Genomic DNA, 72089 nt, shown 5'->3' with positions numbered 1-72089 from the left:
TTTGTAATTTGATAATTCAATAAGGAAGCTGAAAATAATATAGAATATTCAACATTTACTTTATCTATTGAGATAGAATACTCACAGTGTAGGTAAAACAACAAAGACAAAAATAAGAATGTTTTTATGTAAAGGCTTATTGGTTTGTCTTCTCTGTTTTGTCGTTGCAGCTCAAGACAAAAAAGACTATACCTGTTCAATTTCTTTAACTGGCAATGGACACGATTTAAAGACATTATTGAACATGGTATCTACTATGCAGGGACAACTAAAGGGGATCGAAGCAGATGTAAAAGGTCGTCAAGGTACACTGATTAACAGAGGTATTTTGTATGATTAATGCAAACAGAATTTAAATTACAAATAAATCCCTGTTTTACAGACATGCGTTTTAGATAAATATTGAATTTGATATAACTCCATCAATATTTCTCTGAAAACATTTTGACTTAAATATAAAAAAAAAAGGGGAAAAGGGCGTTTTTCGCGATGTGAAATCAACCCAACAACACGAGTAATACATAATACATCAACATATCAACATATCTTCATTTATATTAATTAACAAGTGTATTACATGGAAGGCAGAGACAGTGGTTAATTTCCCATTTGTTTAAACATATTATTATAGATCTACAATCAATGCAAGATGACTTTAAATCAAAATAAGATAACAATAGACAATATACTTTACTAAGAATGTGAACATTTAAAAGATGACTATTTGAAAACAAAGGTTATCGAAATTGGACGTAAATGATTCTTTTCCTTTTAATTATAATAATTCAAAACTTTGACACAACACTTTTAGAAGAGCACTAGTCAATGTATTCATAGTTTATATTCATAACTTGCAGATGGCATATGGGAAAACGCAATAAATAGTTACGCAAACGCTAGAAGATGCACTCTAGATTTTTAGGCGAAGCTATTTGATTGGTTATAAGACAACTATCTACCTAGCTTAATTGATGTTTTGCCCCCAAATCTCTGTTTTGCAAAAATAATATATTTTTGATTTAAAGATAAACTAATTGTGTATATTTTGTAGGTTATATTGGTTGCTTCAGAGACCGCAATTCAATGCTTCGATCACGTATAATCAAACATATTTCACACCTTACATTAGAGAAGTGTCGAGAGTTATGCAGAGGATATACTTTTTTGGGTTTACAAGTAAGTAAAACTCGCTATCTGTTGAAAATATTATTCTGTCAATATAAAGCAACTGCTAACCATGATAACCAATGAGACAACTATCCACCAATAAATAAATGATATAGAAGTAAGCAACTATTGGTAGATAGATAGATAATTTTATTAACCAATCATGGTGCCCAAAATTTGAGCTCTACAATCAAAATTACAAAATAAAGCACAGAAAGTGATTAGAATGATTAAAGTACATTTAAACAAAAAACCACATGAATAAACATTTACACTAATTAACCTGATATAAACCAAGTTGTTGACAAAACATAGTTGTTATGGGTGCCACTGTGACCTGGAGAAATTACATAATTATTTATAGTTCTAGGTCTATGGGAGACAACTCCTGATCAATTCTCTTTCCTATATATATATCTTGATATATTTTTCTTCTATTATTTTTTTTCAAACAACAATATTTCTATAATTTTCTTTCGTTCTTCAAAAAGGGAGTACAATAAATTAGATAAGGTTGAAGTAACAAACAAATCTTCAGATGAAAGAATCCAAACAAATTTCATTTCATCAGATAATCTTGAAATTTTTTTGAATTTAGAATTTAAATTAGATAGATGTTGAGATCGAATATCTTTTAGAACAGGACATTTAAAAAGAAAATGTAGTTCGTCTTCAACTGCGTTCTTACATAGCTTACACTTTCTGTCTTCAGCTTTAATTCCAATATGCCTCCCTCTTTCAATTTCAAGATCATGACAGCTAGTTCTAAATCTTGTGATTATTTTCCTGTCTTTTTTTGAATTCATGGTTGTTTATCGAACGGCCTTGAACAATGAACAAAACTCATGGCTTATACTTTTTAATTGTTTGGTTATGTTCTGTTTGCGGAAATATGTGTTGATGCAAGATCTTTTATTTTCTTTAGTTTATCTAATCTTATATAAAGCTCGGAACCATTTGAAGATAGATATATTGAATAGTTACTAGTCTATTGTTGAAGACCTATGTTTATTTCTAAAAGATTTTAATTATCATTCGTTAGGTTAAATTGCTATCTTGGCGTTGAATTCATTTGTGTAACACCTATTCTGCTCTTAAATCACATTCTGTTAAAAACTTTATCTGGTATAATGATTATACCAATACAGTTACTGTAAGCTAGTTAAAAGTCTAAGCAAATTAACAAATAAACCATGTACTCCCAAGTTTAAAATGTGAATATCTGTGTTTTCATTTACAGTATAGTAATGAATGTTTCTGTGGGAACACCATCGACTCTGCCAATCACAGACCTGCTCCAGAGAGAGAATGTAACATGAAATGTAGCGGTGAAAACCGAATGTGTGGCGCAGGAGATAGAAATTCAGTTTATAGAGGTAGTGAATGCTAAATGATCCGTATATGTAGTGTTTAGAAATCTGTTGTTTATCTTTCGTGGTTATTTTCTTTTTGTCATGTCTATTAGAGTCAGGCGATTTTTACTTATTTTATTTTTTTGTCATCTTTCTATGTCGCATTTTGTGCTATTTTATTGATCAATATCTGCATTTATCCTACCAAAAACGTGGTTATCTATATTTAGTCCTAAAAGGGGGCTTTCATACCAGTTTACATATTTGTGTATGTCTCAGCTTTAGAAGCGAGACATTATCCAATCCACTATAGTATAATTTGTTATCACCTGATAAAACTCACAAATTGATTAGGCATAATACATTATACAAAGAGTGTCACTAGTTGACTGCCAGCAATTTTTGAGCATCTGAATTCATCAAATGTTGTTAGTAGTCCTTGTGTTTTGTTTGGTATTGATAGTTTTATGAAATGTTAAGTGTGTTCAGATTTTGTCTGTCTATGCTTGTCTGCAGGATTTCCGAGTACCCTTGTTATCTTCAGTTTACTGACTTATTTGAATTCGGCAACAGTCGTATTGTCAAATATTTATAAACTGAAAATAGGTCAAATACCTCAATGGCAAAATAGGTTAAAACAAATTTAACTTAGTTTGGTAGTTTAGAATTTAACTTTAAAAAATGCCTTGTGTTAGAACAAAAAGAAGTTCTAAAAATTAAAACGTTCTGCAATAACGTTTCTCGAACAATATAGATCACTCATATTGATATGTGCAAGTCAAAGTCAAGAAAAAAGTGATCATGAATTGTCAGATAACTCAACGGTCTAAAATTATACTACATTTGTATTCTTCCGCATGAGAATTCATCAATATCTTTGTTTTGAATTTAGTAGTCCTCTAAGATATTACTATGACAAAGCATTACTAGATACCAGCTACTCCCGTTTACCCAATAGGTTCTACCTCTCGTCAATTTTTTAAAATTGTATAGCATGGTGATACTAGGAAGGACAAACACATTCAAATCAAAAATGACATTTTATTTTGCAGTGAAGAATATTGAGTGAAAGATACTTGTTGATGCTGTATCGTATAAAGAAGATTTCCCCAAGAACAAACGCATTCAACTTGAGTCTCCAGTAAAATTCTATTCGTTTGTAATTCTAGTTAACAGTTTAATTTGTTGTTTCTAAATGTTATGATTATCTTCAGTTTATATAAATGTTGATTTGTTATACAATGAGTCAACAATGTAAAATAAAATGACTGTTCAATATCATGTATTACATTGTATTGTATTTCTTTAAAATGCATTAAAAATCTTCACTATATTAACTTGTTAATTTGTTGATTTCTCTGAAACCATGACACATCGTCTCGTTGTATCCTTCGTGTGTGCTTTTGTGATATCTTGGCAATACCGCTCGTCTAAATTGACTTTCGTTAGTCGAGTGAACCTTTCCTCGTTGGTGTTATCCAATGGTTGTAACACAGTACAAGACGTATTGTGTAATGTAAGTGGTATACTTTGCAGGTCAGCTGTGTTTTGCTTGTTTTACAGGATAATTTAATTATTAATACCATGCGGTTTTCTTCGGATTATGTCCGTACAAAGTCAAGAAAATGATAGTAGTTTTCACTTTTTCCGATGTTTGATAATGATTAATTTTGCCAATAATGATTGACTTACTTTTTTTTAATTTACTTTGGTTTACGATATTTTTTTCAAACTTTTTCGCATCAATATTGTCTTATTGAATATGCCTCTAACGATTTGACACCTATTCATTGGATAACCTATCGATAGGATAATACAGGGCCAAAACCACAATTACGCACACTATCACTCCTTCTGTAATTGTTTCAAATGATGTTAGATCTTCATATGTGCAGAATTTGAACCAATACGTCTGTGAATTTTTTTCAATACCCTCAGAGGGTTAAATGCGCATTTTACATTTTATATTGTTGTTGTAAATATAAGATTGTTTTGTCATATAGGAATGCTTATTCGCAAAGCATATATTGATTTCAATGGATTTCTAAAAAATAAATATTGAGAGCTTTTTTTTGTTTTCCTTTGCGTTTATTTTTTGGTGTTTCCTTAAGGGAGCTACCATTTGATTTTTATTTTTGGTTTTTCCTTAAGGGAGCTACCATTTGATTTTTCTAAGGGAGGGGGGGCAGGATGAAATTAAAAAAAATAGGCAGGACAGGAGTTTTTATTAAATGAGACACTTGCAAAAAAAAAGTCAGGACGACAATTGAGGTAAAAAAAAGTCAGGATAAACTAAAAAAAAAAAAGGCAGGATCGAATAGAGTGGAAAATAAAAAGGCAGGACAGATATTACAGCTAAAAAAATGCAGGACAAAATATTTCATCCTAGCCCCCCACCCACTAAAAATCAAATGGTACAGTCTGTAGCTCCCTAATGCATTTCAACATATCGTGTCCTCTCGAACTACACTTCAGTCGAAGCATACGTAATTTGGTGGTAGAAGTTTTCGGGTCTTAATAAAATTTCGTATGCCTACATAATTCATCAATCTGTAAAAATGATGGTAGTTTTTATAGCATTTTCACTTCAAGAGACGAAAAAACAACAGATTCCCGCTTATGAAATGAATATTCATAGTTGTAGATTTTGCTGTCAAAAATTTAACAGCTATTTTACGATATATTGAATACGCACAAACTGTAACATTTCTCATTTTGCTCACGTCTCAAATTGATACGAGATTCAACGGCTGAACAGGATAATATTAGCTAGCCAAACAAAATTGTATGCAAACTTCCTAGTCAAGTCATATTCATATTCATGTTGTGCCTCAGCATACAACACTGATTGTTTTTCGAATACCTTCGGCTATACATATCCAAAAATGAGCCTTTCCTTTGTCGGCGTAGGGTACATACTTTTAAAAGTTATCAAAGGTACCAGGATTATAATTTAGTAATTAGGTAATTTAATTTTAAAAGTTTCGAATGGAACTTAGACCATTATTCAGAGTATCATATAAGATTGTGCAAAATACAAATGACTGTATAGAAGCATATGCTATTAATACCTGATAAATCTGAATAAGATCAAAAAGTAAAACCTCAAAAATAATACTTTCAAAAATACTGAACACCGAGGAAAATTCAAACGGAAAGTTCCTTATCAAATGACAAAATCATAGGCTCAAACACATCTAACGAATGGAAAACAACTGTTATATTCCTGCCTTGGTACATGCATTTGTATTAGTAGAAAATGTTTAATTAAACCTGAAGCCCCCTTTAAAACAACTGATGTCAAGTTCTACAGTTAGTTCTGTGTAATATTAACATGTTTTTATGAAATACTAAACTGTTTCTCCGTGTGCTAGATTTTAATACTATGCTTACTGATAGTCTAAATAAATTTCTGTTTAATTGAATGTTCTATTCTATAGTTATATTGAGAGATAAAATGATCGATTTGAAATAATTAGACCTTTTTTAATTGATATATGTACGCGAAGAGAGCGCCTCAGAACTAAACTAGGAAAATTTATGATCTGGTGAAAGAAAGATAACTAGGTTTTAAAAATTTTCATTTGCCATATATTCGATAATTTTGTTATGTCGCCTTGTATTATCTTTAAAGGGGAAGTCAACAAAATTAAGATTGGAAATGGCCACTATATATGTCAAAGACATACCAACTCGACCAAAGAGCAGGTAACATCATGTGTGAAATTTTCATATCCGAACAAGTTGATCTACATCAATTTGTTATGAATAATAAAGGCATCAGTAGTATGCCGGTGTTCAAAAGTCATTAACCGATTGAGAGAAAACAAATATGGGTGACAACTAAAAATCCGAGGGACACACTTCAAGTATAAAAGGGAAACAAAGTAACAACATTAACACTGAAGTTCATCCCAAACATACGACAAAACACATACAAATGACCTATTTGATACCTACTATGGCAGGCCGTGTAACTATTTATTCGAAATTCAATATATCTCATAAAAATTAAAAATAAATCTTATAATATAAAAATATTGTATATGATTTATAAGATATCTCCTTTAATATATAAGATATCTTATGTAATTTTGTATTTATAAGATATATTATATATTATGAGATATCTTATCAACAAAACAAGATGTCTCATATGGTTTATGAGATATCTTATAAAAAATTGTAAGATATCTTCTAAACAAATCCGGGTTACAAACTAAAGCTAAGGGAAACACATCAAATATATGAGGAAAACCAAAAAACAACACAAACACAAACAAACAATACAATAGAACATTTAGACATGCCAATAGTTATCAAAGGTATCAGGCGTATAGTATAATACGCCAGACGTTTTGTCTACATAGAAATCATCAATGACGCTCAGGTCAAAATAGTAAAGAAAGCCAAACAAAAATGAAGAGCATTGGTGACCCAAAATTAATTCCAAAAGGTTGTGCAAAATACGGCTACGGTTATCCATGCATGGGATAAGAAAATCCTCACCATTTGGAATAGTTCATACTTTTGCAAACAGTAATTTGAACTAAATAAAAAACTATATTGTGGTCCCTTGGCTAACAACTCTCTTAGTTGTTCATTGGTTATGATATCAATGTCACCAGTAATAACATGACCAGCTTGACTATAATTGTATTGTGACGATGAACATGAGCAATCCGGAGGTTTGGTTTTTCCCATCTGTTGGTGGTTAAAGACCTCTAAATCATTTTTGGTTGAAACTATAGATGTAGCTTTATATTTAAAGTAACAGGTATATTTTTTTTTGTACAGATTTCTGAGGGAAAATATTGCTAATATTAATAGAATCTTAACCTTTTTGACAAATTCTACCTAAAACACGTTTTCCTCATTTTTGGATGTAGTCGATACGGGTTTGAATATAATATGGTTACCAATGTATATACTAGTAAATTATATAATTTATGAGATATCTCAAAAAGAAAATTATAAAATATATCTTAATAATTCTTATATCATTTACATATCTGTAAATACTTGAATTGGATTGGTCAAGAAGATTTTTTCGCTTGGTTTACACTTCGATAAACCATGTTTCCGAAAAAAGTAAAAACACAAAAATACCGAACTCCGAGGAAAATTCAAAAAGGAAAATCAAAATCAAAAGGCAAAATCAAAAGTCCAAACACATCAAACGAATGGGTAACAACTGTCATATTCCTGACTTGGTACAGGCATTTTCTAATGTAGAAAATGGTGGATTGAACCTGGTTTTATAGCTAGCTAAACCTCTCACTTATATGACAGTCGCATCAAATTCCATTAAATTGTCAACGATGCATGAACAAAACAAACATACTCAAAGAGTAAAAATGTCAAAAATAGGGGTACAACAGTCAATATTGTGTTATCATCTTAATATCTCTACATAAACAACAAATGTAACAAAGAAGCACAAAAAGGCATACATTAATTTAACATTCTCATTTTGCTTTTCTTATACGGCTGAATTTATCTATGTAAAGTCTACCCATAATGATAGAAGGTTTCATTACTGGTTTAAAAATGCGCGTTTGAAATTCGCACAGGTAGACATAAAAATAATTTTGTCGTATGACGGCATACATAAATGAAGACTTACGTAAAGTTGATATAACAAAAACAGACTTAACAGTAAAAGTAATAATAATAAATAAAATAATGGTGTGGTTCAAAGTATGACGGGATACATAAGAACAGTTTCACGTCAAATACGGCTGAATTTATCTATGTAAAGTCTACCCATAAATGATAGAAGGTTTTCATTACTGGTGTAAAATAGCGCGTTTGAAATTCGCACAGGTAGACATAAAAATAATTTTGTCGTATGTCGGCATACATAAATACAGACTCACGTAAAGTAGATATACCAAAAACCAGACTTAACAGTAAAAGTAATAATAATAAATAAAATAATGGTGTGGTTCAAAGTATGACGGGATACATAAGTACAGTTTCACGTCAAATGTATATCATGAAAAACAGACTAAACAGAAAAAGTAGTGTTATTGAATAAAATAGTTTTGTCATTCATAGTATTCAAGATCCTTAAGTAAAAGTAATATCAATCAATGAAATAATTTTGCCGTTCAAAGTATGTGGTATTACATAACCACTGAGTCACTTCAAATGATTATCTAAAAAAGACTTATAAAAGAATTCTATAATACGTAATTAAGATGATAACAAACGTCAGTACGCAAAATCTATCCTTCAAGACCATCTTGTATTATTTGTGAAGTTGATACGGAATATTTATCAACAAGTTCTTGGTATCTTCCGATGAACTTTTTTAGAAAAAGGACGAGACGTTCTTTGACATACCCCTGGTTCATCAACTTTCTGCTCAGACACTGGTGACGTTTTACAAAGTCTGAATAGGAGCTGCAAGCTCTTGAATACCTAATAAGTTGGGAAATGTATATTCCATATGCAGGTGAAGTTGGTATATTACTACTAAGGTGGGGGAAATTACTTTTGTAATCTATTCATGCGCGATACACATTCTTGCAGGGATACTGGGATTTTCAGCAAGTTGAGATTATAAAACAATTGCATATGTTGTTTCTATTCTAATGCATATATAACCAAAAACAAAGAAATAAAATAAATGCACTAAAGCTTCGAAAATGTATAAAAAAATAAAATTTAAATAAAATTCCGGGAAATTTCACGAATAATTGGCGAATTTACGTCATGGCAAAACACGACGTCATACGATTGAAAACTTTCAGAAGGAAGATTTTTTCGTTACTTGTATGCTTCAAATTCGAATAGTATCTAATTAAAATGAAGTTTTTGAGGTAGGTGCTAGTTCATTTTAGATTCTTCTGCATTTATCGAACATTTATTTTTTTAGAAAGTCAAGATGGCGGCGTACTCCTTCGTAACGACATGTCTTTGTGCTTCTGATGGTACATATAGTAGCCTTCAAAGTAATAATGTAAACTAATAATTGCGTATGTTTGGCTGAAGAATTATAAGGATTGTAACGAAAATCGGTCATAGTATATTTATTTTGATGTGAAACTCCAGTTGTCTTTCCCTGTTAATTGTGTTTCTATATGTATACAAGTTTCTCCATAGTTGGAGCACCATCTATTACTTAAAACACCCCTAATTTTGGTATAGTCTTGATTTTCACCCCTTCACGTATAATGGACCGTTCCATATCGTAGTATATAAGGCAGCTCAAGACAGAGAAACTTCGTCAGTTATATGTGGACCGTTGAAGTGTTAACATCAGGATTAAATATTCCAACTGGTAAGTAGAGTGAAATAAGTGATTCCAAAGGATATATATAAATAGTGTTCGGATTTATATGTGGATGTTGCAATAGTGATTGTGATATAATGTTGAAGTGAATCTGATATATGTAAGTGATTTGTATTAATGAGAATACAAGGTGTATACTTGCTGGTGTTGCAAGTTGTACTATGTGGAAGTGTGAATACTTCATAGATTTGTATTAGTGAGAATACAAGGTGTTTACTTGCTGGTGTTGCAAGTTGTAATATTGTGGAAGTGTATTAGTGAAAGTGAACTGTGTTAACCTTACCAGTTGGATAATATTCATTGTGTGGGAATTCAAAAGGATAGTTAGTGCGTGAGTTCAGCTGTGCTTATATATATATATATTCCTTGTGAATTGAAACATTGTGCAAGTGTAATTGTGTCATTGTGTTATTGTGGTTAGTTGCAGACTAACAAGGTGAAACTACATATTGGTTGTAAATAGAAGTTGTATATATGTGATTTTGTGTTCATACGTTTTGTGTGAGACGTACTTGATGCATGTTGCAAAGTAATCCGTTGGTGACATGGTGTAATAAAGGGCCGTTTGCATGTTGCATAGTAATATGTTAGTGACATTGTGAATAAATCGGTCTGAAACATGTTGCATAGTGATTGCATAGTGACATTGTGTATATATAGTCTGTGATGATACAGTGTGTTTATGCATTGTGAATAAGTTACTTCACCTTGCATTTTGATTTATGTTGTGAATCAATTTAAGGGTGTGTTAAATGTTTTAAATAGGACAACTTGTTGTGGTGCACATTTAGGTTGAACACTTGAAATCCTGAATTATTCAGATACGGATCCATTGATCGCCCAGTTACACGTTACAAATTTGGTGGCAAGCGGTGGGGTTTCATGTGTTGATTTTGCTACTGTAAATATTTATATGATTGAACCAGTTGTAATATGATAGTTGTGTTTGTAGTCAAAGTCTTGTACATTTTTAGTAAGAAGGAACATTTAGTTAGTTCATATTGAAATGGCAGAGAATCTGTTTGATTTGGAAATTGGACTTTTATCAAGTGAAATTGAAAAATTGGAACATTGTTTCAGACAAAGTTTTGTGCAAATTTATCATCTTATTCTTAACAAAAGGAAAATGATTCAGGAATTAAAGATGGTGTTGAATTAATAAGAGATACTGTAGTGTTTGGGAGAAAGTAATCATGAATCTGAAAAGAGGAAGCATTTTGGGGTAAAGGATCAATGTATACATATGTGTATATAGACAGTTTGTAGTTTTGTAGTGCATGTAGTGTATATAGTGTACATAGTTAAATGTGAGTCCGTCGGATGGGGACGTTAAATCCGAGGCCCCATGTACAGGCACATGTCACGCCCTGTGCATGTAAAAGACCCCTCCTGCAGATTTCGTTAAGAGTAGGCTCCTTGGGGCCGCTGCAGAGGCAAAATTTGTTAGGGACCGTTTAAATATATTCTTTGGCAGTGACACTGTAAATTGCAGACGTTATTAGGAAAGAGGTTCATTGTTGGAAACAGAGATATTTTGAAATAGGAAGTTTTAAAACGTTTTATTCGGACAAAAGGAGAAATATACTGTGAAAAGTGTTTGTTTATAGGAAGAAAGTTTAATGTGTTTTGATATGGCTGACAGGAATTAGGACATAGGTAGGCTTTGTTTCTACGGGTTGTGCCTTGTGATGTCATCAGTTAAGACCTGATGGACAAAATGGTAGGCTGACGTTGTGGTCAGCAGATATGTCCAATGGAAATAGTGATTGCACTATGGTAAGAGTTCGGGTATGAAAAATGACCACTTTGATAGATGATTTATCAGCATGTCAGATATATTCAAGGAGTCATGCGAGGACGCATGATTTTTGAGGCGTGGGTAGTGTAACGAAAATCGGTCATAGTATATTTATTTTGATGTGAAACTCCAGTTGTCTTTCCCTGTTAATTGTGTTTCTATATGTATACAAGTTTCTCCATAGTTGGAGCACCATCTATTACTTAAAACACCCCTAATTTTGGTATAGTCTTGATTTTCACCCCTTCACGTATAATGGACCGTTCCATATCGTAGTATATAAGGCAGCTCAAGACAGAGAAACTTCGTCAGTTATATGTGGACCGTTGAAGTGTTAACATCAGGATTAAATATTCCAACTGGTAAGTAGAGTGAAATAAGTGATTCCAAAGGATATATATAAATAGTGTTCGGATTTATATGTGGATGTTGCAATAGTGATTGTGATATAATGTATAAAGTGAATCTGATATATATAAGTGATTTGTATTAATGAGAATACAAGGTGTATACTTGCTGGTGTTGCAAGTTGTACTATGTGGAAGTGTGAATACTTCATAGATTTGTATTAGTGAGAATACAAGGTGTTTACTTGCTGGTGTTGCAAGTTGTAATATTGTGGAAGTGTATTAGTGAAAGTGAACTGTGTTAACCTTACCAGTTGGATAATATTCATTGTGTGGGAATTCAAAAGGATAGTTAGTGCGTGAGTTCAGCTGTGCTTATATATATATATATTCCTTGTGAATTGAAACATTGTGCAAGTGTAATTGTGTCATTGTGTTATTGTGGTTAGTTGCAGACTAACAAGGTGAAACTACATATTGGTTGTAAATAGAAGTTGTATATATGTGATTTTGTGTTCATACGTTTTGTGTGAGACGTACTTGATGCATGTTGCAAAGTAATCCGTTGGTGACATGGTGTAATAAAGGGCCGTTTGCATGTTGCATAGTAATATGTTAGTGACATTGTGAATAAATCGGTCTGAAACATGTTGCATAGTGATTGCATAGTGACATTGTGTATATATATTCTGTGATGATACAGTGTGTTTATGCATTGTGAATAAGTTACTTCACCTTGCATTTTGATTTATGTGCATTGTGCTGTGTATATAGTTTTTGTTGTGAATCAATTTAAGGGTGTGTTAAATGTTTTAAATAGGACAACTTGTTGTGGTGCACATTTAGGTTGAACACTTGAAATCCTGAATTATTCAGATACGGATCCATTGATCGCCCAGTTACACGTTACAGGATTAAACACATTTTTTCTAGAGGTTATTGATGTGTAAACCGGGTCTCTAACTCACAAACTGCACATAAAAGTCCTTCGGACTTTTATTCAGTTTGTGAGTTAACCGCCCCGGTTTACACATCAATAACCTCTAGAAAAAATATGTTTAATCCTATATAAACTTTATAAGATATCTCATAAACTATATAAGATATCTCGTAAACTATATAAGATATCTCATAAACTATATGATATATCTCATAAACTATATGATATATCTCATAAACTATATGATATATCTCATAAACTATATAAGATAAATCATACACTATATAAGATATCTTATAAAATTATTAACTTGAAGTTAGAATAAATAGCTAAACGGCTTGACATAAACAACTGCCATATTCCTTACTTGGTACAGGACATTTAAGGAAAATAATTGTGGTATTAAATAGTTAGCATCCACATTTTTCGGATATACTTACTCTCCTATTGTAAAAGATATAAAAACAAAACATCAAAAAGGTTAGCATCAATTACATTTTACAAAAGGGGAAAAAGTAAATAACTATATCAATGCATAGATAACAGTATGAAAGAAAGTGCAGTTTTATCAGACTATGCTGATTTTCCTTAAAAATAATTTGAAAATAATACAGATTCAAAACCAAACCATACTTGTCGTTATCTCAAAGTTCAAGCAAATTTATTATTTTCTGTATAAACTGTTGGCAACTTCAGTATAAACTGTTTACTCGCGTAGTGGTACTAACCGTTTGTGGATTCTAAACAATTAAATTTTTAAAAGTTTTTCGGAAGGACAGTGAATCATTTGGGTGCAGTTAAGAAAATCATGTACATAAAATTGGAAACAAAGCAAGAACAGTACTAGTTATGATGAATGATGTAGAAGTGAAAATAGAACCAGACAGTGGAGCCGACGTCAACGTAATGGATGAGTATCAGTACAGAGCATACAAAAACAGAACTAGAGAGGGAGCTGAATTATTACAAAGCAAAACGAAATTGAGTACTTTGCAAAGCAGTCTAAAAGTAAAAGGAGAATTTATAACAACAGTGAAAAATGCAACTAGAGGGATAAAAACCAAAGTAATTGTGATTAAAGGAAAAACTAATTCACCACCACTTATTGGAAAGAAAACACTTATTGAATTAGGCATGTTACAAATACAAGAAGATGGAACATTAAAAGAGCCAAATGGATTAGGAATTCAGGGTGGAAATGCAAAATTTGAACATAAAATACCAGATATAATAAACAAAGCAGCAAGGACTAAATCAAACCACGTAAGGAACGGCAATAAAACTGAAAACATGATCAAGAAGATCACACGAAGAGACAAGAACACAAGAGCACAAGGAGACAAAGAATGCAAGCAAAATGTTTCAAATAAGCATTCACAGAAAAGGAGGTACAGAGAACATTATTTTGAAATCAGTGAGCGTGTCTTATTCAAGCAAGAGAAACGGAATAAATGGTCAACTGCAAATGAATTTGAACCGTATATCATATACAAAATATTCTGAAACTATTTCTATCAAAACATCTGATTTTTCAACCCTGTTTCCATGAGAAATTGAAAATTCGTCTATAAGAAATAATCCACAATGCTTTTCAACTTACAAATGGGAGCATACGCTATAAATTTATTTATTTTGGATACCATACGGCATATATTGTAAATAGTGACCAAAAAAGTAAACAATTGGTCGGTATGCTGGGTTCTCTTAATGACAACATATTTGTTGAATTTGAAGGTAGACCTTTTCAACAAATTGTCAGCATTCCTATGGGAACAAACTGTGCAACTATCCTTGCCGACCCCTTCTTTTTTCATATGAGTTGAAGTCCTTCATACACTTGTCAAAAACACGAAATCAAAGAAGCAATATCATTTAATTTATATTCAGATAGGTTGATGATGTTCTTTCCATTAATCATTTCAAACTTTTCTGATTGGGTTACATCAGTATAACACCGTATATATTATATATGTTATATTAAATGGTTTAGCGTGTCAGACACAGTTAAGCGAGATTTGATGTCACGATGTCTCAGTAGCATGAATTCAAATCCCGGCCTATGAAGTGCAAAAAATCTAATTTACAGATAAAACATTGTTGGGCTCTTATTTAGACGAATTATATAATCAGAATGTGTTTTCATTCTTATATCACCATCACTGCTGGTGATCCGATGGATCATATCTGTTGTAGAGTCGTCACTGGTTCAGACGTACTTATGATATAAATGTTTCTGTGACTTCATCTTACATTAATTAGAAGAATCCTTTTCAATAGATATTTCAGCTGGTCTGTAACAATTTCATCTTCATATATACCTTATATATCATGTTCTGTTTTACGGTGTTGGATTAAAACTGACGAATAAAGGTTACATGCAGCTACTGACAGTTCGAGTGGTCTAGCCCGTCGGGCACAGTGCAACGCGATTTGGTGCCACGATATCTTAGTATCATTAATTGGAATCCCGGCAAGGGAAGAACATAAGATTTGCTAACGTATTGTTGTGGTATCCAATTGATGTGGCTCGGTATTTGTATATCCCGTCATTGTGTTATTAAGCTATGGTAGGATCTTTCTAAATAATAAAATGTCTGTTCCATGTCAGGAATGTGCAAGTTGTTAATCCATTCGTTTGATATGTGTGAGCTTTTTATTTTGCCATTTGATAAGGGACTTTCCGTTTTGAATTTCCTTTGGAATTGGGTATTTTTGTGATTTTACTTTTTCAATGGAGGCTGCGAATATATGTGCATTCAAAATAAGCCAAACACATCAAAATGCTATGATAAGCTTTGCGCGATTTGGACAACATGTATTATACCTTTTCATTGATAACATTTTTGAAAGTCGTTTTTATTTTGTTTTAGCCAAAATCTGTGTCCAGTGGGACTTTCCGTTTTGAATTCCCTTTGGAATTGGGTATTTTTGTGATTTTACTTTTTCAATGGAGGCTGCGAATATATGTGCATTCAAAATAAGCCAAACACATCAAAATGCTATGATAAGCTTTGCGCGATTTGGACAACATGTATTATACCTTTTCATTGATAACATTTTTGAAAGTCGTTTTTATTTTGTTTTAGCCAAAATCTGTGTCCAGTGGTTCTCACCAAGCAGTGTTGTAGTCGTCAATGATGGTGATGGTAATACTTAGTCGCTACGAGATAGTCTGTGAGTCTCAAATGACGGAGAGTGACAGGTCTGTCTTACATTCATAATCATTGCATTCTCCCTCCATACGTTTGTTAAATGTCTTTTCTGAGTAACTATCATACTTATTACACCATTTACACGGTAAAAGATTCAAAGTATAAGAAGTCTTGCAGGATGCATTGCGAAATATGCAAAATTCAATTATTCTTTCTTTGTGCAGACGTGACAAAGACAAAGCATATAAAACAAGTCAAGTTAACTTATAAATATAACTTGCTTTTCTGGACAACATTTGTTTCTTACAAAGACATAAAGGTATTGGTGCGTCCTGATTTCCTTAAAGGCACAAGGAGTAAACCGCTGTTCGAAAGTCATAAATCGATAGAACGAAAACAAATCCGGGTTATAAACTAAAACTGAGTGAAGCACATCAACTATAAGAGGAAGACAACGAAACAACAGAAATAATTTCCATAATATTATTTGCATATGTTCAAGTGATGCATCCATATTTCAGCTCTTGTCTCTCCTCGTATGATTGAGATGTATTATCAGGTGTATGGCATACATATGAAGCCCCTTAAGGTGTTTTGCTATCCTCTGACTAATCAATTGTTCTATGTAACATATAGGAATGTAGTACTAAACATATACTGCTCTCTGCTTACCAGGACCCAGACAATCAAATATTATGTTGCTCCATTTAAATTGACTTTTTAATTTGATTTTTTGTTCCTCTCTTTATCTCTACTGTAGTTGTCGGAAATATGTATGAGCCAGTCCGTGCGAAAATGTACAAAAAGTTCTTTTGGTCAACTTTACAGGACACGTTATCAAAGTTTGTTATAGTATTTTTGAAAAACGATTTTATCCGAAAAAAAAAAATGCGATACTACAGAGACAAAAGTCAATAACTTCCGTCAGTTCTACAGGTTTAAAGAAAGTAAGACAACATTAAAACATGAGGGAAAACACAAAAACTATGACATCTTGTATTTCAGAAATTGAGTTAAGTTAAGTTAAGTTATTTAATATTATATAAATCAAAGTTAAGTTTAGTTAAGTTATTTAATATTATATAAATCAACCTCAGTTGCACGGGATTCGAACCATTGTCCGGTTTAAATGCATTGATATCAGCATCGTAAGCGAGAGCCTTTTCCCCACTGCTACCGGGGTTAACATTATCAATTGGCTAATCAAGCCATTTAAATCTAACTTTGAAAATGATTGAAATTTATGAAATAATTCATTAAAAATCTAGATAAAACTAAGGGGATTGGGTCTCAGCACTTGCAGGTGCGTGTAGCTCATAGCTTGATGATATGAGGAAAAGTAAATGTGTTTTATAAATCACAAGTCTACTACCAATAATTATGCACACTTTTTAGAATTTCGTAAATTTTTCGTTTTTGTACCTTTTCGCATGGACTGGCTCATATATAAGCTTGGTTTGCTAGAAACAAATGGTAAATGCATTTTTTCTCGTGTTTTAGGCATTTTCCACATGTTTAAGAGTTTTTCCGTGTAATTTCCTTTTCCTTTTAGCTATCAGTTCCCTGAGTTATCTTACTCTTAACCTCCACTGGTTGGTTTACAAAGGCGATATAATGCTCTTTGCTATTTCAATGTCAATTTTACTACTTTCACTTTGTTCTGCAATTAATCAGCTAAATTGGTTTGGAATGCTCCAACTCTTTAATTTCACTAGATATCCCGTCGTTTAGAGAGCGTATAGCCTGTAACAAACCCTGATAAATTCTATTAGCGGATGCCACATGTGGAGCAGGAGCTGCTTAACTTCTTGGAGTAACTGAAATCACCCCTAATTTTTGGTAGAGTTCGGGTTAATCAGTCTCTAGTTTGCTGTGTTTTGTTTTTTGTTTCTGTCGACAAAACAGGATTTTAGAAAAAAATGATTTTGCATTCAGTTGGAACTAAAGGGACTATTTCTTCACCAATATTTATATTGTTTATGGTATCAGTTTGTTTGTTCGTTATGATAAATTGATAAGACACTCGATTTTTTTTATTACGTTATTTGCGCAGATGTAACGAAATTCGATGTCAGGGTCCGCCATTGCATGTATGTAGTTTTATGACGGGCAGTAGCTAACGTTCGATATAAATTTGGCTTTGAATTTATTTTTTTTAATTTCTCAATATCGTATTACTTAATTGCTCAATAATATTTTCTTTCATTCTGAACTCTAATATCGGTCACTGTGCCGTAGATTAGATTAATAGGTTGTGCGAATACACTAAAATCTAGGTATCTATCTATTGGTATTCTTTTATGAGATCATGCATATGTATGAAATACAATGTTCCCTTACATATTTATTATATAAGATTGGGAATTTTGCATTAATAAGCTTTATTTGATATCATACATATTTACAGTTTAACGATTTTTTTTTTGTTCTTGTGTAAATTATCTTGGACCCGTATTGAACTTTTGTCAATCAATAAACATCGATTTATCAGTCAATATTCCAACATTAAACAAAGTTGTTTGGATGGGTTTTCGTTCAAAGAATGTTCCTTCAAGAATTATCTTAACCAAATATTCCATTTTCAAGTTTGTTTATTTAAAATGGGTGAATTCCCTTTGCTTGAAGGAATTTATCTTTCTTATTAAACAACGTGCTGAACAACGTATTCCAAATCCTTAGTTCATTCACATAAAAGAAGATTTTCTTTTCTAAAACCAAAATCTTTGTTCAAATATGCTAGAAAAATAATATACACAAAAATTGATCCACTCTAAACCTATCCATATGTTTTATTAAGCATATTAGATTATAAAGCTTTGTATGTATATTCTTCAGATTTTCAATCTTGCATATTTTACAAACTTTTTAGTTGGACCTTCTATTTTTTTGGTATTAAAATTTCAAAATTTCGAAGGTGACAGAATGGCACACGCTGCGAAAATGACAAAGTGAAAATGCCTTAGAGCGAAAAATTTTAATTACTAAAAACTTAAGTGTGACAGGATACACGCTGCGAAAACGACTCGAAGCGAAAATATACAATCATTCGTGGATTATAGTATTTATTTTATCGGTAAATAATTAGGGGATTATCAGATCGATATTTATACGGTTATAATCTTCTGTTTAGATATAATAGTAGATGTATGAAAATGATAAGCTTATTATAGTTCATAGCAAGTTAAATAGTGTCAGGAATGTGAACTTAGATGTTAAACATGTTAAATGTAACTTAATGTTCTACGACAATCTACTTTATTTGTTTTATCGATAACGGGGTTTTGTTCTTAATGAGAAAGATTACTTTTCAATGGCAATAAGAAAACTTGAAGACACTTGTTGAACTTCTTGTGCATAGTTTGTTTTTTGGATTAGAAGTTAAAAATATTTTGGTGTAAATTTTAATGTGAATTAAGAAATGTGTTGATTTCATAATAAGGACAAACAAGTAAGTATATTAATCTTTTTCATATTTTTACTTCAATTTCTATAAAATTATGGTCACAGAAAAAATTACGGTTAAGGTATCGAATTAAGCAAATCACAGATGGAATTTTGTATTCATTTCAAGGATTTGTATAGTTAGATTCTTATTATACAAATCCTTGGACGTTTTTTTTCAAACAAAATCGCATTGTCCATCATTCATTGTGGCACACTATAGTTCGTTTTTACATTTTTCATTCTAAATATGCAAATTCAGTTAAAGTAAATAAATCTTGCATTGTAAACTGACATCTAGATTCGGACTAATGTCAAAAAGATCGTGCTGTGAATCGTTTTCATCGAATTTTGATAATTTTACAGTAATCTTCAAATAATTTGATTTTTAAATGGACCAAAGAAACGTTTCAAACTGAGATTTTTTATTTTCATTCTTGATAATAATCACATCCTTATAATTTTACGGGTAATTTCATCTGAATTAGAAGGTGATTTTAAATTTATTCTTTAAGATATGTAGATATTAAAACAGAACAAAATTAGAGTTCATACACAAGTCAAACGGCGGAAACGTTATTAACGCTCATCTTAACATTTATATTTTGTCATGTTTCACAAGTTGTGGTCATAAAGTTTTCCTCATACAAAGAACGCCAATATATGATTTTTATCTTCAAAAGATTTAATATGTAGTTCATGAACTTGTATCTCTAATATACCTAGCTTCATTGTGTTTTAATTGAGAAAAGTTTTTATTTGTACGACAGGATGTCGTGTTAAAAATGAAGTATATAAGATGTTGATTTTATTTCCAGTTTACAAGATGTTTGGATTAAAAGTACCCGTATGCCAAAGTATTGGTTCCTCAGAATTTGACAGCATCAAAACTATTTTATCTAACAGGTAAGCCTCATACCTAACATGAAAATGTCGGACAAACTCGGAAAATTTAGTGCATCTATTATATGATCTTCAATCCAAAATCTCCTCTGATTTATTGCATACTAAGAATGGGAAATCTTTGTGGATAAGTAATCTCTTGGACAAGAGTTCATTACTTTAAGAAATTGCATATCTCTGCATGTTGTCTACATTTCTCCACAAAAACAAATGATAATGTTGGAAGGTAAACCACTATCTAGACGTTTCTGTAAAGTGATCGCATTTCTTTTCCAGTGTTAACGGCATTCGAACATGAAACTAATCTAAATTGGCCGGATTTGTACAATCCTAACCGTTTGTATCGTTTCTTTGATAAACTAAAAATACCGGATCTTAATACATGATACCCCGTTTCCCCGCAATTTTTTCGTTAACTCATCGTTTCGAGCCCCTCAGCAGCTTATCATAATCAAACACGAAAACGTGATTTTGGTTGTTATTTTCCAATATATCCCTGATACATCTATTCAACGTTCCTGTTTTGCCATTCGACGAGAATATGACAGTGTGATGCCAGCTTATTAAAACCTTCCCCCATTCAACCCCTGCCGGGTGGCGTGTTATTTTAAAACATGATATTTCATAGTAAAAGGCCGACTGATGATGGTCGCCATAACCTGACACACTATCCAGAGATGACCCGTATTCGCTTTTTTCCTTAAGACCCAATCTGTGAAAAGAATCAACGAATATCAGTTTGAAGTCAAAGAATAGTTTTCCTGCTAGACCGTGACGACCCCCCCCCCCCTTTTTCCCCCGCCTGTTCTCTCTACTCCCTCAAACCCGATGCTACTATATAAATATACGGCTACAAGAAAACTTGCAGTTGAATAAATAAGGCAACCTCTATTACATGTATGTAACTCAGCTGGAGCTCCGAATGGTATCAATTTATAAAATTTAAAAGATGTTTTCAAAAATTGTTTATTTCCTCTAGGTTGACATCAGCTCTCATAACGAATGTCTTTCTTATATGGTAATGATTTTACTAGAAAAATAAGCTCAATGGTCATATTGTATGTAAGGGAGTTGTGTACTACAACTTTTACAAGATAAATATTTTTCAAGTTCAATATGTTAAAAAATTACAGTCGTAAACTATTTCTGCCTATTGAATCTTACAAAATTAAGTTTCACTAAGACCGCACAAATCATTTTAACAAAACCAAACTGCCAAGAATAAAATTTTAATCGTTTGTAATTTAATTTAAATATCTAATACAAAGTTTCACAAAGGATAAATTGTTTTGCAGTAACTTTTACGTTTCGCTGTAAATCAAGGCAAAACATAATTAATGTCAAAATGGAGTACAAATAATTAATTTGATTCTCAAAGGTCAATTAGATCTATTTTGTCTGTGATGTCCCGGGACGTAAATTAACCTTTATTCCTGGACACGTGACAATTAGAATAACCTTCATTCTGTAATAAATACAATAGACAAATTGATTCTGTAGAAAATTACCTTAATTATTAATTTGGAAGGAAATGGACAAAGCAAAATTATCAATAGATATTGATTGTGTACGGGTAGAAGAGATATAAAAGGGTATTAAAATAAATCAAGACATGTCATGTGTGTATAGAAACAGAAAACGTTTAGGTTTCTATATATGGTGTGTTCGACTCTAATCTAAACTGATTAGGAATCAGTGACAGTCCCCCCCCCCCCCCCCAATATGAATTGACCCCCACGAAATAGCACAATAGTGCTGAAAGTGGCATCAGGACACCAATTAATCAACATTATCAAAATGATTATGTTTCTATTTTCTCTGTCTTGTGGATAATACAAACGTCTCGATATTTATCATGTAAAATCATGCATACTTTTTCAAATGTATTTACAGCTATTTTCCTAATGCCTGTAGTTTAAAGGTTTGGTTGGCTTGCTTGCTTGAATTTGCTCTTGAAAGCGTCCAATAGCATTATACAGACTGAAGCCCAACTTATCTATTGATTAGAATTGTAAAACTTAATTACAATGCTCGAGTAAACAGTTATATAAACCAAGCAAGCAAGCCAACCAAAGTGTTAAACTGCATGCATTAGGAAATTGGCTCTAAAATGTCAGGCTTTTGTGGACCAGGGACTAAAAGTCTGAAAAACAGTACACAAGTAAATACATATATATAGTTTGTCAAACATAAATGGTCTTATGTCATGCCCCTGTCGTAGGCACAGGGACATTAAGTGTTATTCTTGACCGGCCGTCTAATTTTCGTTTCCGCACTTTTAGCTTAATTCTGCTGCATCGTGCAAGTTTTATGAAACTCAAACACATTGCTATAAGCACAGTAACTAGCAAACAAAGATTGAATTTTGGCAGTGAGTACTTTACCGTTCTAGAGCTTATATGGCCTTTTTGTAACTTGGAAAATTGCAAAGCTTGAGCTGGGGAATTCATATTTTTAGAAACATTCTTCTTCATTTTATAAGAGAGGGGAAAGATATCGAACGGACATTCCAACTCGTGAGTTAAAAATAAAATGAAAATGCATGGCTAAAATAGATCAACAGACATGCAAAAGTAGACAAAACACAATATAAAAAAATAAAAACTGAGCATTACCGTTCAATCCCACCAAAAAACGGGGGGCGAAGAGTAGGCAGATCCTTCTCCGCATATGGCACCTGTCTTGCTTTTCATTTTAGTATTATGGGGGTAGGTCACATTCGGGAAAAGGGGAAGGGGTGGTTGTTACGACATTTGAAACATATCTGCTATATCATCTGTGAACGGATATTCCATAACGGTCGACCAACTATAAATGGAGTCCGTAATACTTACAAAGGAATGATTTCAACTCCACCATTTGTTAATCTTGTTTTAAAACTTACATGTACGCATCAACCCTCTATCAAGGAAAGCATGATAGGAGATGCCAGTTATGGAATAGCGTATCAACTGTGACATATATATATATTGAGATCTCACAAACATGTTTAACACCGCCGCATTTTTGCGCCTGTCCCAAGTCAGGAGCCTCTGGCCTTTGTTAGTCTTGTATTATTTTAATTTTAGTTTCTTTTGTACAATTTGGAAATTAGTATGGCGTTCATTATCACTGAACTAGTATATATTTGTTTAGGGGCCAGCTGAAGGACGCCTCCGGGTGCGGGAATTTCTCGCTACATTGAAGACCTGTTGGTGACCTTTTGTTGTTGTTTTTTTTTTCATTTGGTCGGGTTGTTGTCTCTTTGACACATTCCCCATTTCCATTCTTAATTTTATACTCATTATTCAGGCTGCTCAGGAAAAGTTGCTACATGATGATCTTTCATTAAATATATAAAAGAAGATGTGGTATGATTGCGAATGAGACATATCTCCTTAAGAGACCAAAGCGACACAGAAATTAACATCTATAGATAGGTCACCGTACGGCCTTCAGCAATGAGGAAAGAACAAACCGTATAGTCAGCTATAAAATGCCTTGAAATAACAATGTAAATAATTCAACGGGAAAACTAACGGCCTATTTTTTATAAATAAAAAAATGAACGAAAAACAAATATGTAACACATAAGCAAAAGACAACAGCTGAATTATAAGGCTCCTTACTTGGAACAGACACTTACATACAGAATGTGACAGGGTTAAACATGTCAGAAGGACCCCAAACCCTCTCCTTAACCCGAGACAGTGATGTAACAGTACAACATAAGAACGAACAATAAAAAAATGAGTGTTTGTTGTCTTTATAAAAGAGAATAGCGCTTTTCTGAACTTGCTTTGATTGTACGATATTCCATGAACCGAGAGGGTTAAATCATTGAATTAAAGATAATTATTCGAAGTCAAGAACCTCTCGGTTATTGTCTTTAATAATGCGATTATGTGTTAGTTTTTTATAAGATAGGTCATTTGGTGTAGCCTGATAGATATTGTATAGACTATTTAATTATTTTCACATTTCTCTATAGACTCGATGCTATCTAGTTCTTAGCACATTGAAAGTTAAAAAGTTTGTTGTTGAAATCCGTATTTTCATCTTTGACGTCTGTAGGTCATTGCCATGTCTTTGATAATGATTGCGGTGAAATTAAAAATAAAAGTTCGAAAAATAGCTTTCCAAAGATTTCTTTTTGAGAATTGGGATCATTCAGTGATTAATTTGGAATTTGCCAAATTTGACCAATGAATAAGTACTTGTAAGTCAGTAGTAGTACATGATAACCTCATGGATAAAAGGTGATCAAAATGTGGCATCGACTCATTGGCTTGATTTGTTCCTTGCTAAACGTTCAGTGTCAATTATGTCATGCATATTCGAGACAGAACAAGTTTTCATTTCATACAATCGGTATGTTCTGTTGGGTGTGAGGACCTGGATGAAGAGAAGAAAGTTTGAAGTGTCATATGGAAATACGATTAAGTTGTATAGCGATACACATTTTGCCTTGTTAGTGATCCGATATGTAATCCTAAAAGATTTGATGCACGTGTTCTGTCATGCAGAGCGCACGGCAGTCAACCTACAATGAGGCAACGAATATCTAATACCTCTATTCTGACAGAACGTGGCTGTGCATTATACATGTACCGCACAGCCGACGGACCCCATTTTACGGAAGAACTCGACCCCGAAGTTAGAAGCAAACTAGTATGCATGAAAATCAGGATTACACTCTAAACCCCTTGCAAAACAAGGCTGAATATTATCGTAAAAGTGTGTTGGCAAACAATATACAACAGTTTAAACAATCAGTAAGATCAACTCGTTATATACATGCATGACAACTTTTCACAACATTAAAACTGAAAACGACATTTTCTACTGCTTGTTCTCTTTTGCTTAATGAACATTTTTAGAAGTCACAAGTGAGGTCATGCAAATATACTAATAAAATGTATATGTAAAATCTTACTAGGTAAGGTCAGATATATAGATTTCTTACTGATATATTAGAAGATATATTGCAAATAATTATTTATAATGGATTGGTTAGGTCTGTAATGTCGGGTACCGTGGCATTTAGTTGTCAGTCTATTCTTTAGGACAGCATGCTAATGTGTATGCCTCCCACTGGAGCAGATCTAACGTTCAATAAGTACAATAATGAATACTACTAAGAGGTATTTAGCGTCCTACACACTAACCTAATGCATTGAGTGAGTCGGACGGTGTACAATAATAAAAGTCGGTGAAGTTCATCGCATTAGATCTAATCTGAAATCAAAAGTCACAATAAGATTTTGTATCTTATATCTAGAAATTGGTTCAACATTCTGAAATTATAACCTAAGTAGAAAAATGCGGTTAGGAAGGGCTCGCTTATATAATTAGAAATGTTACTAAATGAACACATTAACATTGTTGTGTTCCCCGCGTTTTCGAATAAATCGTACATATATACAACTGGCTTAGATCCTTCATGATTGACTTCAAGGATTAAGAAATATTTTATTGATCATAGAATCAACATAGGATTGTAATAAACAACAATACAAAACAATGACACAAAAAAAAAAGACTAATCTTGGTTAATAATCCCAAAATATGTTTATACTGAAACACCACCATATTAACGTGTCATTAACCGTTTATACCAGAACCAGAGACATATATACACATATGTATATATGTCTCTGCCAGAACTAATACAAATACTCATGGCCTTTCCACCAGACCAAGTTGATGATTATCTATTGGTCCCAATAACATTTCTGCATTTCTATTACAACAGTTTGACGATGGAGCCCGATTAGTCTCAGTCTAACATAAGAAGCAGAGTAAATTAATTAAGTTTACAAATGATTATCGTGATCAGAAATCATAATTTCACAAATGAACATTAATTTCGGAAGTGAGTTGTCCGGAATTGGTCTCATGTTTACTATCTCCACAGAAGTACAAAAAAAAAAGTTTGTCCAAAGTTAAGTTTGATAATTAACAAGCTGTTGTACATTTTTCGTAAAAATCTTACCTATGAGAAAGACATTTCTGAATGTAGGTACTGTTCCTTTGGTTTCATAACTTATTCTTCTACCTTTGTAGACCCCATGAAGCCAAATTGAAAAAAGGGGGAAGGGCAGACTGATTAATTTTAAACATGATAAAGGAAAAAACATTCATCAAGTTTATACAGGGGTTATGACACATATTTACGGCATTAACAATTCTAGTATTATGACGTGTTAGCTTCTGAGAATGAATGCAAAACATTAGTCATTGTCTTGTCTTGTCTTGTAGTATATTCCATCACAGGCACTAGACGTTCTGTCAATAGCATGAAAATATTGGCAATGGGAAGAAAATAGTGTCCATACACAGGCACTAGACGTTCTGTCAATAGCATGAAAATATTGGCAATGGGAAGAAAATAGTGTCCATATATATAATATAATATAATGGACGGCTGCAGTGCAGGCGATTTGGTGTCACAATATCACAGTAGCATGGGTTCGAATCCCGGCGAGGGAAGAACCAAAAATTTGCGAAAGCAAATTTACAGATCTAACATTGTTGGGTTGATGTTTAGACGAGTTGTATATACATTATGTACACAGCCATGTATTACCATCATTGATGGCGATCCGATGGATACATCTGTTGTAGGGTTGTCACTGACTCAGACGTACTTATGAATATAATTATTTTCTGTGACTGTATCTTACATTAATTTGTAGGATCCTTTACTATAGATAATTTAGCTGATCTGTAACAATAACATCTTCATGCCTTATATATCATGTACTGTAGTACGCCGCTAGATTAAAACTGACGTGGAAAGGTAACATATGGCCACCGAAAGCTCTTTTTTTGAGAGCCCAGGTGGTCGTGTGGTCTAGCGGGACGGCTGCAGTGCAGGCGATTTGGTGTCACGATATCACAGTAGCATGGGTTCGAATCCCGGCGAGGGAAGAACCAAAAATTTGCGAAAGCAAATTTACAGATCTAACATTGTTGGGTTGATGTTTAGACGAGTTGTATATAATATAATATTATATATATGGACACTATTTTCTTCCCATTGCCAATATTTTCATGCTATTGACAGAACGTCTAGTGCCTGTGATTCCATCCTAATATAGGACCACCTCCAGTATCCCGGGTAAATTATGTATTCACAAATTGTTCTATTTATAATGTTTTGATAGAAACAGTTATATTTACAGAGGGATGGCTGCCCTTAAACCCTTTCATTACAATAGACAATATAGACAATATTTTATTCGCACAAACACATTTACATTAAATGGTTATGGCATACAAAATTAAGACAATAAACTTACAATAGTTAAATTGATTTCAATTATATTAGAGTGACAGTGGTATTCACAGCAAAGAAGAAAAAAGGCTACAAATATCAACAGTTAACACATTATTATTAAATGTTCATGAACAATTGAAAAAAGTACACAAACAAAAATTAGGTTGGCAATGCATATTAAAAGAAATACAAGTTATACAGATGTTCTTAATAAATTACAATCATTAATATACTTTATGGTGATTTTTATAATGACTGGTAGACTGCTATTTAAAAGTACAGTCAAATGCTTAAGTGTTATAGTGGACTGCAATTTAATAAAATTGAAGTTAAGATTTTTATTAATATTTTGTATATAGGTATCCCTTAATGATTTATAGCATGGACAGATTGAGAAGAAATGTTATTCATCCTCAATTTCTTGTCTGTTACAGGATAAGCAAATGCGTTTACTTCTTTCAATGTTGGTATAACGCCCTCTTTCAATTGCTAGGGAATGTGCACTTAGTTTAAATTTACTGAAAACTGATCGGTCAGTTTTGAATTTACATATATCAATATATGGGGGCCTTTTTCTAATTCTTTTAGTATGACAAAAGAAATTTAATTTTTCACATTTATTTCATTATTTATAGAACAATTTATAATTTGATAAGCCTGGTCATAGATTCTTTGTTGGATACTATTTATGTGATATTTTAAATTATAAGTATCAAAAGTGAGATGACCAAAACCTAATTTATTTAACCAGTCTTTTACAATGTTAACCCATTTACTTGTTTTCTCTACATTATTATATATTTTATGGACTAAAGTGTTAGGCGAGTTTACAATATGGTTTACATATATTCTGAAGTGTATAAAATTTGAGTTCAGTTCTTTGATGTTAATTCTAAATTGTTAATAAAGAGTATGTTAAAACTGGGACAAACATATATATACATAATAATCCTAGGTTAAAACATTATTTGACAGGATCCTAAATCTGTATGTCTATTATCATGAGGGGGGTTAAGGGGTCCTGATCCCGAAATCCCTCGCTTAAAAAAACGAAATCCTGAGTTCTCGAAATTAAATAAGTATAAATCCTGACATCCGGAAATTCAAAAAATAATTTCTGGATCCCGAAAAGGTCAATCCCAAAATTCTGAGCTTAAAAACACCAGATTTCGAAGTCCTGATCAACATGATAAAGGTCCTATCCCCTCTATCATGGTTATATATCTGAATATCACTCCAAGTCATCAGAAATCATAGTGGTCTGCACATCTTTGTAAATCCATCTCCTTGTGTACTGGCCCAAAACTGAAGACAAATTTTGTAGTGGAAATGGTAAAATGTCTTGATTAATGATAAATAAAGCTCTATAAGGGATGGTCTAGGCACTCCCCCATTCCCCTCTAAATTTGCCTCTGTCCATAGCTATGTATGAAGCTTTAGCTTGCACAAGTTATAAAAAATGAAAACACCACGTTCAATAATTTGATGTGTCTGAATCGCTTTTCTGGATTAAAAAAATAGCCAAATTTATCATTAAGTCTGAAACAGAATTTTCATAGGCACGACTTTTCAACTGAGGCACTACACAGAGACATCAAAAGACATCATTATTGAGTAAAGGGGGTGGCATCAAAAGGCATCATTATGGAGGAAAGGGTTAAAAGATGTGAACTTTTGTAATGTAATACATTGTAGTATATATGTAGTAGGAGCAGGGCAGGTTAGGGGGAGTGTTAGGATCCTGCTTACATGGTTAACCCAGCCACATTCTGTATGTACAATGTATGTGCTTGTCAGGAGCCTGTAACTCAGTTGTTGTCGTTTGTTGATGTGTGACGTGTTCATTTTTGTACATAAATAAGATCATTAGTTTTCTCTTTTGAATTGTTTTACTTTTGTCATTTTTGAGGCCTTTTATTTTCTGTGTTATTTGGGGAGTAGTCTCAGTGGCAATCATACCACATCTTTTTTTATAAAGCATCCTATCATCATGATAATTTTTGCTGATTGACACATATTCTTGTATCATTATTGTGGTAGAAGTGTTGGTATAACTTTTTAGAGCTCTACTCACAGTAAACATGTTTAAGCATCTGTTTAACTTACATTGTACTCATAAAAACATTGTTGTTTTTTCTTCAGTTCCTTCAGTAAACCTGGTAATTCATTGTGCCCAGAGACAGACGAAAAAGGAAATATATTTTATGTGGAGATAGCAGAAAAATGTAAACAACTGAAAATAAAGAACAGTCATGAAAGTAGCATAGACGATGTTGGGTATGGTACTGACAATGAAGTGAATAACATCCACAACATTGTCAATCAACAGATTACCTCCCCTAATGGAAATCTTCTTTCAAAAGGATGTCATATTGCTAATTGTAGATGTAACCAAAATGATGATAGTTTGGAGTTTCACAGAATGGATAATTTAGTGCAGTTTAAGATTCCAATAAAACATGTTAACATTACAAAGATACTGGGTGATACTCCTAAACCACATAGTTATGTTGGTAGGGTCTTATGTAAAGACCTTTTTGGAATAATACCAGGACATTTTAAATCTACAAAATGCAGTAACCATAGACTATGCATCAGAGGGTTAGATCCAACAAGGGACATTCTGAAGAAAAAACATATCCAAATAGGTGAACATTCCTTATATTTTATTTATTGTAGTCCATAGTCTGAGGTTTTGTTAAATGTTGCATTAATTATTATCTATTTAATTAATTTACATTATTAAAGTGAACTACGTGTAAACCTCATGAACCTTTTTCCAAATTAATTTTCCCAATTGTGATGCGACAATGGCACATCTAAAACCAACTTCATGTCGCTCAACTGTTCTTTTAAATTGAAAACGTTTGCTCCCATTCTTTATCCATGCCAGGATGGACACATATACAGTAACATCATTTACATGTAACATAGAATTATACAAGAAATAATCTTGTTTCAGGTGACTGTTTAAGACTGGTAAATGGACAAGAGATTACATGGAATAATATTGATGAAGTATTCACCAGATTGTGTTCTTCTTCAGAGGTAGGTACTGTATAAAAACTATCTCATCTGTTAAGGTGGTACATAACACTACAGGGAGATAACTCTGTAATATCAGCTAAACGTTTTAATTACGTTGCGTTGTGAATGCAATATAAAGCTTCTCAATGATCAAAATTAGTGTTTGTCAAACTGCTATATAATCAGTGTAATTTTTCTGATAAAACGCTTGGTTCAAATTTTTAGAATTTTTTATATTTTTGTTAAAGGGTCAAAGTAAATACTTTGTCAAAATTTTTTGAAAATTAAACGAGCCAAATTAATTTTAGTGAAAGTGTTGGGTACCACCTTAAGGTTCATAATCATAATTTTTGTTTATTCAGAAACTATTTGAATACTTAAATAAAAGGAGCAATTTAGTTTGAAGTTATTGAAAAAGCCTTCCTACAACACGGAACAACCAAATATGTGTGTATTGACATTATATAGAAAATATATTGTATCCATTGATATTTATAATTGCTAAATCGAAACCATAATTTGCTATTTTCATCCAAACCTATATATGTTTAGGAATTTCTTTTTTGCATCAGATTAAAGGTCTATAGTTCAGGTCAAATAAACTTGTTTTTGGAAGGACCTACGTGTATATGTGGTCCCCTTAATGAAGATTTTCATCAACATGTAAAATTTTGGTAGTTGACTACATGTACAAACTTACTTCACCAAAATGCATGACCGTGGTGACAGAATTAATCAAAAGTTTGCATGTACACATGTATGTAGATAATTGCCACTTTGATCAATGACAAACATTTTACCAACCTACAGTCAACATGTGCATGATGTGACCAACCTTTTATCTTAATTAGGATGGAATTCCAAACACACATATTTTGTTTTGGACCCCAGACTATTTTATTGTTATGTGTCTGATGTAACAAAGTAAAGTTATTTACTGCAAGCCATCTAAGTCTCTAACTGTGTAAAAACATAATATATGTAATATGATGAAAAAGATTACCTAATGTTGGGTATTTGTTTATGTTTAGAGATCTGTGCTTTAGTCCTTGAGTAAATATTTTTTTCTGTTTAAACCTTTTTTAAAGCTTTTTATGTTCAGAATGTTCAGTTGAACAACTGGGGTGTTGATAGTATAGAATAACATTACATGTACATTGTCTCATGGAAAAATGAAAAGTTGACTCTTTGCCACTGATTGTTTGAAGAACAAAAGTACCATTAAGATTAGATAATGCTACTGTTCAAAAACCTCTAACATGTTATTATTTATTGAGTAAAGTCTGGGTTTTACTTTTCTGGGAAAATAAATGATGTTTCCGCAAAAAAAGTCTACGTTTATGAAAATAAATACATTAATTTTCCGAGCAAACAGTAAATAACGATTCCTAGAAAAAATCAATTATTACTTTTTTCGAGAAAAATAATTAATGATTAAGGAGTACATTGTACTTTGTCCTAAATGAAATAGTATTGTAACATTGAAAAATTAGCGGAAATGCAATACGCCCAGGCCAGTGTAAAAATATCTATAAATAGAATCAGATCATTGTAAGAAAAACAAGTCTGTTTGAATCAGGGGTGGACTATCTGTGACATTTGAAAAGGTCATCTTTCTAGTTATATGTGGAGTTACCTCAAATTTGTAATAAAGAAAATTGCAACACAGCCTTTGAATTGAAAGTCTATATTTGATTGACTATAAAACAGAACGAGCTCAGAATTTTTGGAATTTAATAGTAAAATAATTACTCTATCTGTTATTCATATCAAAACAATCTTGTTTTCAATTCTTTACCTAGTTTATTCCAGTACTTGTTTTGGTTAACATTGAACAAATATACTATAAACTTAATAAAGATAAGTGGCCACACACTGACCCAAACTATCAAAACATCAAGAAATTTAAATTTTAATTAGATTTCTTCAGTTTATTTTCACAAGTTTTTTTTCAATTTGAATTAATAACCACTCGTACCTCATAAAAACAAACACCAAGGTATTTTTCATTTCTTTTTCTCATTAAGTCTTAAGATGAAAAAATATTGTGATAAATAATTTAGAGTCTTATTTTAAATCGGCTTATTTAACTAAACCTGAGGCTAGATATTTTACCCCTTGGTGTATTTAACTATAAGCCTTACAGAAGATTTTACTTTATTCTCATTGTTACTTTTGTTGATTTTTTAACACAGTTTCAAATATTTTGACACTACTTCAATACAGGAATATGACAAGAGTATGTTTGTCTATATTAAAAAAAGATATGTAGGTGAATGAATGCTGTTTTTTAAAACTGAAGTTATTACAGAAATTGAGAGGGATTGATTGAGTTTCTAATTTTATATACTAACTATGATGTTTCATGCATATTCTAAAGGATACACATGGGGATGATATAGGTCAAAAGTTGTCAATTATATTTGAAAAAAAAAAAAAAATATAATATAAAAAAAATGAAGTTGATAGTATTATCTTTGAAGATAAATTTCTATTCACAAAACAGGAAGAACAATATAAAATGATATAAAGACAAAACTATCCACACTTCTCCTAGTATCAAGTTGAAGGATATATTATCTCTTAAATTAGAAATTATTTTGAACTTTGAGGTCATGCTACATGTTTTGTTTAAGATAAGCCTTATTAGGATTGTCAGGAGGCCTCAGTGGCTGAGTGGTCTAAGTAGTTACTACTTTAATCACTAGTCAGACAACACTGAGGTTGTGAGTTTCGAACCCAGATTGTGAGGGTGCACTTGACTACAGTCTTAATTGACTAGAATTGGCAGTTTTCCTATCGAAGGTCATTTTTTTTCCAGGCATTCCAGCTTCCTCCACCAATTAAAACTGGCCGCTACACAAGAGCCCAAATTCTGAGCTTAAAAGTGGCGTTTATCCATCTATCAATAATAGTGTTGTTATTGCTTATTAGATATGTGATATATAAAGCCAATTTATTCTGGACTAAAATCACCTGCATAATTGCATTTGAAAAAGTGTCTTTAAACATGTTAAAGGTTCCTGAACTGAAAAAGTAATACTTGAACAGTTCATCACATTGACAAATCAAAATCAACATTAACCCAAAAAATGTATAACCCAAAAAATAAGAAAAACAACAATAGCATGTAAATATGAATTCTTTGGTTGTCCACACTACTGCCAATACATGCATATGATAGAAGCATAAAAATAATGGACCTTTCATAAACACTGAAATTAAAAGGAAAAACAAACCACACAAAACACTAGAGAATAGAAGATAAAAACAGAAAATGGACTAATAGTTAACCTTGGCATGGATTCAATGTGTTAAAAAAAGATAAAAATGTTGGCCCTTAATGAGAGCAAGTTAACCTTTTGGCAATTAAACTACTAATCAAAATAAAATTGCTAGTTTAAAAGTAAAGGTTTTTGTACTCTGAATATGCAGTCATGGCAGTGGAAATTTTGAAAGATAAAAAAAAGAAAAAAAAAGAAAATAATACAAAATTCATACATAAGATTATGTACATAGGACAAATTATTTGAAACATTATAATTCCAGATTTTACAAGTACTAAATATATCATTAATGAATAAGGCTAGAGTAAGAAATGGACTCACATAACTCACTAATTATATGTCACCAAGTGTGTCTACAATCATTTATACATGTATCTTGAAGAAATACATTATTTACTGTAACTGTATACTATTATGCATGTTTGTTTTGTACTCAAATGTGTGTAATGTCTACTTAAAAAGGTCAATTTTTTTTTTAAACATTTGACACTATTTTTGTCTACCATCATTGCGAAAGTGAAGTGTCAGCAATATTGAAACTCTTTTATTACATTTTTTCTCAAAAGTATTATTGAATAAAGAATGATTATACATTCATGATATTGTCTACAAAATTGAATATGATTTGTACAAGACTCAGCAAAATTAAGGTAAAATGCAAGGCTATACAAAAAACATAAGTAATAAAGTGAAATTAAAAAAACAACAATATGCCCATCCATGCCAACCATTTCAAAGTTGTGCCATGTGCATAATATTTCTTATGCAACATCATTATATATACATTTGATATAAATTTATGTTACATTTTTAGGCGTCTTTTGTTGTACAACAAGTTTCTAAGAAGTCTTCAAAACACAATCATCATCAAGTTTTAAAAAAGACCATTACAAAGGATTCTGGGATAGTACAGTTGCTGCCTAAACAAGAGGACATAACTCTTGGAAAACAAAGGGCAGAGAACTTGCATGCTGTCATGTATGTGGATCTGGAAAAATTGAACTCAGAAAATAACAATAAAGATGTAAGTTTAAAGGCTTTATAGATTGTGACTTGAAAATTGTATTGTAAGTGATGCTGTGTTCATTTTGTTTTATAAACATTAAAATTTAAAATTGAGAATGGAAATGGGGAATGTGTCAAAGAGCCAACAACCCGACCATAAAAAAACAACAGCAGAAGGTCACCAACAGGTCTTCAATGTAGCGAGAAATTCCCACACCCGGAGGCATCCTTCAGCTGGCCCCTAAACAAATACATTCTAGTTCAGTGATAATGAACGCCATATTAATTTCCAAATTGTACATATGCCAGGAGAGAAAAAAGATTTTTTTTAGTTATATATTTTATTAATTGTCTAGTTTGTACTGTACATAGTGGTTTAAAGATGATAATATACCATCTGAATGCCTCACAATTAAATACTTACTCGAGAAAATTATCAGACAAACCAACACATACTAATGTTTTTAGATAATTTGTTTGTAGGGGTATCAAACAATATGTTCACAAAATAACTAAAACTGATATCTTTGAAGAAAAATACTTCTGCAATAAATTGATACATCATAATGTTTGAAGACTTTTTTTTTATGATTTATTTCACTCATTATAACATTAATCAAGTAATGTCATTTTATCAGCTGTGTTTCTTGGCATTACACATCAGTTTGAATTTCCCATATAGTTTTTAAAATCAATTTAGATGGTTTCAACAAAAATCATGTACAGTATTCTGTGACCTGCTGACATGAAAAATTTACCTATAAGCTGTTTCCAATTAAAATTAATTAATTTTGCAATCATCCAGCAAGTTTAGAATAATGAACAAATTAAAGCAGCTTATCTAAAGGTCATTAAGATTCAGCATAAAAAAAACATTACAAGTTATAATATTCATTCTCTACATTCATGACATTCATGACACATTTGGATTCATAAGGAAATTTGAGTTTCAAGTTGAGACTGACAACAATGTTTTTTTAAATGACCTTGACTATCCATGAAGGTCTGCCACGGTCTGTTGAGGGAGTGGATTATATAACATTGATACATGTACTCTCCTACCCTCATCATGTCCCTGTTGTTGTTCACAGCCATTTCTCTAGTCCAAATAATTATGACGTCCTGAGAGGCTATTTTAATGTTTTGCTTTGACGTCTTATATTAGTGATAGTCGATGTAAGGTGTCAAAGCAAAAATATATAATAACCTTTCAAGACGTCATAATTATTTGGACTACTATTTCTCCAAATGTGATAAGACATGTAACAGAATAATCCATCAATTAAAATGAAGATGAGTGTTGAACAGGATAGTGTCATCAATACAGTTGATATGCATTTAAACTTGTATTAACTTTTTCATTTCAGTTCAATTCTATTAATCATGTTGTAAGTGACAAATAAAATCATAAAATAGCAATTTGTAAGTTCATTGAAATACAAGTCAATATACTATATGATATCTTTTCTTGACAAATAGTAATGAAAAGTAAATCACTGTGAAACAGGGCAACTTATGATTTTTAAGGATATCAAGACTCAAATCTAACAAAATTTCCCATCATTCTTTCACATTTGACAGATTGCATATTTCTTTTCCCCACCTATGATAGTAGAGGTGCATTCTGTTTTTCGGTTGGTGTGTCTGTATGGTCCCCCTGTCTGTCCGTCTGTCCTTCTGATTAATTGATTGTTGGTGTTTTAGTGCCACTTTTGGGGTGGACCGTCTGTCCACCTCAGGTTAAAGATTTTGTTCAAGATAGTTTTTGATGAAGTTGAAGTCTAATCAACTTGAAAATTATTTTACATGTTCCCTATGATATGACCCCAATTCCATAGTCCTCTGAACTTAAAAAATGATAGTGCAAGTGGGGCAATGCGTGTACTATGCACATGTTCTTGTTCCATTATATGTTTGTGAAATTTAAAAAATACAACAGGTCAATTTATGTTTTTTTTTAGAATGTCAATATTCTTATGTGAAACAGAGAAACTATATTCCACCTACCCTTTGTCAATTTCCAGCTAACACATAAAATAAATGCAACTAGAAAAAGATCCTAATAAAAGAAATATCTTATCACACAGAACCGTAGTTTGAAAAAAATAAAAGCTAACAGATTAACTTCTTAAGAGTGCTATTTATTAATATATTATAATCATGATAATATCATTTTATATTTGTAGGAAGATCTATTGTTCCAGTTTCCAGAAAAATGTAGTGGTTTAACAGGGATGCGAGGGGCTTTTGTGACTATCTACAGTTCATTAGCAGAGATTTCCCCTTCATCTACAAACAGGTGTGTATTAGCCTATTAGGTTTTGTGTTTAAAAAGTAACTTTATTTTTTGTAAATAGCATCATATTAAACTAGAATACTCTGTATTTTAATAGCAAAACATTGTGGTGAATAAAGCCAAATTTAATAGTATGTCAAAAAAAAAAAGGCTAAACATTTAAGTGTCAAGAATACTGTGGATTCGTTTATTTCTTGGAAACCAATACCAGGCTATAAAAATCTTGTATCTCATTTAAAATTTGAATTTTTGGTTTACCTGTACCCAGTAAACTTTGTATTTCACGAATGATATTGAATCCACAGTAAACCCAGAACTCAGTGGGAATTAAAATGTCTTGAATAAAGTTGTTATTACTCACTAGAAAAGTTATGAATTTGTGGTTTTTTTATGTAATTTCAGATCCACATTTATGTACAACAACAAACTGATGAATGCCTCCTACCATAAAGAAGAAAACAATCTTCTTATAGTCATATTTCAACAAGATAGGTATGATAGTAATTTTTTTCTCACATTTTTGTAAATTGCAATAATAAACATGATAAATGCTCACAAAGAATTCTGAATTATCAGTATTTTACACTGTAATGAAATTAAGATAAACAATGTACCTATATCTACATGCTATACCACAAGCTGACAGACCACAAATAAATACAAAAAATAATGAAAAATAGTAAATTAAAAAAAAATCTATCTGTCATGTCTGTACCATGTCTTAAAATACTTATTGTATCCTTTTTTTGACATTTCTGGTATTCTATAATTACAGTTAGAATTTTAGAATATTATAATGAATATTAATGATACAAACCAAACAGTCGAAACCACAAAGCAAAGTCACCAAAGCTAATTGCTGTTTTTCTTCTAATACATTACATGTAAATGTTATTTGTATTTTCAGGATTCATCCCCTATTACTGCCAAAAGTTGTTCAGAATTTGATCCGTGTTATAAGAGTGCAATATAATTCCCTACATGAAGCATTTTCTCATCAAGACAATCACCCAAGTATATCAGCATTATTGACCTCAGTTCTTCATCAGATGGACACGTCCATGTCGTCTGTTGATGTTGACCAGTGTAGTAGTTGTAGTAACACAGTGCAATATCTTCATCTCGATTCTGTGTTTAATGTAAGTATAGTTTTAACAATGTATTTATAGACAAGTATTTCAAAATAAAAAGTATGATAATGTATTAACAAGTAAAATCACAAAAATACTGAACTCCGAGGAAATTCAAAAGGGAAAGTCCATAATGAAATGGCAAAATCAAATGATTAAACACATCAAACGAATGGACAACAACTGTCATATTCCTGACTTGGTACTAGCATTTTCAAATGTAGAAAATGGTGATTTGAACCAGGTTATGGAAAAGAAAAAAAGGGATACATTGTTTTAATCTAAATTATCAGAAATATAATCAATCAATTAGCTGGAGTGCAAAATTTAATTAAGTTTTTGCTTGAAATGATGTTTTTGTCAGCCAAATTTTTCTTTTAAACTGATGACGTGAGAAGGAAATACTCCAAGGATTCCAGTTCATTTGCAAAATATCTAACACGAAATCTTCTTTTTTCTTGAGAAAACTAAAATGGTGTCCCCTGGCTAATATAAACACATGTGAAGAGATAACATGCACCTAATCCTCCTTGTTCATTTAAATATCATTAAACAATCATTTAGTAATTAATCTTGACCCTGATTGTGAGATGACCCCACTGATCTTTGCCTGTAATCAAAAACTTTAACAACCCCATGCAAATTTACAGTTTCATAATACTCTTGATAAGAATGATTTCCTGACAAAAAAGTTTTTATATACCATAAAATGATGTTTTTGTCATGCAGGTGTAGGGTTGTTTTAGAGATATTTTTTTATGTCAAACAAGGGAGATAAAACACTTTAAGATAATGGCACCTTTTAGGTTTTAGAGTTGTTTGATGGTTAACAGATATATCATCTGTTTACTTTTTCGATCACGCTTTAATATATATAATAATTGCTTTCTCAAGAATAGTGATATGAACAAACTTTTAAATTTTCCTATAAAAATAATGATTAAATGGATATGTTTGTGTTATTAATGATAGTATACATTTTATTTCAGGATAGTATTGATCGATTAGTGACAGGATGGGAGGCACCAGATTGTAAAGAAATGGTATGTAAAATAATCTTTGCCATACATCTGATTGAAATCTTTATATTGCATCTAAAGACTGGGGTAAAGATACCAGAGTGACATTTAAACTCAATTGTCAAAAATAAAAGACAACACCATTGCTAAAAAAAGAAATAAACCAATAGACGAACAATAGTACACAAAACACAACATAGAAAACTAAAGAATAAACAACACAAACTCAACAAAAACTGGGGGTCACCTCGGATGCTCTAGAAGGGTTAGAAGATCCTGCTCCACATGTGGCACCAAGTTTCATTGATTACTTAAATTCTTTTAAGGCACATTTGAAAAAAAGAAGAAGAACAAATCAAGCTTGTGTCTATTTGTTACATTAATGACCCATATATATGTAATCATAATCTTTAATTATAATCCTGTTTTTCTCTATTTTCAGTCTGAAAGTTACTATGGCTGTAGAAGAACATATACAGTGCTAGGATCTTGTTTGTTTTATAAGGTATATATTTACTAGTCAACAGTAGTACACACTGTTATAAACAAAACAGTCAGAGATGGTCAGCAACATAATCCATATCATTTCCATCAGTATAGCCTTCTTGTGCTGCTGGGTTTTAACACCCCAACAATCATTTAAACTTAAGCAACTTATGTTTTATTTGCAGTCCAGTTTACCTCTTGGCTATATTCAGTTTCAGTAGTCATGCTGCCTTTTAGAAGCTTTAATTGATTTCATTTTTTTTCTGCTAAGAGTGTCACGATATTTGTGCTTAATCTATTTATCCTTAAAATTTATTGATTTTAGTGTTACTCTTGTGTGTGTTTTATTACTCATCAACATATATTAAAGGAGTAAGTTCGGTAAGGGCCATATTTGGCCCCAATTATAAAGTTCATAGTTACAAGACAATACATGTTTTAAGTTGCCTTTAAGACATGTTAGGAAGTTAAACAGAACAGTTTTTGTGCAAAGTTTAACTCTAACACGTTGATTTTTACATCCATAAAAGGTCAAAATAAGGGATTTTGGTGAAATTTGACAAAATCAGCTAGATTTCAACCAAATAAAGGACCAGGAAACATAGAGCGCAGGCGTCGACAAGCTTAAGATTCAAATAAGACATGTGAAATGTCTTCACAAACATTATTTTAAAATATCTTTGTTGTCGACGCATGCGCTCTATGTTTCCTGTCCAATAAACTATGGAAATTTTCCCATTTTCATTGATTTTTTCGTGTAAAATCAACATGAGTACAACTTGTGACGTCATAATGAAGCGCAGAAACGTAAAATGTTCAACAAAATGGTTTATATCCGAGCTAGTCAATGTATTAGCTATAATTTATCGTGATATTGGTCGATAAATCCGAGTTTGAAATTTACGCTAAAAAATGGGGCCATTTTAGGACCTTATCGAACATACTCCTTTGTATTTGTATTATTGTTCAACTAGTACTACATAGAATGTGTTAAAGTTCTAATCATTTTCCAATGATTCACATTTTAAACAATATTATTTAAAGAGATGGGTGTAATTTTATTTAATATTTCTCACAAAAGTATTGAAATTCAGAAATTATTGTGAGGTTTTTATTATTGCGAAAAATGGGACAGAGTTGTAGAGGCAATAATTTAAATTCGCATTTTGAAATATTTTATATAAATTAAACAGGATTTTTCTCAAAATCGGAAAAAATTTGAATAGCATTTAAACTTTTAAAATGACAAAATCACAATAATAAATGCACACAATAATTTCTGAATTTACAGTAGCTCATCTGGGCTAAAAAGTAATGATACAGCACCATATTATGTACATAGGAAATAAATATCTCAATTTTTGTTGTTTTAGGACTCTTTAGTATGTAACCACTTGCCACACGATGACTTACTAGATATCTACCTCTATCTGAAGTACCAACACATTATGTCCGTCTGCTGTAGAGAAACTGTGCAGACCACAGTCATTTGGAGGGAAATATTTCCCACAAGGCAGTTCTACAATTTGCCTGAAGAAGAACCTTTTGGTTACACTGAACCAGTTTCAGCCAGATGGGTCTGGTTATTTGTAGCTTATGTAAGTTGTCTATACAAGATTAAGAATATAAAATAAATGACTTATTTTGGATTGATTTATTTTTTCGCAGATACCAATTTTCATTGATTGCTGAAACCTTGCATTTTGGTGGATATGTGATTTAAGGGTTCTGCCAAAGTCTGGATATAACTTTATAGAAATTTATATTCTATTGAACATTTAAATTTAAAGTTCTCTTGTATCCACAAAACTGACCAAATTGATATCCACCGAATAATAATGAACCCACAGTAGTTGAAATAATATGAAATAACTATAGTTAAATCAAAAGTATTTTTCATGATTTTGAAAATGTCATTATAATAAATTGAATAAACATTTCATTGTATTTTTATGTGTTTATTTTATAGACTTTAAAATGGGAACACTTTCTTTTTAAAAAATATGACCAAAATAAACATAATTTTTCTATTGTTCCTCTGACTGAATTTTCTTAACTAATATATTAAGTTAATATTTTTGTTCACAGAAGCACACCATCCTGTGTTCAATGTTGGAAACAAATGGTTATCATACAAGGTTAGTAATAATTAAGAGTTAAAAACTTTATCTATGCTGCAGATTATGTTATAAACAGTTTACAACTCAACTACTATTATTTGACAGATTTGTTGTACATTAGTTTCATAGCACTTTTATAAAATTTTCCATCTCGTAATAACCCCATATAAATTTGAAAAAACAGAGGTGATAGGTATTTGATAAGACACTTTAAAATCAGAAGTAATTGCGATGTTTTTATTATTGCGAAAAGTTCGACAGGGTTTTAACAGCAATAATTCAAACTCACATTTTGAAGTTTTTTTATATAATTTAAACAGGATTTTTCTCAATACATATATTGCAAAAATTAAATAGCATTTATGCCTAAAATGATAAGATGGCAATAATAAATGCACACCCAAATTTCTGAATGTACAGTAGTGGAAAACAAAAATAATAAAAAAACATTCAGAGGCAACATAATGCATGTATAGTTTTCAAAACAGATGTTCAGCTCTAATTCTTTTTGATTCTAAGAGAAGTTGTGAATAATTTTAATAGAAACAATCAGTTGTGTCATTGTTTATTGTGAGGACACAGAGTGTGATGTACAACACTATCTCTTCAATTGTCCATTTTAGATCAGATGTAATATTAGATCCTGACCCTTTCCTGATTGACCAAGCCAAAGCCACACTGATGCAGATTTTCAACCTTAATATGTATAAACAAATGGATCACTGGTATGTATATTTTTCCTACATAAAGGTTGGTTCTGACTGGAAATTCTTTTAACATAAGGAATTTGATTGACCTAAAAACAGCTGACAAGATTATTTCATATGGTTGACACTAGAATGGTTTTGTCTTGTTGATATATTTAAAGACTGCAAAGTGTTTTAATTGACGAGCTGATTTTTTTTCAGTTTTGATATATTTCCGTGGTATCTGGATGTATAGGGTATATATGAGATAAATGTTTTGCATATGTTTGATTACAGAAATCGTATAGAGAAGAAAGATATTCATAAATTTTCTGGAAAAATGTTCAATTCTAGTTTTATTTTACTTAAAGCCAAGGTTAAATTTAGTTGAAACTAACTAGTGGTTTAACAAATATTTTCTATTTTTTAGTTCCAAACAGAACACATCATCTTTAGTAACCCATATATCAGAGACGTCACAGAAACCAACTAGTCTACAGAATGGTAAATTTCCTTTCCTTCTTTTTGATTCTCAGATACAAAGTTTTAGTAAAGGATATGGTGTGTTTTGAGTTTGAAATGTAGTAGAAAATTGACTAGATACATGCATCCATGTCTATGGTCTGTGGTGGTCTCATTGCTAATAATGCTAAGTCTTCTTATATTCATATCAATGTTCTTGTGAATGAAAACAACATTATAGATAACTAGTTATTCCAACATAGATGGCTAATAAACATGTTTATCTTTGAAATTTCTAAAATCAACTGAAGAAAAGAAAAATAGAGTATAAAGGTGTTTAGATTCATACACAAAATCCCTTCTCTACTTGACAAGTCTAAAGCAAAGGGGTAAGCTTTTTATAGCTGTCCTTCATCGTTAAGTCTCAGTGAGGTCTTTAACAGAGCAACAGTTCAAACTTCACTGCAATTTCAACTTAGTCCCTAGCTTTTGGCTGCTTTTCTTTTCATAGATGTCAAACAAATTACATACATGCATGGAACAATGGAAAAACAGCATCTTCAGGATAAGATAAAAGATTATATAGAATATGACCATAAATGCTATGAATTATTCAATACTATACATAAGAACTATTTTTAACGGTATTTGTGCAAATATATTCGGAGGAATTCAAAACATCTTGTTTAACAAGTGATTTTATTTTACACAGAAGTTGTGAAGAACAATATGTTTAACAGACACAGAAAATCGGCACGTTTCCATAGAGATTCCTCAGTTAGATCTAGTGCTTCGTCTGACAGTGGATCAAGTGTAGATAGTGGCAATAAGGTAAGGTATTGTACAATCAGGTTTTACATAACTTTTTATAAATTGTTCCATTTTTATACATCTGTGATTGAGTTATTGACAACAACTTTTAGAATCTCCTCTTTTTGGGATGTATTCATTCAAATGTTTAAAATGTTTGAATCACAGTTTTGTGTATCTTTATATTTATACATATATCTTTCATTTATTCACGTTACATGTTAATTATTGTATTCAGAAAAACCCATATTTTCATAAAGTGATGACAGGACAATTTCATCTTCAATTTCAATCATCACAAGATGTTATGTTTTGTTTTTCAGAAGACCTCTTTACATCACCACAATACAGAGGGTAGTTGTCTCTATGACCTGAATCATGGGTTAGAATTACCCAGAACAGATATCAAGTAAGTTTAAAATAATTAGATATAGGAAGATGTGATATAAGTGCTAATGAGACAACTCTCTTTTCAAGTCACAATTTGTAAAAGTAAACAATTATAGGTCAAGGTATGGCCTTCAACATGGATCTTTAGCTCACACCGAACAGCAAGCTACAAAAGGCCCCAAAAATGACTATTGTAAAACCTTAATTAAAATGTGTTTTCTGTTATTTTATTTTAATTTGCTGTTTGCTCTGTTGTAATATAAAAATTCCAGTATGCCACAAAACAATAGTATCTACAGACGAAATTGTTAAACATTTCTTGGTGAAATTAAAAGTTAGTATACCACACAATCAACTTGGGATTTGAAAGACTAACAACTATAACATTTTATTGTATTGAACGCAATAGCTTCATTGACATTTGAATCAACTTAAATGCCTATAACCTATTTATGAAATTCTTTGGACCAAAATGACTGATGAATATATGATTATATTGCCCAAAAAATTGGAGTATGTGATCACTAGCTATAGTATACCCCCATGAGACCTTCATGAAGTCATCTCTGTGTACCTATATGTAGTGTTGGCTACAGAGAAAGCATTTACTTTAGATAAGGAGATCTAGTATTTTGCCATAAACTTCTGTTTAATCAGCTACATAAAAGACACAGATTTGACAAAAATGTGAACAATTGAAATGAGAAAACTGACAATCTGATTTAGGAAAAAACAATCAACAAAATCAAATATGAAAGACAGCAACCAATGATCGAGTTTTTTTTTCAACTTCTTGACACAACATATACATTATAGTTATTTTGTTGCAATAAAATCCTCTACAGAGAAATGTGTTTGTCGCTTAGCAACCAACATTATGTGAGTCTTGATAAAGTTAATGAAAAATTAAGATATAAATGTGATTGCTTTACCTTATAAAAAGATTTTTCTCTGAAATGTTATAAAGATTTTATAAAGTTATTTTTTTATAACATTTGTCCTTTTCTTTCAGGTTGTCAGTAGGTGTAGATAATTGTATGTTACATTATTTACATGTGGACAAACATGAAGGTGTTTATATTAAATCCGACTCTAGTGAAATGGATTCTACAATTCTTCATAACTTCTCTCTTGCCTGTACCAGGATTAAATATATCTTTGATAGATATAGGTTCAAGAAGGTAAGTTAGTTCATTTAAATATTTTAAATTCTTAATGGCAGAGGGGAAGATAACTGTATAACAAATAAGTTATAAAATATTGTAGAAAACAATCAAAATCATTGGCAGAATTTTACCATATCATTAATAAAGCTTCTGTGCTGAAGCATTGTAGCTGAATGTTTATAAAGTCCGAAGGATTAAAGCTTTGATATTATTTGATTTCCGAGTTCTGGTTGTTCCATATTCTGACCAATTAGCTATTTACAGGGTTATAAAGTGATTTTGATATTGAAAAACTAAATAAAATAGTTTTGTTAACTACATGTATATTAAGCCTATAATTTAAAGTGTTATACCCATATTTCTGTGCATAGTGCAAATGTAATAAATGTTGGAATTATTTTCTTGTAGAAAACATCAGATCAAGGTTCAGAAAACAACCACATGTTACCAGTAAGACAAGATCCTACATTCAGAAATGTCAGAGAGGAAGGGGTATTATTTAGTATCACCAGTCAGGAGTCTCAGGAAAAGTCCCAAATCTCATACTGGGTTGTTGGGTAAGTTCAGAAGTACTTTTTTTGTTTGAAACCTTTGTTTATTCAATGTTGTTGTGTTTATTATTGTCAGACTCTCTAAAATGTGAGATAAATGTTTGCTATTAATTTACCAATTTCTGCAAAAGGAAAGGCGAACTTTTTATTTTGTAATTTGATAGAGGTCAAATGAAGTGAGTACATACATGTATGCAATGATATATGTATCCAAGAAAATTAGAAGGGAAATGATTTTTAACAATATTTACCTTTTTTCAGGAGACAGAGAAGTTTAACAGAATCCTATGTTTGTTTTAAAGATGGCACACCACAGAGCTCAGTAGAACTTGCTTTTAAAATAGCTTTTGGTATAAAACCTGGATAAAATGAACAACTCTATTCTTGAATTGGACTCAGAAGGCATAGATAACTGGACTCAGAAATTCAGTGTTTGCTAAGTCTGAACAAAGTTTGAAGAACTTTTATTATGGGAGGTTGTTTTAGGGTTGTTTTTTTTAACTAGTATCAGCACTGGAACTAATATGGTTATTTATTCCCAAATATAAGAAGTATATTTTTTTCTTATGATCCATAAAATACAAAACATATATAAGGTAGTTAAATATACCTCTCACTTTTATTTGAAATCTAACCTGATTAATGATAAATATATCTGATATTGGATATTTGCATTTTGCTATAAACACTAGATTTTTGCATTCATAAAAAGTCATGGGAAATTATGGTAGTGTTCATTCAAAGGAGCCTGCATATGAGCCAAAACAAACCAAATATTTGGGTTTAATATATGATTTTCATTAAGTAAGATGGCCTTAATAGTAAAGTTTGACTTTATTATATATTTTTTTTGCCTTAGCTAGCAAATGTATGTGCAATTTTCAAGTTAATTTTTTCATAAAAAGGGTCTTAAACATCTTGTTAATATGAAAACAATACTAAGTGAAGCTCACATACTGGCAGTTATTGGTTGGTAAAAAGGTCAACCAAAAGTCACAAAATATTGTTGTAATGCACAGTTAAAACTCCTTATACTGGAATAATCGCCCATGAAAGTTTACTTATTAACATGTTTTAGTCTTTTCTTCTTGAGGAGACACTTTAAGTCATGAGATTTTTGTTTTTCACTTGTTGATTACCCTTGAAGTGTACTGTTTCATCTGAAAGTTTTGATTGAAATAAAAAATGTCCATTATTTTCATTATTGTAACGACTTTTAAAACTTTTTTATACTCTCTGCCTTTTTTAATAATCACTTTAAGTGCAATATTTTATGTATTCATTAGTCACTAAAATTATATATTAGCTGCATCGAAGAAAAATTGACCTTGTGCAAGTGTACGTTTACATGTAGATTCATAAGACTTTGAATGTGATTTTGGTTATTCAAATTACAAAATTAAAAGATGATTGTTGGTCAGTTTTGTAGAGTTCTAATTACAAATCAATTTTTATACAATAACAGTCTTCCCCTTTTGATTTTTGTCAACCCAAAAAAGGATAACAGATGTATTTAAATTTCTCTAATTCTTTGTCAATTTATCCCTTTCTGTACCCATATCCATTGTATAAGAAAAATTTATCAACGTGTGGTTTTGTTTGATCTCAGTTCTTCATTGGTTAAAATACAATTATGACGTTGAATTGTCTTGTTTTCCTCTGAATTTCCTATTGTGACGGCATGAAAAAAGGCGACCTTGTCTGATTGCTGTCACATAGAAAGAACACATCTTTTAGCAGATCAGTCCCAAAGAAGGAATATTGTTTGAAAATCATTAGAGAAACAGATTCTACCACCAAATCTCATGTAATACGATATTAATCCACTCTCGACAGTTAAATTTTAAATATTTAAAACGCTAGGCAAGCCTGGCGTTTTAAATTTAAAGAATTAATTCTCTCGAGTGGTTAAATATCGTATCACACTCTATGCAGTAGTAGAATCTATATTTATTTGCATAAGGTCGATTTCTTTCCGACACAGCCCATATGATATCAGCATAGCCAGTGCTCTGAATGTATCAAACTTTACAATTATCAATTGTCTTTGTAATATTTGCACAGCATTATTGTCCATGTGTAATCAAAAGAATTATTTGTTGTATAAAATTATAATTGTTTATGATTTTTGTTTTGTTTGTATGTTACTGTATAACTCACATGGTCGAGGGATTGATACGATTTGATATTTTTTACATCACCATTTTTATGTCATTATGTATACACATTGCATCATGGGATGTTACTTGTTGATTATATACACTTGTTACCTAATTAATAAAAAATATGAAATTTTATTGAAATAGTTAGTTGTAATTTATAGTTCAACTTCCATCAGGAAATTATATATTGAGATACTTTGCCTTTTCTATTGAACCACTTCTAATGTTAGAGTTCTTGATTTAAAAAAAAGGAATCTGATTACCATCTTTTCAATAGATTTTGGTATAATTTTTGTCAAATCCAACATGATTAAGCCATGTCAACTTTGAAATTATGTCTATATTATGATTAAAGGTGAATATGTCCTATTGATGGAAGTCATCTGAACTAGACTTAATTTTTATAGTTCAATTGCCTTAAAGTACCATTTCTAAACAGACATACTAAAATACCTTTTTTTTTAAATTGTTATTTTGATTGAGAGTTGTCTCATTGGCACTCACACCACATCTCCCTATATCTATAGGCAATCTGTTTTTAAACACTACACAGACAAACATTTCCTTCAAGAAATGTATGTCTTATTGCACTGACATTTGAATCATACGTATAAAATCACATGGTAGGTTCAGTATTTGCTGGTACCAAATCAGGAATATGACAGTCGTTTTCCATTTGTTTGATGTGTATGATCCTTTGATTTTGACAATTCATAAGACTTTCCATTTGGAATTTCCTTGGAGATTGGTATTTAGTTTTTTTTTTATTTTGCTCACTATGAAGATTTTGAAGGAAAAGGAATTACATGGAGCCTAGCGAGAAGCGAATTGATGAACACCAGGGCTGTTTAAATCAGCATTAATCTTGAATCAAAGCAATATAGATTAATCAAGAGCAAAAACTATTTCCAAAATCTCAAAAAACATAACAAGACTTCCAAAATGAAAATAATCCAAAAAGAAAGTACAGACATTAAGAAAGGTCATTGCTGAAACTCTCACTCGATTTTACTATGTGTAAGTTGCAATTTGAAATAAAGAGTGCAAATATGTATGATATACCAAAATATTAATTTAAAGCACAACGTTGAAACATGAAAATCAAATGTCATTTACCTTGCAGATAAAACAGCTATTATAACAAGGCTGACATAGAACATAATCTTTGACGAACTCCAAATCCCAATTTTCCGAAGTAAATAGCTTTACACAACCAACGAAGATCGGAAAAAATGAAAACAAGAACCAAACAGCTCTGAAAACCTCCCGCCTCATTTCTTATCCTCATAAAAAACAATATGATAATTTTCTGCTGATGGCCTGCTATAGTATATTTGGTTAGACTTTAATATAAAACTGAGTCAAAAAGATAACTCTTCGTCGGTTGATATTGACTTAAATCATATGAGGTATACCAGATTTACCCGAATATACACTGATCCGGATTTTCGTTTATGAACTATGGTAGCAATACACAGTTAGAAGTTTAGTTTCGCATTATGGCCCCTGTGAATTTTTTAAATATGAAAGTTTTTGTACAATAAAATTGATCTTTAGATAATTGAAGACTAATATAGCCTTCTTAGTGGGTTTATATGAACATTTAGATTGATTTGAACATGTTTTATAGGCCATTTCAATGATTGACAGTCCGTATTTTCCTATCCGTACCGTTCATAGGTTCATAAATTATTGTAGTGTTTATCAACAAAGATTTTGCGCTCGATCTTTTCAACTCAATTTTATGGAAAAACGAGCAGGAAGACATATGATTTTTTTTTGACCACTTGATAGATATAAACCTATGGATTCAGGAAAGGTATCACTGTAATTCATTGAAATTTTCCTTTAGACTAAATTTTGGAGACTTTTGTAACATGTTTACCCCCCTTTTTTGCTATATTTTGTATCTAAGAAATGCAGATTGTTGCCATGGTTACACCCAAAAGGGATTATATTTCACCCTTATGACCATTAGAAATCAAATCTATGGAAGATTCTCTTTCTTCAAGTATATACATGCATAACACACATATAAAGCCTTCTTTGTTAGACAGGAGGGGAAAGAGGGTGTTTAAAAATTATGAGTGTCAATTTTAAGTTTTTTTCCTAACTGTGTATTGCTACCTATGAAACAAAAAAACTAATCAGGCGTAGAGTGTTAGATTTCACTCACCATGTCCGTCTTTCTGTTCGTTCGAATCAACAAATGTTTTTGCAACACTTTACATTTGGTAAGCAATTTTATAGGGGTGATTTGTAACGTGTGCGAATCTGTCAGCAAAACGATACCTGTTTGCTATACTTTGATTATCTAGTATATGTTTACCGAAAACTAAATATTGTCACCATTGATCTCTCAGGAACTGCCGAAATAAGATGACTTCTTATTTGGTCATCAGCTCGACATTGGTCTAATGGGAGTGGGCTATTCGAATCTGTCACGCAAGTGCACCATATTCTGTTTGTCAAAATTTTGCATTAGAGCGGTATACTTAGCACGAGAACGAATTCTTTTTATGTAAATTAAATAAAAGTAAAATGCATTATATCACAAACTTGATATTTTTCCTAAGTAAAATGATTAAAAAGGATTACAAAAGTTTATTAAAACACCAGACATCAACACAGACCACACCAACCATAACCACCCGAGACAAGCAAGACATTCAAAGGAAGATCAAACACATGTCTTGGATATGATTTTTTGCATATAAATACAAAGATAGGTTGCCTACATATTAACTACACAGTCACCAAAGTCCATACGCCAAATCATCATATATTGAGTGAAACATAGGGTCTTTAACAACAATGTTTAGTTTGCTTTCAGTCAGATTCATCTATTAAATATGTTTAAATGTAACCTTATATTAACAGTTACCAAACTTGTAATTAAACTTTACAGGTATGATTAACATGTTAATTCAACGTTTTATACGTTATTTTGTTGACCCCTTGTACTTTGAGACGATTTATACATTCCAGGTCATATTAAAATGTGTTATATTATAAAAATAAACTAATACCCAATAATCAATAAAAGTCTGTAACCATATTTAACTAATGCATTCTTTAAGAAAATATTGTTTCAGTGACAATTCATTAAAGGAAGATTACTTCTAAATTAAATAAATGTTTGTATATTGAATATCAATAAGCTGCATAATGTTAGAAGTATATTGTACTTTTTTTCGAAATGTGCTCTCACTTAGTGAAGTCTAGTGTATATTATGACAACATTCATTATTATGATTCTGTTCAACTTCAGAAAGATTGCCACATACAATGCATTAAACAACGTAACTGTCTATAAATGAATTAGTATGTGGTGCGAAAGAGTAGACTTCGAATCTTTTCAAAACGTTTAGACAAAATAGCTACAGCCATGGGCATACCATTTTCAGAGTGGATTGAAACTAAATTAGTACCGTACAGTTTAGTTTCTGTTTCTGCGATTGTCATTCTTCTAAGTATCAGTCTTAACATTATTTTGATTGTTACGATTAAACAAAGGAATAAACTGCACACAGCATTTCACCAGCTATTACTACAACTTATTATTTTGGATTTCATGGCTTGTTTCGCCATCTTAATTCCGATATGCATTGTTGGTATTATGGCATCTTGGGAACTTACAAGTTACTTCTGCTCGGCACAAGGTGTTGTGTTCATTTTTCTACACCTATCAGACTGTACGTTTGTAGCTTTACTTTGCATTGAAAGAGTCGTGAAAGTGAAAAATGAAGGATTCTATCAAACGTTATTCGAGCCTAAATGGAAAACAGCAGTGATCGCCATTGTTGTTTGGATTTTAAATCTTTGCATAGCTGCCATACCACTCTCAGGTTGGATTGAGATTTCTTATGACACGTACCAAGCTGCTTGTATACCTAAGTTAAGTAGAAGCTTATACTTCCTTGTTGGTATATTTGTAGTAAGTGTAGGAATTCTTTTCGTCGTTGGAATATGCATATTTCCTTGTATAACAAATGCAAAATTTGAGAAAGAAAAACGAAAATCAAAATCTAATAAGACAAATGATAGAACAAAAGAATGTAATGCTGATAAACTTCAAGGTACAAAACAAGACACGATATCCAACAGTGGTGAAACCAAATCATATTTGAAATCATTTCCTAAAAATACTAGACAACCAGAGTCGGTCAATACAATGAACCCTCCCAATGGAAAACGAAAAGGAATTTTGATACAACTAAAGAACGTAACCAAAAAAAGTCGTAAAATATTTCTAGAAAACAGCAATGATGAGTTTCAACTCGCAGTCACGGTTTTTATTATTTGGATAACAACAATACTGTGTTGGTTGCCATATTACATTGTAACATTTTACGATAGTTTGCACGAAAATATATGGAGTGGGTTCTATACTATTACACTAATTGGAGCAGTTCTATCTTTCTTTTTAAAACCTTTGATTTATTTAGCGCATAACCGACACGATCCTGACGAAGAAACTTGCCTTTATACGAACGCTAAAAGGACAACCGTTAAATCGTTTAGGAAAACTGTCAACAAACTAGATGCAATATTATTCATGTCACCAAGAAGTCACAAGACAGGCCAGAAACACAGCAAAAAGGTACAAGCAAAGGATAACGCTGCGAAAAGCGTCGATACGAACGACACTAATATCAGCTCTAAACCCTTTACTGGAAAATCAGGGCATGTCGTTGAAAATTGTGAGAATCAACACAATACAAAGGACAAATATAACAAACAGAACAGAAACACAAATAATGATTCTAGTAATAAATCACATGACCATAGAAGACAAAGCATACTTTTAGTTGGTGCTGTTTCAGAATTGAGTTCTAGTGACAAGAAATTGGCAAATCGAGGCGAAAAGTCCAATACCAATGATCAAAATCAGCAGGCAACATATTCAAAAAGCAACGAAAATATTGCGCATAAACAATCTAGAGTTGCAAAGAGAAGGAGTACTCATGTCGAGTATAATAACAAAACTACAGACATGAACGGAAGCTCAAATGATCGCAAAAGGGAATATAATAATCCTAGTCAAAATACTGATATAAATGGAAGGGCAAATGACAAACAAATGAAATATGATAATTTAAGAAATAATCAAGGTAATGTCATAATTGAAAAACGTTCTTCAGAACAATACGTTGGCAGTAAAACAATACTTGTACAGAATGGAGGCTCCAAATATTCTACAGAAAAGTCAAAAAATGGCGTTGAGAATTCTCATAATAATTACAACTCAAAGAATCAATTTAATACAGAGTACAGAAACCCACACAAAGATGACAGCAATAATTTTCATGACTATGAAAGACATGCAACAAATACGAAAAGCAAAGAAAACACTGCACACATGCATATTCCATCGAGAGATTTAAAGGGAAGCACCACTCAGATCAAGAGTGATTGCAAACCTACTGCCATGAACGGAAGCTCAAATGATAGAAATATGGATTGTAACAATCCGAATCAAAGCACTGTCACGAACGGAAGCTCAAATAACAGAAAAATAGAACATAGCATCTCGAGTCAAAGTACTTTATTGGATGGACGCTCAAATAAAAACAAGAAGGTATATAACCACACGAGTCAAAGTATTGTAATTAACGAAAGCTCAAATGATAGAAACAATGAATTAAACAACCCGAATCATAGCACTGTCATAAACAAAAGCTCAAATGACAGAAAGAAGGAATATAACCAACCGAGTCAAAGTATTGTAATTAACGAAAGCTCAAATGATAAAAACAATGAATTAAACAACCCGAATCATAGCACTGTCATAAACAAAAGTTCAAATGACAAAAAGAAGGAATATAACCACCCGAGTCAAAGTATTGTAATTAACGAAAGCTCAAATGATAGAAACAATGAATTAAACAACCCGAATCATAGCACTGTCATAAACAAAAGTTCAAATGACAAAAAGAAGGAATATAACAACCCGGGTCAAAGTATTGTAATTAACGAAAGCTCAAATGATAGAAACAATGAATTAAACAACCCGAATCATAGCACTGTCATAAACAAAAGCTCAAATGACAGAAAGAAGGAATATAACCACCCGAGTCAAAGTATTGTAATTAACGAAAGCTCAAATGATAGAAACAATGAATTAAACAACCCGAATCATAGCACTGTCATAAACAAAAGTTCAAATGACAAAAAGAAGGAATATAACCACCCGAGTCAAAGTATTCTAATCAACAGAAGCTCAAATGATCGAAAGAATGAGTTAAGCAACCCGAGTCAAAGTATTCTAATTAACGGAAACTCAAATGACAAAAAGTATGAGTTAAGCAACCCGAGTCAAAGTATTGCCATGAACGGAAGCTCACATGAAAGAAAGAAGGAATATAAAAATCCGAGTAAAAGTACTGATACTGGTGATAAACCTTCTTCACAACAACACACTCGTGATAAGACTGCTATTGCACATAATCACAACAGGAAGCAGGATAGTAGAAACAACTCCGATAAACATAGTGATAATCAACTGAATTTAGGAGACAGGAACAATGACGCTATTCAAACAGAAAAAAGGAACGAGTTGACTGGCGAAAACATGTCAGAGAAAAACAAACTTAATGGTATGCGACAAATAACAAACAAGCACAACATACCCAAGCACTCAACCTCAAATAATAGTACAAGTGAAGACAATTCAGAGGAATTACGGGATCGCAGTGGTGGTACGAATAGAAACAAAAATGAAGTCGATGACAAGAACGTGCAAATCTATAATAAACAGGAAGACTATAAAAACAAACAGATCCAAATGAGGGATCAAAATATTAGCAACACCCAAAAACATTACAAAGAAGAAACGAGAGAGGCTTCGTTGAAAAGGAAACAACACAATGAAGCCAGGGTAGATAATGCAGAAGTGTTATTTGAAGATGATGACGCAGCCTATACAAGTAGACCGCGCGGTGTTCAGTCAATTGAAATGTTTCGGGATCATGAACAAGAAAAGATAAATCAAAAGAGATATACATCAAAAGAGATAGAGCAAAAACAAATAGAGAGTGGTACAAACAAGATGAAAATCAACAAACCGAATACAGATGTTAACGAAGGTAAAATATATGAGAAAAACGAAACCAAATCGATGATAACAGAAAATGAAAATAAACAACAAATCGATATAGTCGCATCAAAAACAAACCCAAAGAACACTGACAGTTCCGATGGAGCTGTGAACATTGTATCTAGTGAAACACCAAAGAATAATCAATATCATAATAAAACTGGCGACCACCATGATACTCATGTGACAGCTTCGAAAACAAAAGAGCAATATAAAACTGATAATACAGAGAAAACGAACACATCTCACCTTGGTGTTTCAGTTGTTAATGGCAAGAATAAGATCAACCAGAGAACGCATCAACTTACCAAAGCAACAGAATCTGATATGACAAAATCTGTGGATGATGATAACCGTAAATTGGATGAAACTTCGTCCAATTCGAATGTGAAGATATCAGAAATGAGTCAAAGTGACAAAAAAGACAGTATTCATCCATCAAATGTTACTGAAACACATCAAACTGAACATATGGAACAAAACAGACCTACGAAAGGGAAAAAGGAAACTACTTCTATTGAAAAAGATCATCATCAAACCAATAACTCCAGATCAATCGACAGTTACCAAAGAAATACTGGATATCCTGTTAATAATACTTCCAATCAGATGGTGTTATCAAAATCAGTCAACACATCAACAAACAGAGAATCCGGTATATCAAATAAAACTGACTCATCTGTAGCCAGCAATCCTCAAAGTCTAAACCAAAACTATTACCCCAGAAATAACAAGTATAACGATATTCATAGTAAATCACCACATAATAGTCAAGTAGCAGATTTAACAGGAGACAATAATGAGAAATTGAAGTTATACGATGATAAATATATGTCAAAAACAGAAAGGGGAGTAGACAAAAATAGTACAAAAGGAATATCTTACTTCTCACAGAATAATGCTAGAGAATTGAATGATCATTTCTCTGTTGGTGATTTGCCAGATGACAATATAACACGGAAACATAAATTATCCGGAACCACGTCTAACTCTGTGGATATCAAACAACAAAAATCCATATTCCAACACCATGGACTTGATAAGGATGATCATACTAGTTTAACAATGTTACCCCTAAAAAAACATAGTTCCGAAATGTCTCCAGATGTAGCTACTGTAAATAACACACGTGAGAGAATTACAGAAACCAATACACACAATTACAGGTCCTTGGACGGTTTCGCTGACGGAAAGGAAAAATATAAAGGAAACGATCAACAAAAAATAAGCTTTCTTCAAGGTACCTTAGCAGAAAAATCCTCAAATGAACTGAGCGCTAATAAACTTGCATATAGTAAATACCATGTTAACAATCCACAAAGTTCGAGATTTATCACTGCTAACTCTTCAGATAGATCGTCTGATTTGACAAACGTCCGTAATATCCAACAAAGTAAATACAAAGGACAAGGTCCTGAAAATGACAGCTTCCTGTCAAGCAGTTTCACAGAACAAACCTTCAACAGAAGAGAAGAAAATATCATTAGGAAAAAAGATTACACGGTAGCACAAATTGAAGATACAGTAAAAACTAGTAATTCGGCCAGAAATGTTTCTGGTAGCTGTCCGTATGATATCCCAGTACTATATAGTGCGAATGACAATACAACGTATAGTACTAATAATGCAAAGCCACCACCAATCAAAACTGTACACGTTCTACAGAAATCAACGATGAAGAGAAGAAGTATTTACGATGCTCTTCATGGGGATAATAATCATTTCTATTAGTTAAGATAGTTTTCTTCGGAACTCTTTACAAACAGATGTTTTACAGTGAAATAAAATTGTAAAAGTTATATTTCGTTTTTGACGGATAGGTTTAGAAATGCAGCCTAGAAATGCAAGAACAAAATGCCTAACTAAACACAAATAAAAAAGGAGGTCCATATTTACAAATCTTGACAAACGAATTTCGAAACGCGAGACTTTATCAATCGATGGAACTATTAGAAACCAACTGTTAGATTTGGTAGAGGCATTTGACGATTATCAAGTTTATCATTTATTAAGCCAGACGCGATTTTTGTCTGGCGTGCATTAAACTCATTTGTGACAGTAGAATATCAGTAAGGCCAAACCAAGTTCAATGAACAAGGTTAAGTTTTGGTGTTCAAGTCCATATCTCAGATTATATAAGCAATAGGTCTAAAATATTTGGTCTATAGACTGATTGTAAGGTGTACATGTCCATCTGGCAGGTGTCATCTGATATTGACCTTATTTTTATGGTTCAGTGCTCAGAAGATTTTTTTTGTGTTTTGGTCTTTTTTCTAATACTATATGCAATATTATAGGTCAACAATATTTTGTGTATGGGAATATTTTATGATGAATATGTTAGTCTCGAAGGTTTTATTTGACCTTGATCTCATTTTCACACTAAATTGCTGAGCTTTAAGTTTAAGTGTGTTCGTTTTTTTTTGTTTTTTTTTCAACTATAAACAAAAGGTCAACTATATTTGTTGTATGTAATAATTGTTAAATGAACAGGTCTGTCTGACATGGTTTATCCTACCTTGACCCCATTTTCATGGTTCATTGGTCAATGTTTAGTTTTCTCGGTGAAAATATAAGCAATACGTCGACTACATTTACATTAAGTGTATTGAATGCTTGTTATATGACCTTGACCTCATTTCCTTGGATCATGTTACGTTTGTGTTATAGTTGTAGTAAAGCTTTCCTTTAAGGACTAGAAACATAATATCAATAGTAAGTAAATAAAGCGAGACATTTCAGCGTATTGTATTCTTGTCATTAATTTTTTGATGATGTGTTTCGAGTGTCATATTCGTTAGCCAAACATTTCGATCCAGTTCACTCTTTTCCAACATTGGCAGATCAAGTAAACATTTGAAATTACAATAATGCATTATCTACAGGTAGACAAAAGTCATGCCAATGCCAACAACATTATTACTCACCAAGTATATTACTTAAATACTCTTAAGTAGGGATGTGTAAAGTGGTTTTGTCTAGTGTTTCGTGAACCATTAATTACCATAAGCATTCCAACATTTGCACGTTAAACATACTCAGAAACCATTAATTGATTAAGAACTTAAAGATTGTCACTAAATATCGTCCTATGTTTTGGCTAAAAGAGATTTCTTGCCAAATCTGCTCGTGACAAGGTTTTTTTTTTTGCATTTTCTAAATTTGTATGTGATAATCGTAAATGCTCTTTTTGACTGAATCAGTTGGACTGCCACCGATGGAAATTATTACATCGTGGATCCAAAATTCTATCTTTATCCCAACCCTTTCCTAACCTAGAACCGTGGTGTACCAGTACTACATAAAAAAAAACAAATAAATCCAAAGTAAATTGGTTTAATCACTTGTAATTTTGTACATCTCCAGATATTCCCCACCGGCTATATAAAATGTTTCGTGATCATTATTGTCCAACCAGATATCGCGAGGGCCCGTGATAGTTTCAAACTTGTCAAGAAGTGTTTTGTGTTTAGTACCGTCTTCTGAAAGCACATGTAAAGATCCTTTGTCAGATCGATCTAACACTAAAGTGAGACCTGACGACAAAGCACTCAATGATATAGGGGTTTTGATTGCTTCGTCTATAAAGCAGTAAACGTCTTCCCCATCAAGCGTTATGCATTTGATTTCGTTCAACTTTGTTGTAAAAATAATATGTTTTCTAATAATGGTCATGCCATTTGTCCCACAAAATGTATTAGTAGAAACGATGGATGTCATTTCCACCGATTCGTTTGGTTTAGAAGTAGAGACGAATCTTTTAATAGCATCGTTAACAACTATGTAAATGTGTTCACCATATTTACATGATGCCCCAACGTAATCACTATTAAACTGCAGTAATTCCGGATCTTTCACTAGTGCTCCTATTGTGCCAACTTTGTACAATTTTCTCTTTTGGTACGAAGAAATAAATATTTGTTTTTGTTCAATATCATAACACATGCGGCAAGTATTTTCACTAAATTTGACTGTGTTAATTACAAGACCAGATTTTTTGTCGAACACCTGTATTATGTCCTTTGTTGACCTGTTACCAAGTATAATGTGATCCTCCCCTACACATACTCCACAAGATAAGTCCGATCCTTCAATGTGGAAAACCTGAACCAGTTCCACTTTGATATCCTTAAACATTGGTTGATATATAATACCTAAAGCTTTACAGCATTTACGAATATCTTTCATTTGATCGCCTAAATCATGTTCTGACTTTTCAAATAAAAGTAAATTTTCAGCTGTTTCGAGTTGCTCTAACATTTCATTCTTTGCCAGTTTAATATCAAGCGTTGTGTCATGTTCGGTAACAGTATCTATTTCATTCAGGCTGCTCTTTATCTGGTTCTTCGTGGTCTCAACTTGAATGAAATGCTGTGTTTTGGTTCCAAACTCTTTTACGACTGTGTTAACATTGATCCAGTGGTCTAAATTTCCAATGAATTGTGAAAGTAAACGCATTCGAATATTTACATTTGTATTTTGTTCGTCCCAAAATACATTTAACTGCTTCTTAAATGTCTCAAATAAACCGTCTATCTTACATTTAACTTGTTCAATAAACATTGCTGCATCTGCTTTTATGTTTTCCATTTTATCTTTGAGATCGCGCGTTTGCTTTTCTTTTTCGTTCAGAAGTCTTACGGTTGCTTGTTTAATGCATTCTAATTTATCATTAAGTGTGTCGTAAACATCAGTAGAATTTGTAATTTCTTCTATTGTCTTGACGCTTTTACAGTTCCAATGATTTACAGTAACGCACTGAATACAACATAACTGTTCATGGTTCAAGCATATTGCTTCAATACTATTTGATGGGTGTTCATTGCAATTCTCAGACACTGCATGCAAATCAAGTCCAGATATAGTTGATCCTAATTCCTCAAATGCAATTACTTGATGTGACGATAGATTTAGCCATTTGTGCATTTTGTTACATTTTTCACACAAAGTCTTTTTGCATCCGTTGCACCAGAACTTGGCAGTGGAGTTTTGTTGATGCTGGTCACAAACATTACAGTCCTGTTGTTTATCTCCCTTTGATGTAGAAACAATGATAGAAAGGATAAGATTATCCTGAAGAGCAGAAGACCATTCATCAACCGGTGCAACCAAATCTTTTGGTTTCACGACTGATCTGCAAACTGGACATGTGAATTGGGTTATTTCACTTTTGGTGCTGCGTCCCATATTAGAAATATGTTCGTGTATGCATTCTTTACAAAAACTATGCATACAAGGTAATATTTTCGGTTGTTTAATTTCTTCAGAACATATCGGACAACATAATAAATCTTCTTTTTCTGTTTTCGCCTTACATAACGCCATTTTGCGTATACACCCCCTAATATTTAAATAGCTTACCTCGTTTTGAATTGTCGATAAAAGCGTACAATGAGAAGATACACAATCATGTGAATATACATAATACTTTATCTTTTCATCACTGTTTCAATACGTGTAACTTTTATATGGACATTGTAATCATATTCATTTCATTTTTCTAAATTTACTTTAGCATGATGTGGATTTGAAGCATTCGTTTGCATCGGGTATATATCGCATTTCGACATAACTTTATTTTATAAATATTATAGAATTTGGAAATGCGATTGATTTATCGAAACTTAAATCATACTGGCCTTAGATGTAAACGAGTGACAACACGAATATATAGAAATAAAGAGATGCGTATAATTGCAAACTATCCAACACAGTTTTAATGAAAAGGATGTTAGCAATTATGATTAACCGTAAGAACGATGGGGAAAACCCATACTTAATAGTCGGCTATGAATGTCCACGACATGAAAAATACGAAATAGTTTTAATAATAAAACCAACGGCCTTATTCATTAATATGCGTTGATAACAACTTTCGTAGACCGTGGTTCTGACAAAGTCTGAATACAAAATCAAAGGTAATTTGTGTTTCGTAAACGAAGGCATCAGTAGTATACTGATGTTCGAAAGTCATAAATCGGTTGAGAAAAAAAAAACCCGGGTTCCAAATAAACCGAGGGAAACACATCAACTATAAGAGGAAAACAACGAAAGAACAGGAACACTGAACGTATTTAACGTTCAAATTCAGTCGTTGAACAAAAGTGAGTCCACTCATAAAATGTCCTATCATTTCAACTAAAATCAATATTTTTTGAATTTTTTTTATAACAAAATAATAGTTATCAAAGGTACCAGGATTATAACACTATGAGCAATAGATACCATATATACCATAAAATGCAGAAATGTCTGAAGTTTTATTGTTTAATTGGCCATGATATTACTCATGCTTATTTTATAATTCTGATCAGGTGAACCTAAAGGAACATATTTCTTGAAAACTGTACTATGTATTCTAACCAAATTAAGGTGGTACCTAACACTACAGGGAGATTACTCTTTAATATCAGCTAAACCCAATTATATTTACGTTTTCTTATCACATTTAAAAAAACCAGAATGATTCAGTCGTTATATTCCTAATATTATAGAAATAAGGCCTCTTTACCAGCTTAGCAAAGGTAATGGACCCTCCTTTAAATGCCATGTTCCTTGTGTGCCTTATTTCGTAATTCAATTGCAGTTTTGTTGACAGTTGTTTGTGCCTACATGTTATTTCGTATGTATATGTTACTGTTTTCCTTTGTTTTATGAGAATTTTTCACAGTGCCAGAGAACAGCGATAAAAAAGATACGTCGTATTGCTTCTGTTTGTGTTTATGATTCCACAAAATTAATTGGTTATTGGTAACAATGCAATCTACACAGCTGGCAAATGTTTTAGAAAGTTCATAAGAGCTTTTATAAGTCAATATAATTGCCTTGTTTGTGAATAAATAACGTCAATAAATCAAGTGGAAATTTTAATGGTTATTTAAAATTATTACATTTTGAAACGTGTCTTGTAGGTTAATCATAGCTAAAAGCACATATATATGCATATGATTCTGATATGTCTATAAAGAAAGTATTTATATATATGAATACAAACTTTGAAACATGTGTTGCCTACTTCAAGAGGCACAATGACTTTTTCGCTTGTTGTATTAATAGCCTGTGTAAATAGTTCCATTTTTCCTTATGCACTGAAGAACTTTATGCTACGTTTGGTGAGGGGTTAACTTAAACCTGGGTGAGAACTATCTATTTTGTGTTTCGGATTTTTCATTTATTATCCGATAAAATACGTTTTCCTGCAAGCTACAGTCGTAATGTTTCTACTATCTTGATATAAAATAAGTCCACATAAATCTGCTAGTCACATGTTATTCTGTACACCTCCAAATACTCCCCACCAGCTATATAAAAAGTTTCGGAATCGTTATTGTCCAACCAGATATCACGTGGGTCCGTTATAGTGTTAAACTTCTGAAGAAGTCTTCTGTGTTTTGTACCGTCTTCTGAAAGGACGTGTAACGATCCTTTGTTATCTCGATCTACAACTAAAACTAAACCTGACGGCAATGCAGCTAAACATTCTGGGGTTTTGATCATCTCATCTTTAAAGCAGTAAACGTCTTCTCCATCAAGTGTTATGCATTTGACTTCTTTGTCTTTTGTGGTATAAATAATCTTTTGTCTAAATATATTCATTCCATTTGTCCCACAGTCTGTATTTGTAGAAACGACAGTTGACGTCGAACTATTTGGACCTGCAGTCGAGACAAATTTTTTTATAGCTTTGTCTACAACTATGTAAATGTATTTTTTGTGTTTACATGAGGCTCCGACGTAATCTTTATTAAAGGTCAACCTCGCAGGATTTCTGATACGGTTTCCAACTATCTTTGCTTTACATAATATTTTTTTTTCGAAAGAAGAAATAAAAATTTGATTGTGTTCTTCATCATAACACAAACGACACGCATCTACTTCAAAGTTTGCAGTACTGATAACAAGACCAGATTTTTTATCAAACATCTGTAGTATGTTCTTTAATGATCTGTTTCCAAGTATAATGTGATCCTCACCTACACATACTCCACATGATAAGGCCGATCCTTTGATGTGAAAAGTTTTCACTAATTCAACTCCGATATCTTTAAAATTTGGTAGATATTTTATACCTAACGTTTTGCAGCAATTGCGAATATCTGTTATTTGATCTCCTAAATAAAGTTCTGTTTTGTTTAACATTCCAATCGAATCAGCTGTTTCAAGCTGCTCTAATATCTCGTTTTTCGCAAATTTGATATCAAATGAAGTCTCATGCTTGCTTACCTTGTCTATTTCGATAAGGCTGGACTTAATTTGATTTTTCATGGTTTCAACTTGAATAAAATGCTGTGTGTTGGTTCCAAACTCTTTAACTACTCTGTTTACACTTATCCAGTGGTTTAAACTTTCAACGAACTGTTCCAGTAAACGCATTCGAATATTAAGATTTGTACTCTGTTCGTCAAGAAATACATTCAACTGCTTCTTAAACGTCTCAAATAAAGCGTCTAGCTTACGCTTAACTTGTTCAAGAAACATTGCTGCGTCATTCCCTATCGTTTCCAACTTTTCTTTAAGATCGCGTTTTTGCTCTTCTTTTTCTTTAAGAAGTTTTAACGTTGCTTGTTTGATGCACTCAAGTTTATCCTGAAGTGTGTCGTACACAATATTTGAATTTGTAATTTCTTCAATTGACTTGACGCTTTCACAGTTCCGATGATTTTTAGTTACGCACTGGATACAACATAACTGTTCATGGTTGAGGCAAAAAGCTTCAATACTGTTAGATGGGTGTTCATTGCAATTCTCAGACACTGCATGCAAATCTATTCCCAATATGTCTGGTCCTAATTCCTCTAATGCAATTACTGGATGTGAAGATAGAAGCCATTCGTGCATCGTGTTACATTTCTCACACAGAGTTTTTTCGCATCCTTTACACCAGAACTTGGCAGTAGATTTTTGTTGGTGCTGTTCACACACCTTACAATCTTGCTGTTTATCTCCCTTTATTGTAGAAATCATGATGTCAAGGATATGATTATCTTGAAGAGCAGAAGACCATTCGTCAACCGGTGATTCAGGATTTTTCGGTTTTACGACTGATCTGCAAACTGGACACGTAAATTGGGTTAATTTACTGTTCTTGTTGCGTCCCATATTTGAAATATGTTCGTGTATGCACGGTTTACAGAAACTATGCATACAAGGTAAGATTTTAGGTTGTGTAATTGCTTCAGAACATATTGAGCAATTAAATAAATCTTCTTTATCTGCTTTCGCTTTACTCAGTGCCATTTTGTTTCTTTGAGCCCTTAAATGTATAAATAGCTAACCTCGTTTTGAAATAGTGTTTAAAGATTACTGCGTACATGTATACACGGTATAGGTAAACACACGTATATTAACAATCGTTTGAGTATATACATTATTTACGTATTCAATAGTGTTTAATCAATTGACTGTGATTATGAATGAATGAGAATAAAACGACTCAAAAGGAGGTCATACATAAAGATATCTTTATTTTTATACGACTGCAAAATTTTTTCGTCCGAAGACAAATTTGTTTTCCGAACATTGACTTTAGTTTAATGAATAGATTTTTTTTCAAGAAGGAAAAAGGTTCAATACCATAAAAGGAAGGTTGTGATTTATTTTTAGAATGAGGGTCCAGACCGTTTAAAATTAGAGGCCCAAACGAAGCCCAAAACAAAGCATGTTTCTAGTTTCAGTATAATAACTGGTGACTAAGTATTTTGATTGCTCTGAAATAGTACCACAATTTTAATACCACAAGTAGAAGGTTGGGATTCATTATGGTGACAACGGATTATGAATTAAGGGCCAACAAGGGACCAAAAACAATCATTTTCTTAATTTCCAGACATTTACTTGTGTTTAAGTGACAGTATGGATCTTTCTTAAATTGTACTTCAAGGTTCCATACCACAAAGGATAACTTGGGATTGCTTTGAGAGTAATTGAAATGAAGGGGGATTCAAATAGTTTGGGGAATTCTTTTCTAATTTTTGTTAAGGATTTCATATTATTTCAAAGTTTTCAAATTTAATTTATTTGAAAAGTTTCAAAAAGAAATCTTCAATGGCAGAGTATTGCGCAATAGATTTGTAAGAGTTTTTACCACATTTATTTTGTGTCAGAAACCTAAATAATGTCAAAATTGTTTCACAATACAAATTCAGACAGTATCAAGTTTGAATATTGTGTCCAAATTTACACAACTGTTCAGGGTTCGACTTCTGTGATCTCATCAGGCTGTGCCAAGCAAAAAATCATTTGTTGTTTTGAGTAACTTTTAATTTGCATGGTAACCGATAGTATGTCTGTTCACTTATGTTAGCTGTTTAAACGTCAGATCAACAGAACTCATCAAGGTATTTGATAATCAAACAAATACCATCTGGATGGTGCGTTGGGACAATAATAAATTACTTAGGCAAAAAATGTATATATTGTAGTTATGTATCAAAATAAGTAGATTTTGACATAATTTTCCCGTATCTGTTATATTTAAACTCGAGTATTTAAAGTTAAAACACGATCGTGCACTACAATAAAATTGAGAATGGAAATGGGGAATGTATCAAAGAGACAACAACCCGACCATAGAAAAAACAACAGCAGAAGATCACCAAAAGGTCTTCAATGAAACAAGAAATTCCCGGAGGCGTCATTCAGCTGGCCCCTAAACAAATATATACTAGTTCAGTGATAATGAACGCCATACTAATTTTCAAATTGTACACAAGAAACTTAAATCAAAATAATACAAGACTAACAAAGACCTGAGGCTCCTGACTTGGGACAGGCGCAAAAATGCGGCGGGGTTAAACAAATCTATTTGACTGTAAACACTCAATGTTAGTTGTATTGTATATACTCAGAATGCACTTAAATAAACTATTTGTTCATTCATTCATATATATAGAAGATAATGTTCTTTTCGACGAACACATAATTTCACAATGAATTTTATATGACAATATACATTTGATTACATAATACAGAAACCCAAACGAAAAAACTAGAGCGAGAACCAGCATGACATGATAAATTATTATATAAATAAAAACTTTTTTAGAATATTAAAGTATCTATTCAAACTATCAAACACACAAAAAATAGCATAGATAACATAAACTGTACCTAGTTTACTGCATCATATGTTTATTTCGACAATCAATGTATCTTCTTAGTAGACGAAACGCGCGTCTGGCGCAAACATGAAAAATAAATCTTGGTATCTGTGATTTGTTTATTCAGTGATGCGCAAGGGCAAAATATTTGAACATCTTAAACTTCTTAAAAAGACGTGGAGCTATAAACCAATAAGATAAGTATATAGCTAACACCGGATGATTCACTTTGATAACAAAATATTAGACCAATGCAAAAAACATATAGAGCATCGTTTCATATATGCTGGCTGGGAACATTAAAATTTGTACGGATTAGACTTGATTTGAGCGTCTGTTCTTCCAAAGCTTAGAAAATTGTGTCACAACACACCAAATAAACTGTTAAATACATAATACACAAAGAACATTGAATGACCAGGGGGGTCTCACACTCATTTAAGCGGTCTCAGATAGGTTTTCACTTGTCTATATATTTCTTTTTTGGGCATTCCATAAATATTTCTATTTATAATTCATAATGTTTTCTAGAATTAGTGGTTTTTCTTTTTGTTTAAAGAAATATCATGTATAAAAGTAAATCTTTGAAGTTGTTTTATTGACAACAATCTATATTATATAAAGACAAATATGTAACATAGAAAAGGGTTTATATTCGAGGACAACGAGAACTTACAACAGCTTGGAGAGGTCATTTTACGATTTCCTACGTATCTTATCAGTCATTATAACTATGAAAATCATGTTTTTAATGTTATCAAGTATTTCTTTTTTTTCAAGATTTTCAACAAATTTTTGAATATCCAACCGACTGCTAGCAGCCGGTTGGATATTGAATATCGAATATCGAATAACGAACCGGCTGCTAACTTCACATACATCACAAAGTACCGATCTAGAGTACTCGCAGTTACCACCAGAAATTTCAACTACTGTGAACTTGTGTTTTTTAGTTGGTACCAATTTTCGTGCACTGACCACAAACGGAATTTTCATTGACACGTCGTGAATTGGACCACGTCGACACACAAGAATAATTATAATTAGTAGTAGTTGAACGTTTGAAGTTAGAAAAGTTGTTTCTGAGCCCTCGAATGTATAAATAGCTAACAATTCTGATGACATAGTCGAAATTAGTATAAACTATTTAATGCTTCATTATAATTTACTCCTCTGAATGGAGATTGATGCTAATTTTTCTAATGCAATATAAGATTTATTTTGATTACTGAAAATATTTCACATTTTACATACGGAGTAGAAAACTGACAATATATGTCTTTTTTGCTACTTTATTTGAAATCTGGCTACTGTCAAGCTTAATTTTAAGGTTAACAGTTTTTCTTAGTTCCTTATTATCATACTTCGTAAAATTCAAACCGCTCCTTGTTAGATCAAATGATTCATTGATGAGTTTACAAAGCAGCTTTTCCATCAACGGATATAAATGATAATGCATAAGCAATCCCTTTGTACGTTTTACAGACACCACCATGATTGTCTTGACCCTTATCGAAAATCTGTGTTTCATATGACTTATCACCGTTTTTATTTGTATAACATGCATACACAAAACGACGAGTGCTTGACGTAAAGCAGAAGCATCATAGCATTAAACAGAAGCATTCACAACATAATGGTTTTAGGGATCGTTTTGTCTATTTATGAGTTTTCAGTTACCAGTAGATTTATTGTTTTTTACGGTTTGTATTTTCGTACTTTTTATAGTATGACTATGGTGTTGTCTGTTTTTATACAACACACGAGCAAACTGTAGAAATGGGTTGGAAATGGATTGGCTAATCAGAAGGGATTGTTTGAACAGATCTTGTCATGCATACCAATATTCAATCTCCGGCGCAAAACTCACATCCGTTCCGTACTTACTTCGTATCACTGCACTAAATATGAGTATTGTTTTTAGTAATTATAAGAGACTTTGAAAGTAGTGCATTACTTTTCATAAAGAGGCGAGGCTTAAAAACAACGAACGGTAGAGGTCATTGTATTGTAGTGTACTATGTATACGGAAAGGAAGCGAGAGCTGTATGGAGATTGACCAATATTGTATCTTTCAATAGTGTGAATTTTTATATTGCCCCTTGGTATCTTTTCTCATGTTATAATGTTAAACTCGTATATAAACACATATATTAATCTATGGTTGAAATACCAAAATGTTGCAAGATGCAAAACTGCAATAATCATGATAATTATTATTTGTGTGATACATTATTTGTGTCTTGACACTTTTAATTTAAAACGAGTACCTGGCAATTACTTTTAATATTACTAAACAAGAAATTCTAGAAAAGCATAGGATAAACGTTCCTTGTAGTTTCAACTTTTCAAAATGACAAATTGAACTCGTCACTCTGCTTTGAGCCCAGTTTCGATTGTAACGATTCTTTTTAGTACATGTTATAGTAAATTGAATTGTGCTCACTTCTTTTCGACTTGTTTCCTTTATTCGCAGGATTCGGAACTTTACCAAAACAATGCAATAAACAACAGAATCGTAAAAGTTTATTTTCGGCAATATAGTAAATATTCTCTAAATAACTAAATGAAAATGTAAGCTTGGTGAATTCTGTTTATCCAAATGCTCACCAACCTCGTAATTTGTATTGCCTTTTTAACTTTCTTGTTTTGTTTCGAACGTCACTCGTGAAATAACTTGTTTCTTTTTTTTCTCATTAACATGTGTACGATCACTTTCAACCTTGTTTTGTTTAAAGATGTTCGTGAAGCTTTGGTAAAGTTTTCAGTGTGCTAGTCTATTTTTTTTCTCTGTTACCTCTACTGGTATGGTTAAATTCTCTTTTAGTTTTTGTCCTTGAAATCGTTGATTTAATTTCTAGTTCATAAATTCGCTCAGGTAGGTTAATGAATTTGGTTTTATCGCTAATTTTTGTATTTGATTATGTCTTAGGTTAGAAAAAAGACACTTACCATTCCGTTACAGTAACTATTAAATGCTAGGCTAATGGATAAGACTAATTAAAACGGTGTAATTTAAGTAACACAACGGGTGTCACTATTAAAGCATGGAATGTTGACCCTTCAAGAGAACATGAGTCTGCCATTCCTAAGTTTTCTGAGAAAAGTTTTGTAATATATATTTGTCTTTTCTTCGTTTTTTTTTTATTATTGTCATGTTGCTTTCTGTTTTAGTGTCATTTGAAATGTTATCTCTTTTAAATCGTCTCGATTAACATAAAAAAATCATTTATCTCTAGACGTCATCAACTTTCACATTTGCAGATTTACACTATTTTGAGTTCGTTTTTATCAGATTTGTGTTTCCTATATAGTATTTCGTGACCTTCTTTGCCTTTTGTATTAATTCTCTTTTAATTATGACACTGTGGTTCACTTATTAGGTAATAATATTCTATTTGTATCTACCGCCATCTTATTTTAAAAAGAGAAAAAGTTTAGCATTGGAAAAAATTATGTCAAATTGCGTTGTTTAAAAAAAGATAAGACACAGAATTTTCGAAAAGTATCTTTTACATCTGTTTCAATGTCTTGATACTGTTTTCTTTGGTATAACTGAAAACACATGGCAAATCCTGTAACCTAAAACTAATAGTGTCAATGGTGACATTTTGGCGCTGAATGATCTTTAGCGTCGAACTTTGTTTGGCCTTTTTAACTTTTTTTTTAACCGAGCGTCACTGATGAGTGTTTTGAAGTCGAAACGCTCGTCTGGCGCAAACACATGATTTAAATCCAGGTATCGATAATGAGTTTATTTTCTTGCTTTTTCTAATATTTTTCATTTTAAATGGCTTCAATTTTGATAACTATTTACACCACTGGGTCGATGCCACTGCTGGTGGACGTTTCGTCCCCGAGGGTATCACCAGCCCAGTAGTCAGCACTTCGGTGTTGACATGAATATCAATTATATGGTAATTTTTATAAATTTTCTGTTTGCAAAACTTTGAATTATTCGAAAAACTAAGGATTTTCTTACCCCAGGAGTAGATTACCTTAGCCGTATTTGGCACAACTTTTTGGAATTTTAGGTCCTCAATGCTCTTCAACTTTGTATTTGTTTGGCTTTTTAACTATTTTGATCTGAGCGTCACTGATGAGTCTTATGTAGACGAAACGCGCGTCTGGCGTATAAAATTATAATCCTGGTACTTTTGATAACTATTCAAGTGTTTTTTTACAAGAAGTGTCCTTGTTTTGGTACCGTCTTCAGAGAGAACATGCAATGACCCTTCATGAGCCTGATCAACAAATAAAGTTAAACCGGATGGAAGAACTGTAATGCTTTCAATTGTTTCACTTTCGTCGTATTTAAAGCAGTAATCCTCATTTCATTGAAGCGTTATGCATTTGATTTCATTATCTTTTGTAGTAACAAATATTTTTCTTCGATAAAATTGCATGCCATTTACACCACCAACTGTATTTGCCGTAACGACAGACGGGACAAGCAGTCGAAGAGAATTTGTTTATGGCATTATTTACTACTACATAAATGTGTTCTTGGTATTTACACAATGCTCCAACATAATCGTTATTAAAAGTCAGCAACTTCGGTTCTTAAATGGCGTCCTTTCCTATCTCTTCTTTGTATAGTTGCATGGATGTACAAGAGATAAATATTTGATTTGATCTTTGTCGTAACACAAACGACACGCATGCCCTTCGAACTTTGTCGTATTCATAACGGTTCCAGTTTGTTTGTCAATCATTTGTTAATAATCAGACTCGGTACCAACTACAACGCGGTCATTACCTATGCAAACTCCGCAGTATAAATCTGAATCCTTGATTCGAAAAGTCTGAACTAGTTCAACACCGAGATACTCAAATTCTGGATAAAGTATCACGCCCAAATATTAACAGCATTTGGTAATACCGTATGCTTGTTTAGATAAATCATGTCCGTCAATTTGGTTAAATAAACCTATACTTTCGGCTGTTTCCAGTTGCTCTAAAATTTCATTCTTTTCAAATTTGAGGCCAGGTAAATGATCATTCCTGATGGCCTTGTCTATTTGACGAACACTTGATTTGAGTTGCTTCTTCAATGTGTAAACATGGATAAAATATTGTTTTCTTGTTCCAAAGTCTCTAACAACTGTGTCAACACTCATCCAGTGGTCTAGACTTTCAAAGGCACGCACTGAATACAGCATAGTTGTTCGTGATTGAAACAAAAAAGCTCGATGTTATTCGTTGGGTGAGTATTGCAATGTTATGAGATAACATGCAAGTCGATTCCGGATGTATTAAATTCCAGTTTTTCAAGTGCAACAACAAGATGTGTAGAGGAAAGTTTCATCCAGCTGTGCATTGTATTAATTTTTTCACAGAACGTTTCATCACATTCTTTACACCAGAACTTTGCCAGGGACTGTTGTTGGTTTTTTTTACAAGCACCACATACTTGTTGTTTGTCATCATTATTTCTAGCAATCATATTTGATAGAATAAGATTATTTTGAAGTGCCGCTGACCATTCATCTAAAGTTGCTTTATTATTTTTAGGTTTTACAATTGACCCGCAAACTGGACATGAAAACTTGGTCAGGTTACTTTCCTTGTTTCTCCCCATGTTTAAAATATGTTCGTGTATGCATTGCTTACAAAATGAATGAAAACACGGT

The 72089-nt window shown here is 32.1% G+C and overlaps 5 protein-coding genes across 7 annotated transcripts; 3 read left to right on the top strand and 2 right to left on the bottom strand.

The window, feature by feature from the left end:
* The first annotated feature begins 33 nt into the window (after positions 1-33).
* Positions 34-3680, top strand: LOC134696904 (uncharacterized). Of its 2 annotated transcripts, none has more exons than XM_063558870.1 (4): positions 34-305; positions 1052-1176; positions 2408-2543; positions 3572-3680. In XM_063558870.1, the coding sequence occupies exons 1-4, from the start codon at positions 119-121 to the stop codon at positions 3586-3588; spliced, it is 465 nt and encodes a 154-aa protein (XP_063414940.1). In that variant the 5' UTR covers positions 34-118; the 3' UTR covers positions 3589-3680. The 2 variants fall into 2 exon arrangements, with proteins under 2 accessions (XP_063414940.1, XP_063414939.1); XM_063558869.1 differs by having other exon boundaries at positions 34-323.
* A 15498-nt stretch (positions 3681-19178) lies between these two features.
* LOC134695706 (protein inturned-like) lies at positions 19179-47901 on the top strand. 2 transcript variants are annotated; one of them, XM_063557074.1, is made up of 19 exons: positions 19179-19504; positions 20316-20403; positions 29804-30309; positions 30624-30709; positions 34790-34999; positions 37167-37279; positions 37679-37768; positions 38184-38415; positions 39396-39449; positions 39868-39930; positions 41285-41509; positions 42000-42049; positions 42655-42756; positions 43148-43221; positions 43892-44010; positions 44313-44398; positions 45392-45560; positions 45954-46102; positions 46358-47901. In XM_063557074.1, the coding sequence occupies exons 2-19, from the start codon at positions 20324-20326 to the stop codon at positions 46461-46463; spliced, it is 2514 nt and encodes an 837-aa protein (XP_063413144.1). In that variant the 5' UTR covers positions 19179-19504; positions 20316-20323; the 3' UTR covers positions 46464-47901. The 2 variants fall into 2 exon arrangements, with proteins under 2 accessions (XP_063413144.1, XP_063413145.1); XM_063557075.1 differs by lacking the exons at positions 19179-19504; positions 20316-20403 and adding an exon at positions 26280-26397.
* Positions 47902-51877: 3976 nt separating this feature from the next.
* Positions 51878-57088, top strand: LOC134697675 (putative uncharacterized protein DDB_G0282133). The gene has a single exon (XM_063559958.1). The coding sequence runs from the start codon at positions 51878-51880 to the stop codon at positions 57086-57088; it is 5211 nt and encodes a 1736-aa protein (XP_063416028.1).
* A 1605-nt stretch (positions 57089-58693) lies between these two features.
* On the bottom strand, positions 58694-60682 carry LOC134697674 (uncharacterized). Its single transcript, XM_063559957.1, has one exon. The coding sequence runs from the start codon at positions 60680-60682 to the stop codon at positions 58694-58696; it is 1989 nt and encodes a 662-aa protein (XP_063416027.1).
* A 1932-nt stretch (positions 60683-62614) lies between these two features.
* On the bottom strand, positions 62615-64594 carry LOC134697673 (E3 ubiquitin-protein ligase TRIM45-like). Its single transcript, XM_063559956.1, has one exon. It carries the CDS (start codon positions 64592-64594, stop codon positions 62615-62617), a length of 1980 nt encoding a protein of 659 aa, XP_063416026.1.
* Between the last annotated feature and the right edge of the window lie 7495 nt (positions 64595-72089).

Source organism: Mytilus trossulus, chromosome 14, assembly GCF_036588685.1.
Source record: "Mytilus trossulus isolate FHL-02 chromosome 14, PNRI_Mtr1.1.1.hap1, whole genome shotgun sequence".
Lineage (NCBI taxonomy): Eukaryota > Metazoa > Mollusca > Bivalvia > Mytilida > Mytilidae > Mytilus > Mytilus trossulus.
The sequence above is the reverse complement of the archived record's forward strand: the minus strand, read 5'-3'. Positions and strand labels throughout refer to the sequence as shown.

What these genes read in the sequence shown, in the direction of transcription:
- LOC134696904 (XM_063558869.1), top strand. Translation starts at nt 119, where the DNA reads ATGTTTTTATGTAAAGGCTTATTGGTTTGTCTTCTCTGTTTTGTCGTT. An exon ending in AGGTACACTGATTAACAGAG is followed by an intron (nt 324 to 1,051) that starts GTATTTTGTATG and finishes TATATTTTGTAG; the next exon opens with GTTATATTGGTTGCTTCAGA. An exon ending in ATACTTTTTTGGGTTTACAA is followed by an intron (nt 1,177 to 2,407) that starts GTAAGTAAAACT and finishes TTTCATTTACAG; the next exon opens with TATAGTAATGAATGTTTCTG.
- LOC134695706 (XM_063557074.1), top strand. Translation starts at nt 20,324, where the DNA reads ATGTTTGGATTAAAAGTACCCGTATGCCAAAGTATTGGTTCCTCAGAA. An exon ending in TCTGGTTATTTGTAGCTTAT is followed by an intron (nt 41,510 to 41,999) that starts GTAAGTTGTCTA and finishes TTTTGTTCACAG; the next exon opens with AAGCACACCATCCTGTGTTC. An exon ending in TTACCCAGAACAGATATCAA is followed by an intron (nt 44,399 to 45,391) that starts GTAAGTTTAAAA and finishes CTTTTCTTTCAG; the next exon opens with GTTGTCAGTAGGTGTAGATA.
- LOC134697673 (XM_063559956.1), bottom strand. Translation starts at nt 64,594, where the DNA reads ATGGCACTGAGTAAAGCGAAAGCAGATAAAGAAGATTTATTTAATTGC.
- LOC134697674 (XM_063559957.1), bottom strand. Translation starts at nt 60,682, where the DNA reads ATGGCGTTATGTAAGGCGAAAACAGAAAAAGAAGATTTATTATGTTGT.
- LOC134697675 (XM_063559958.1), top strand. Translation starts at nt 51,878, where the DNA reads ATGGCATCTTGGGAACTTACAAGTTACTTCTGCTCGGCACAAGGTGTT.